General features: G+C 37.3%; 1 pseudogene; it reads right to left on the minus strand.

Annotated features, from left to right (window-relative positions):
• Window positions 1-11,414: 11,414 nt before the first annotated feature.
• On the minus strand, window positions 11,415-50,626 carry LOC140518934 (eukaryotic translation initiation factor 1 pseudogene; annotated as a pseudogene).
• Window positions 50,627-72,089: the final 21,463 nt, after the last annotated feature.

The following is a 72,089-nucleotide window of genomic DNA, read 5'->3' on the forward strand; positions in this document are numbered from 1 at the left end:
CTCAACAATGTTAGAAAACCATAGATAGACGCACAAATAATGAAGTGAAATGAGCACAACCAAAAGAATATTATATACAGTAACAGCAATATTGTTTTAAGAATAACTTTGAGCAAATAAGTCATTTTGACTATTATAAATACCCAGATTAACTATAAATGACATATGAAAAAGATGCTGTCTGCATCCCGAGAAAGAACTGATAAATATGTATGTACAGAATAATTTTACATATATATCTATTTGTGTCTAATGGTATCCATCTCTAGGGTGAAGGGAGGGGAGAAAAAGAGGAAAATAAAAGAAAAAAATCACATAACTTTATTATATATTTTAAAAGAACAGCAAGTTGTACATAATAAATTTGCAGTTTCATGTGCAATCATCTTTTTTTCAACTACACTATGCTATAGAAATGCTTGGTTTATTCCATAAATTAAAAAGAAAATAATAAAAAACAACTTGGTATTTATTTATCAGCACACATGTGCTAGGGGGGAAATTGAATGTAAGCTTAATTGAGGGCAGAAAGTCTTGTTTTGGTCTTTATATCCACAGTTCTGAGGAGAGACAACATTGTATAGTGAATGGACTTCTTGTCGAATTCAGGAAGACTGGAGTTCAAATCTCATATTTCACAAATACTGTCTGTATGACTTTTTGCAAGCCCCACAGACCTCTTAGTGCTCATGACAACTCACTGAGATAAGCTTCAGAAGAGTCACCAACCTGCATTGGTGGAGAGAGTTTCCTCATTAGAAGTTCTCTACATGAAGTAAAGCACAGATTCATACTAAATAAAGACCAATACTTTATACATAGAAGACCTTAAGAAATAGTTGTTGAATAGAATTGAATTGACATCCTTCATTCTCTTGAGGTGGAAACCAAGTTTTCAGATCTTACAAATGGCAAAACCAAGATTAGAACCCAGGTCTAGATTTGCCTAGCAATCAAACAATCTATCAATTAAATAGGTTTATTCATTTCACACACAGAGGAGTTTTGCTCAGTATGAATGCAAGTTAGAGATTTAGCAAATATTTGAAGGATAATGAGAATACTCATAATATCTGAATGGCTAATTGACTGGTATTCTTCAATGATGGTGGGAGGTATTTTCTAAATAATATTAAACTAAAGTAATAATTCAGCAGATAAATTTTTTACAAGATTGCTGAAGGCACTCTGGGGGATCAGATATTTCTTTTTCCAAAATCCTTTAAATGTTATCTTTTTATCAATAGAATACTCAAATTTCATTTTTCAAAGGTCCCCTGAGCCATGCAGGTATGGAAGTAATATGATCCTAGAAAAATACACTGGAAAAACAACAGTGACATTTCTTAGGGAACGATTTACAATTTCCTATGTCTGGTTTCCCTATGATGATAATTACATAACAGCACTCAACTCTGTTCACCTTTGAGAAGCTTGTCAGGATAATGGAGCTATGTTTCCTTTTAATTATTTTAACCATTAAAACATCACACTGGTGCACACGGGTCTCATTCCGTGTGAGCAGAGGCTGTGGCTCGTAAAAATAAGGCAGATTAACCAATTGGAAAGTAACACAGGAAGAAGGGGAAACATTATGAGTCATTCACTTTATTGTCTGTTTGTCCATCTCTAATGACTTGCTTTTATTGGTTATTTGTTAAATTTGGCATTTCCTTCATTCTTGGCCTGTGTCTGTATGATATTGACTCTGGCACAGCCCAGACCAGCATAGCCCCAGCTCAGCAAGTTAATATATTCTGTGCTTGAGGTAGAAATTAGAGGAGCAGATAAGAGATATTGAAAGAGAAAGGGTGGGCTTCTATATTGAGAGTCCAAATCCAGGAGGACTTTTTTACAATCCACAAAAATGTCCCAAGAATAATTTTATTCAATTCTATTAACTCTCTTTCTGTCTCCGTATCTCTCTCTGTCTCTGTCTCTCTATCTCTCTGTTTGTGTCTCCACCTGTATCTCTGTCTCTGTCTCTCTTTCTCTGACACACACACACATACACACACACACATTCACACACACACACACCACATGAACATATCTTTATATCCATTTATGTCTCAGTCCTTAACATTTTTTAAAGTTCTGAATTAGTCAAGTTATTCTGACAAATTTGCTTCATTAGAAATAGCAAAGAAATTTTATATATTATCAAGAACTCCAGGAAGATACATTATCACAGCATCTAGTATAGGGAAATAATAATAGCCATAACAGCAATGATAATAATCTCAATAACCACCTCAAAATTTAATCCTTGTTGTGTGGTGGGGGCAGAGGGTGGTAAGAGCAAAGTAAGGGGGTGTAAGCCAACTTGAGGTAGAACAGGGACTTCTTATGCTCTGAGACCAAAATAGCAGCTGTGGAGGCCTGGCAGGAATGCTGAAAGGTAAAGACAATTGGACCCTAGTGATATCACTGATTGGACTATCCCCTTGGTCGGTGTGATAAAACTGCTCCTGTGAGTTGAAGGAGCTGACAGAGTAGCATCGAGTTACAAGTTGGCCTGACTTGAAGCCATCATGATGATCAATATGACCCACAGGAGAGTAGAAAGAATGGTGCTCTTTCATGCTATAGAGTCATAAGAAGGCAAAATACATTAAAACTTTATTTCCCACTTGGTTAGACTGCTTTAGACTGGACTCCATCATACCCTCAGAAACCTCATCATCCTGTGAGATTGAACCAGCCTTGGTGCTCATATCTCATCAGTATCCTTTGACCTGCTGATTGGAAACACAGCAACAACAGCCACTTAAGGAAGAGGCTTGGGCTCCTTTCAGCTAACTCCTCAGTTGCTGGGTACCTTTCTTTTTTCCTCTTCTCCCTCTGTACTTTGCAGCTTCCTTTTCTATGTAGTCTTTCCCAGTTGGATTGCAAGCCCCTTTAAGAGCAAGAGATCTGTGTCCCTAGGGCTTAGCACAGAAGGCATTTAGCACTGAGAAAATATTTAATAAATGTTTACTGATTTTTATTGGTTGATCAGAAATTTCAATACCTCCCCTCTTAGAAATGCTTCAGTGCAGATGATGCTAACCACTGTAGAGGGAGAATATTAAAAGCAAAACATAATCCAATCAACCTATCATTAAACACTAAGCATTCATTATTAATAATTATTAATGCTTAACACTTATTATTTATGTGCCAGGATCTGTGACTAGCACCATAGATATTTCAAAAACTATAAGACTATCTCTATAACCAAGGAACTCATAGTCTAATGGGGGAGAGACCATGCAAACAACTGTGTACCAACAAACTTTATGTGGAAAACACTGGAAATAATCAACAGCAGTAAAGCAAAATTCCAGATTTCTTTAATCAGTAATTAAAAGCAAGTATATAAAATAGGAAGTAATGCAAGGAACGAAAATATTTCAAAGAATAAAATGATTCAACATCTGTCATAAACTTTATAACAGAGATTTGAGATATGAAGAAATCAAAGGTGAAAAGAACTTCTGAAGGATGATATGCAAATTTCTGGTCATTTATGTGGCAGGAAGAAGCTCAACCCAATGAAAATAGAAATTGGATCAAACAAGAAACAGAAGGTTTGTTCACCCTAACATAAAGAATGACAGAACACAGAATAGTAAAAGGAGACAACTAAAATACTTATTTCTCTACAAAGTTAGAAAATTACAGGGCTGGATAAGGTCCACAATTCTTATTTCAAGAACCATACAAGGGCATGTGAATTATTAGCAAAGCCTTTTTTTCAAATTCCTCTCAAATGAAAGCCTGATTCCACCTTTCTGAAGAGAAGGTATAACCTACTTATTAAAAAATGATGACAATTCCAATGATGCCATCAAATATAGGGAAATTCCAATTTATGTTCAAAGGATTTATGTACAAAGCTATATATGAAGCATTCTCAGCTTGTATCACTAAAAACAAGCAAAACCTCTATAAGCACTTAGAAGAAAATGATATACTACTGAGGATAAAAACGTCACCTCAAAGCAATCTTGGAGTCATAAAGAGCAACGTATTTGTTGGTAATTATTGAACAAGCTCTTTAACATTGTAGCATTTATGTTGCCTTAGCTGAATATTACAAACCTTTGACTCAGTTCAGCATTCATGGCCTATTCATGACTGTATTCATCCTTAAATCTATGATTCTGTGTACTGCAAATATGTAAAACAGACCAAAGAATAATGAGATGTTAGAAATCTGACATTCACATGGGAAACTATACTCAGGTAAAATACATAAGCCAACAAAATGTCAAGAACAATCGATAAAAGCATGACATTTTCAGAGAGACATTTTAAGCTCATTTTGTTTCTATCTAGTCTTAAAACCATTATCATTTCTATTAAGAAGAATTAAGCACAGTTTCCAAATTAGAAAGAGAACTGAACCAACATAGTTTATTAATCTCTTGGTTTGCACAGATGGCATCAAGTTGTATGGTTCCAACATATGAACAACATATTAGAAGCCATCATCTCACAGAATCTTCATCAAATGGCTTCTAAATATCATTTGGACTTAAGTGAAAATTCTAAGCACATGCCAAAGAAAGGTAGAGACAAGACTCTGAGCTTGAATACTATGATCTCATTGAACCAATGGATGAAAATGATAGTGGTAACTTTGTATTTCCCAGGTAAGACATATCAATCTTACCTTTATGAAAGAAAGGGCAGAGGTTTAATATGTTAAGATATTTACTGGAATCCTGAAATCAAAGATGAGTGGGAAGAACAAATTTTAAGCCATTAACAGCTATATAATACTAATCTTAATGTACCCATTTGGAACTATAAAATGTACTGTAACAGATTTGAAAAGTTGTCTCACAAAATCCCCTAAAATATTAACAAAAAATGATCCCTTCGCCACAGGGCAGATACAGAGATAGTAATGCTTTCTCACTCTTAAAAAAAGGAAGAAGATTGATAAGACATTGTTAGAGTACATGATACACAGGTCAAAAACCTATGAAAATACTTTTGGAAAAAGCAAACATCACTGAGCAATCTTCAGGGCTGTTAACAAGTACACAACATGGGAATTGTGTACCTCTTAATAAGTATACAACCTGTTAAGCCCATGGCCAAAAACAGTTTAATTCCAGATGGAGCCTATGAAATAGTTAAAATAGAAGACTGAAATCAAAAGGCCTTCCAAGGCATATAGTCACAGAACTCAGTCAACAATGCGCTGGCGGATTGCTGAATCACAAAGATTTGTTTGTGGGAAAACATGAAGGCAATGGAAAAAAATAAAGGCATTGCTGAACTAAGTCATTACCACTGGAAATTACAGAAGGATTATTCTTAAGAAGCATGATTTTAGTAATCAATGTAAATTATATGAGAGAAATGGAAAAAATGCAACACATTGTTGGTTATCAAAAAAAGATATCTCTTACTAAATATCTAGAAAGAATTAAACATAAGAAGCTCTCTATATCACATGAACAAATCACTATACACCATACATAGTCCTCAAAATATTCCATAGACCTCAGGCAATAATTGTAATAAACCTCAGCCAAAAACTGTTGAGCACAATCATCCAGGCATAAAACAGATCCATAAAAACTTGAAAACAGCATCATCTCCAAGTTACATGGGAAAAAAGGCTTTCAAAACATAGAGACCTGACAGGGTAGAGAACCATACAGAATAGAAGAGAAGGAGATGCAAAACATCTGCTCCTGGAGTTATATCAAGAAAGCTTTCAATGACTCTGTGAAGAATGACCTTTCATCCTCATTGTTTAGTAGTTTAGTAGTATCAGTCACATCCAACTCTTTGTGGCCCCATTTTTGGATGTTCTTGGGAAGGGTACTGGAGTGGTTCATCATTTCCTTCTCCAGCTCATTTTACAGATGGAACCCTGAGGCAAACAGTGTTAAATGACTTGCTCAGGGTCACACAGCTACTAAGAGTCTACTAAGACAAGATTTAAACTCCAGAAAATGAATCTTCCTGACTCCAGGCCCTGTGCTCCATCCATCGTGCCACCCAGCTGCCCTACATCCTCATACTTGTATTCAAGTACAAAACAAAACACCAGTCATTTATTTACTTGTGCAGTTTCCATAGAATATCAAATACAAAAGAGCAAAAAGTAGGATAGTGACTTGTCTTTTTATTGTTTTCTCTCTGAATATAAAGATAAAAATAATGACGTCTGCAACAGTCATAGCAATCTAGTGCCACAATGATGAGATAGATCACAGATGGCGTCATATCTCTGTAGCACTTTAAGATTTAAGAGTATTTCCCTCAAAACCCCCTGTGTGCTTTTGGACACGTCACTTTACCTCTGATATCAGTTTCCTCATCTGTAAAGGAAACTGGTGGCACAGTGGATAGAATGTTAGGCCTTGAGTCAAGAAGTCCCGAGGTCAACTCTGGCTTCAGACACTTACTAGCTACATGACCCTGGACAAGTCACAACTTCTGTTTGCCTCAGTATCCTCATCTATAAAATGGAGATAATAATATAGCACCGACTTGCCAGGGCTACTGTGAGGATTAAATGACATAATATTTGTAAAAGAGCTTAGCGCAGTGCCTAATACATAGTGGGTACTATGTAAATAGTGATTCCCTTCCCTATAGAGACAGAGCTTTGTGGCACAACAGAACATGGCCTAGAGTCAAAAGGATCTGAGTTCAAATTTGACCTCGGATATTTTCCAGCTATTTGACTTAGACAAGACACTTGCCTGTCTTCTTAATTGCAAAATTAAGATAGTAATATAACCTACATCTCAGGGTTATTATAAGGATCAAATGATCATGAGGATCTTTTACCATTTGTAAAGTGTTTAGCACAGTACCTGACCCATAGTAGACACTTAACAGATGCTCATTTTCTTTCCTTTTTTTCCTGTAAAATGAGGAGGTTTGGGATTAGATTCCCTCCTTGGTAACTTCTGGAGCTATGATCCTATAATTTTATTTAATATTTTCACCTTATACATGAGGAAATTGAGGTCGGGAGCATAGAAATGACTTGTATAAGATACTTTAGTCAAGATTTGCCAAGCGTCAAGACTGAGTACTAACTCAGTTTCTGCCACTAAATTAATCTGTGGCCTTGTAGTGAAAAGAATGAAATGCAACTAACACTTTTATACATCATAACTTAGAATCCTCCTCACCCCCACACCTCTGGCTCTTGTAATCTCCTTCTGAGGAGCCTTCTCCTAGATGAGGCCTTTTCTCATCTTTCTCCTCCCCACTACATTCTCCAACCCCCAGCAATTTTTCGTGATCTCTCTATTTCCTCTGCCAAAACATCACTTCGTATTTTACTTGCTATTGTTTCATATTTATTTATTATGTATTGTTGCAGCCCCTTTTCCAACCTATCCTCCAAAGCAAATTCCATAGGAACAAGATAATTTTGTCTTTGTCTTTGAATCTCTAGCACCTTGCTTGGCACAGAGTAGGCATTCAATACATGTTTGTTGAATTGAATTGCCATGTTTGAGTTACTAGGGCCAGAGAAAGCCAGGCATAAATCATTACATGGTGACAAACAACAGTACAAACCCCAATCTAAATAATGCATATTATATCTTTAATAGGGTAGTAGGTATAAGCCAACTGCTGTAGGTTTAGCTGACAGAGTATAAACTAGGGCTGGGAGGATGGGAGGTGAGATATAGTAACTACTTGGTTGATTTGATCAATGTATATGCGGTATCCAGATAATTCAGGCTCCCAACTACAAATTCATCAGGTAATTGAGCAATCAACACTTTGTGTTATATAGAGGGCATCCTGTGAGCTGGAAGTACTTAGCAGGAATAGCAGAAAGATATAGTTTCTGCTTCAAATGCTAGCCCTGGCTTTCAATTCGACCTTGGTCAAGTGCTTTCCTCTTTTCTCTTCCATATTTGCTTTCCATGTAAAATAAGGCAATTCTGAAGTTCTAAGATTCCAAATTTAGTAACTGGTTATTTTATGCCAGTCTTGGAAATAAAGGAATAAAATACTTTTTTTCTCCCAAAGCAGCCTAACTTTCCTGTTCAAAGTAGCTCCCATCAACCCATACCATGGGACCAGGCGCCTAAGAAGGTTTAGTGATAATAGTACAAATGAAATCAACATTGTTTTCCACAATGAAAACTCACCTCATGGATATCATTATTTAACATGGGCAGTGGGCTTAATAAAAACCCAGGAGTGTTTGCAAACTTGTGTGTATTTTATAGAAAATTCAACCCACATGTTTCTGGTTCATTTACCCTTACCTCGTTAAAATATTGTTTTGCAAAAGTGATTTGATGTCCAGGAAACTGTATGAGCCCCATTTATGGATTCTTTTAAGACTTAGTTCTAGAAGCCTAAATAAACAGAAACATGTTCTGTTTCTATGCCCAGACTTAAACTCCTACAAGTTTCAGATAGTTTTGAAATCCAGAATTCAGAAAACTTGAGTTCCTCTAAGAAAAGTTAATACCATCGTTCCCTACTTAATTAAATGTATTTTCAATTTGCTGATGTTGGAAAGTACCTATTGGGCTGTGCTAAACTCTAACTCAACTTTACATTTGTTGAGTAATTAATATTAAGTGAATATACATTGATTTTCTTCTTTGAACTAATGGAGTCATTTTGAAAGAAAAAAAGCCTTGTTTCAGTAATTAGGCAAATTATAATAGATCACATATATTTCTTGTTTGATCAGTTCAATAATTGAGTTCTACTAGTTTAAATTTAAATCTCCTGACTCAATTTAAGTGTTGTGTTTACTCTAAAACTGAGCAATGTACAGGGGGGTTCCTTCAGTCGTTCATCTCAGATTTCAGAAATTGATTCTTTATGGATTGTAAAGATTTGTTGTTCTTACTCAAAATTCCTAGGGGGGGGGGGTTGGAAATGTTTACTTTTAAATCTTTTTAAAATGTTCACTAACCTTGTGCTTTTTTCAGAAGATCTTACTAATGAGACAAATATTTTTTTTACATCTTTAGGATGACAAAAGTCTATATAGTGTGTGTATTATATATACACATATATGTGCATATGTGTATGCATATATAAATACATATTATGGATATAAACACACTCAGAAGTCTATATTCGCAACTGTGAAAAAAATATATAATCTGATGTGCGAGCAGAATTACACAGCTGGAACTAGTAACGCTATCTATAACATTTTTCACCCTAAAGATCTGAAGGGACTTTGAAAGCCCTGGACAAATGTAATAGAAGAAATCCCATGGGCTCCTACAGGTAATTCTGGTAAGTGCTTAGGGAAAGCAGTGACAAGTTCTATTGATATGATGGAAACAGGATTGGGGAGGGAATTAAAAGACATGGGTTTTAGCTCTGTCTGTGCCATCAATTAACTGTGAGACATTAGACTAGAGGTCAAAGGAACATGTATCATCTATGGACTAGCACTGAGGAAGGAGAACAAGGTTCAGAGCTGAGAAAATACCTCCAGAAGGCAGGATTAGGAAAAATAGGCAGGAGTCCCAAAAAAGATGCATTTAAGTTTTGGGTTTTTTTGGGGGGGAGGGAATAAGAAAACCAAAAGAAACAAAATCTTTCTAACAGTTACAACTGTTCAAAAATAGAATGTGCTACCATGGGTGGTAGCATTATACATCTTTAAGCAAATATGTAGAGGATGACTTGTCAGGTCTGCCATCATGGAGCTTCTTTTACAATCATTCAACAATTGTTTATTGCTTACTATGTACCCATCACTGAGGATACAAATGCAAAAAATAAAATAAGCTCTACTCACAAGCAGCTTGTATTCTCATAGGGAAGACAACAAGCAAAATTTTAACTCTAGCACCTTTTCAGAGCTCACCCTTCCAACTACACTGGCACTGTATCCTCATAGGGTAACTGATTATTTCTCCTCTCAGGATTCTAGAGATAACTCTGATGAGCTAGATTTTTAATACTATATGGAATTTATAAGCCTATATCCAGGGTACACCTTTTTGATCATAAATTAGTCAACTAGAGTTAATTAGCTCTTAGAAATTTACTAAGGATGTACAATGGGAACAATTGGTGTAAAGCATTATTGCCAAACTAGGGATACATTTTATTTTTTACATACATAAGTCTTTGGTCTTTGGGGAGAATGGGCTCAAACTTAGGGAGCATATGTAGCAAAGGGATGACAATTGTTGTTTGGAGTCAAGTGGTTCTCCCCACCCCCTTTGTTAAATCCTCATTAAGTGCCCTTAGGTAAAGCTTCCTCCTGAGCATGGAAGGTCAGGGTCTTTACAGAGTCCATAGCTATACTATGAGGGGCAGCTAGGTGGTGCACTGGACAGAACATGAGTCAGAAGGACCTGAGTTCAAATCTCACCCCAGACACTTGACACTCACTAGTTGTATGACCTTAGGCAAGTCACTTAACCCCAATTGCCGCATCCTGGGTCATCTCCAGTCATCCTGATGAATATCTGGTCACTGGATTCAGATGGTTCTGGAGGAGAAGTGAGACTGGTGACCTGCACAACCCTCCTTCACTCAAAATCAAATGCAAGTCATGTCATCATTTCTCTGATAGCACGGTCTTCTTTGGCAAAGAAGAACGAACACACACATGATTGATGTGGAAACAGTAGAATTACCCTCTTTAACAAATACATACAGAAGAAATATAAAGAGAATAAATACAAATAAATACAATTTAATTGAATAGTAGGCAGTTTGTTGGGGTGAGTACTACCAGTTTGGGGACTAGAAAAGGTTTCATGTAGAAGGTAGCACTTGAGATGCATTTTTTAGTTGTTTTTTCTTGTTTCAGGAAACTGGTTTAATTTAAATAAGAGTTTAAATACATTGCATAACATTTAAACAAACAAACAAAAAGAATCAGGGCACAACTTTAAAAAAAGTCTATTCAGATAATACTGGACTTTGGTATCATCTAAGAAATAAAATGTCCTACCACTGTCCCAAAATGAAACTCTTCCCTGATCAGTTGGTATAAGTCATCAGGGGAAATCCCTGTTCTATTAAGCAAAAGTAATCTTTTTCTTGGTGAAAAAAGTAGGTGTTGGCCTTAACTTACTCTTTTGAAAATCTCCAAGGGATGTTCAGAGGGTAGCAGTGTTTTCTTAAATGGACAGGGAGCTCTGCAGGGTGATCACCAAGGCGCATCTGGACAGATATGGTCTTAAACACCACTCTGGTTCTGGATTGACTGAAATATCAGATTATTTGCTTTTCAGACTGAGTACTGCCAGGCTTTACCTCTGTTTAAATGATAGATATTACATGAATGAGTTATACTAGTCCAAGTTACATATAGAAGTCCAAATGATTACATTATACAAGCTGTGAGGTTTTTAAACTTGTGACAAGGGACAGAAGAGAATTTTTCTACTCATTACAAGGAAATCCTCACTTAAGCTTCAGTGAGCCACAGGCATTTAAAGCCCATGAACCTTCAGCTGGTTACCCTTAGCCACTCTAATATCCATGAGGAACTGGTTGGCATACGGTATTGCTCTGGTTACCCTGTAGCTGAATTACTTCTCCATATTCTAGACGCTCAGTTACAGTATCATTGTGAGTAAATTCCTCCTTGAATGCCTTCACTGTGGTTGAGTCCTGTCAGACTCTTTGCCACCCCAACTGGGGCTTTCTTGGCAAAGCCAGTAGAATGGTTTGCCATTTCCTTTTCTAGTTCATTTTATTGATGAGGAAACTGAGGTAAATAGGCTTTATTAATTTGCCCAGGGTCACAGAACTAGTGAGTGTTTGAGGCCAGATTTGAACTCAGGAAGAGTCTTCCTGACTCTAGGCCTTGCATGCTATCTACTGGACCCCTAGCTCTCCATGCCTTCATTAGTTTCTACTTATCATAATCATCAGTGATCCCCTGGACAGTAGTGGCAGTCTTCCTGCCTCTCTGTTGAATTATTAAATGAATACAATCTCTAGTTCCAACAAGAAGAAGGTCATCACCCTCACTTACATCATCAAAGGTGTCAAAAGAGTGAAGGTTCTGCATAGCTGATATGTGACAGGATTCCTGTAGGGAAAGGAGTATTGGGAAGTGAGGGGGTTCGAGGAGGGTCCATGGCAGCAGCTCAGTGACTGGATGAGATGCATCTTGAAGGAAGACAGGGGTTGTATGAGGTGGAGGTGAGGAAGGAGTGTATTTCAGGTGTGAGGAGTAGCTAGTGAAAAGCCAGTGAGATGGAAGATAAGAGAATAATGTTATGTGAATAACAGAGAGGTCATGTTGGTTGGATTATCAAGTGAGAAAGGGGCAGTCATTTCAATTAAGGCTGGAAAGAAAGAATGAGATTAGGTTGTTAGGGACTATTAAAGCTAAACAGAAGAATTTGTGTTTTAATCTAGGAGCAATAAGGCATCACTGATCTCTAATTAATAGGTGAGAGAAATGGTCAAGTTTATGCTTAAGGAAACTCATTTTAACGACATTGTAGAGAATAGATTGGCAGGAGAGACTTAAGGCAAGGAAGCCAATGAGGAGGTTGTGCAATAATCTAGAAGAGAGATAATGAGGATCAGGTAGGAGGTGAGTAGAGAGAAGGGAGTAGAGATGCTATGGAGATTAAAAATCACAAGGTTTGGCAACTGATTGGACATATGGGATGAGGGAGAGTGAGGGGTTGAGGATAATGCCGAGGAGATTGGAAGGATGGTGACACTTTTGACAGAAATTTAAAAGCTGTTGGGGAGGGAATAATAGTTTAGTTTTTGACATGCTGAGTTTGCGATATCTCTGGAGTATCTACAGTTATGCCTTCCACATTGTGGAATTTATAGAAGATTAACTGACTCTGATTTCTCTGTCTACTTGACCGCTTTTGGCATCTTTCCTTTCTTCTTGACTGGATTCCAAGGACTCTTGACTTAGGAGAAAGAGGCAGAGACAGGTCCCAAGTAGCATTGGATGAATTTCAGAATTTGAGGATTATAGACTCCCAGAGCTAAAGGGGATCTTAGCAAGTATGCAATTTACCCCCTTCCCAAAGCAGAAATCCTCTTTGCAAAATCCCCTGCAATATCACAACCTCTGTACAGCTTGTCTCCCGGGTCTAGAATAAACCCATTACTTACTTCCCCCCTCTTAGAACTCCTAGTTTACTTCAAAACTCAGCACAGATATCACATTCTATAGGATGCCTGTCCAGTTGATGGTACCTTTCTTTCTCACCCCCAAATTCTTATTTTTATTCCTTTAGAATACAAATTCTTTGAAGGCAGGTAATGTTTCAACTCTGCTGCATTGAATAATGGAATACCTGGCATATAGTAAGTGCTTAATAAATGTTGGTTGATTAATTGTTAAAAGACCTCTAGTGATGAAGACCTTAGTACTTCCTGAGACCATTCATTCCACTTCTTTGAAACAGGATTATAGATCTGAAGCTAGAACAGCTTTAGAGGCCAATTTATAGATGAGGAAACTGAGGTAAACAGAAGTTAAGTGAGTTTCCCAAGGTCATGCACCTGGTTAACATCTGAGGTAAGAATAGAGATCAGCTCTTTCTGAATCCAAATCTAGCATTCTATCCATGGCACCACTTAGTTACATTAGGACATGAAAATCTACAGTGGCTTTGGATTCGATGAATTAAAGATAAAAGTGGAGCGGATGGATTTCTGATTTAATTCAAAATCTACAGTGGCTTTGGATTCGATGAATTAAAGATAAAAGTGGAGCGGATGGATTTCTGATTTAATTCAACTCTGTATTTATAAAGTGCTTAGGTGTTAAGGTGAAAAGGTGAAAAACTACCTAATTCCTACTTTCAGAGAACTTAAAATCCAATTGAGGAACAGAATGTGCACATAAACAAGCATAAGAAACAGTAGACTATGCTAGGGGATGGCCAAATGGTAGAGAAAAGTTTCAGAAGTAAGGGTTCACTTCCAACCAGGGAAATCAGGGAAGGCTTCCAGGAGGAGGTAGCACCTGATCCAGACATTAAATACAAACCTGTTGCATCCACAGAATCCAAGCCTCTTCAGGGCAGGGATTATTTTGTTCTATATGTATATGCTCAGAGCTGACTACAGTGCCCACAAATACTTAGCTAATCATTAAGTGATGAATGAATGGATAGACTTATTCGTTCATTCATTCATGGCAGCTAGATGATATATAGAGAGTGATAGACCTGGATTCCACAAGATCTGAGTTAAAATCCTGCTTCAGACATTTGCTAGTTCTGTGACCTCAGGCACATCACTTAAACCTCCTTTTGCCTCAGTTTTCTCACCTATAAAATGGAGCTAATAATAGCACCTACCTCCCAGGGTTGTTAAGAGGATCAAATGAGGAATTCTTTGTATGTGCTTAGTACATTCCTTAGCACATATAGGTGCTATGTAAATTCTAACTATTATTATTATCATTATTATTCAGAGAGGAGCAATGACTTCTACTACTTTTATAACCTAAATAGCACTTAGCGCAGAACTGGACACACTACAGGTACTCCGGAAATATTTGTCAATGAATTTAGTGCCTCTTTGTTGTTTGATGGCAAATGCACATTCTGTTAAACCCTGTAGACTTTAGTGTTTCTTTTTGAACATATTATCTCTATGCAAAGGATTTTAACATGTCCATAATATCTGAAACAATGCTTATCTTCACTTTGTTCTAAGGTGTCTATATTATAGCAATTTCCTAGTTGAATTAGTTGGTGATTTTAGAGTGAAATAGCATTTTCCCCAGTGTTTCTCCAGATAGCTTTCCAGTAAAAACAAACAATAATTCCCTTCGTTTTTTATTGCCAACCTCCCGTTATAACCTAGCAGTTGGTGCATTTTCAGCTGTATAGTAAAAAATGCTTGTATTATTGTTCAGGTAATATCAGCAACCCCAAAAAGAGTTACTGCACTATATAAGTAATCATAACAATGGCAAATTGGAAGTTAGGAGTAAAATGTGCTTCATTCATGACTCAAAATATAGTTCAGAGCCCTCCACTCCACTGCTTTCTCCTATGCTTTCCTTCATTTAAACATAAATAGCTCCCAGTAGGTAGTTTAGACTTAAATTGGACTTGAGAAGCTTTAAAAAGACAAAAGGATGGCAAGGAATGTCAGCCAAAATGCATTTTTTATAAATGCTCCTTTCTTTACAAAAATTTCTTTCTGTTCTTCATTCTTCTGTCTTCCTTCCTTCCTTTATTCTTTCCTTCCTTTCCTTTCTTTTTTGTTTCTTTCTTCCTGCCCTCCTTCCTTCCTTTCTTTTTTAAGAAAGCAGGTAAAATATATAGGATTTAAAAATATGAGATGGCTCTGGTAAGCTTTACTAATAATAGAGGTAGTGTGATATCCAGGAAAGATGATTGGCCATTGGATGAAGAAGACCTGGTCTTGAATCCCAAATTTTATCACTTTCTTAATGTTGGACTTTAGCAAGTCTGTGTCTTTGACTATGGGATTTAGGGTGGAAGAGACCCAAGATGTTATCTACACTAGTCACTTCAAGTTGCAGATCAGGAAATTGAGGTCTAGAGAGGTTTTCACTTATTTAGAGTCATGTAGGTAAGTAGAAGGAGACATTAAAATCCTGGCCTAACTCCAGATCCAGATCCTGATTCTACTACACTTGTCTATGCTGCTTTTTCCTTAGGATATTATAGATTTTTTCCATTCTCATTATAAATTCAAAATGGATGTTCCATATTTATCTCACACTTAATATATTCAAAATGGAAGTCATTTTCTTTCTCATAAACATGCTTCTCTTCAAAGTATCCCTGGTCCTATGTGAAATCATTTTACTTTTTTAATCATTCATGGTCTTATTAAGTCAGTTGCTAAATCTTACCATTTTTATCTCCACATTTCTATAATAAATGATGATGATGATATCTAGCATTTTTATAGTGCTTTAGAGTTTGTAAGATGCTTTACAAATATTATCTCATTTGATCCTCATGATAATCCTAAGAGGTGGGTCTTATTTTAATCCCCATTTTATAGATGAGGGCACAGGCTGTGAGAAGTTAAGTGGTTTGCCTAGGGTCTAGCAATATTTGAGGCAGGATTCAAACTCAGATTTTCCTGACTTCGTGTATAAGGTGTAAGCTAACACCCCCACATTGCTTCTAGTCATCCCCTTTCTCTACTCTCAGAGCCACCACCATATTTCACATACCAGTGGTTCTTGTCTAAACTACTGTAGCAGGCTTCTTGTTGGTCTTTTTGCCTCAGCTCTCTGCCCACTTCATTTCATCTTCCACACAGCTGGCAAAGTGATTTTCCTAAAGTATAGGTCTGGTTCTGCTATCATCTTGCTCAATAAATTCCAGTGGCTTCCTATTACCTTTGGGGTCAAATATAAATTCCTTTCTCTGGCTAATTCATACTCTTCTCGACTTAGTTCAAGCCTCCCTTTTCCAGCTTTATTCCATATTATTCTTCTACAAAATTTCTATGGTCCAGAAAAACTGGTATTCTGGCTGTATTTCATACAAGAAATTAATATGTACCTACCTGCCTTTGAACTGGCTCTCCCAATTCCTGGAGTGTACTATTTCTCCACCTCTGCCTCTTTGGAACACCTGGTTATCTTCAAGACCCAATGTGTCATCTTCTGAATTCAGCCCTTCCTGACCAATGCACCATTTCTCCCCTACAAGCTTCTATTGTCTTCCTCCTCTTTTCCAAACCCAAGTTGCTACTACAGATTTGTCTTGCATGTGTTTTAGGGTTAGAGCTACTAGGATGATACAATCCTATCAGTTAAATAAATAGAAGGCTTATTCAAAATAAATACAAAGTAATGGGGGCTACTAACAACTGGGGGAATCAGGAAAGGTAATTTGAAAGAGATTACAAAAGGAGCATGCTGGGATAAACAAAAACTCTGATAACTGCAGTTGAAAATAATATTGTTGGTAGTCAACAAGTACATACTTCTGCAATTGTGTTATAAGTTATATACTGTATTAAGAATGTTGCTTGTGCTTAATTTCATTTCCAGTACAGTCTTCCAATTCTGAATGCTCATCCCAAGCACTCTACTGATGGTGTTTTAAAAGAACTGGTGTTTGACTAAAAAATATAATAAAAAATATAAAAATATAAAAAAAATATAAAAAAAATAAACTGGAATCTTTCATTTGAGGAATTGAAAAATAAACAAAGGGGGAGAGAAGTTCATTTCCAGACCACAAGCTCTCAATTCTTCCTGGTGTTTTATCCTACAATACACCTTTTGTCCCTTCAAATAACATCTAAATTATTTGTTAGACTCTATGGTTATTATAGCAGTGATGAAAAAGTGCTCTTGCCATGTATGCTGAACTGATTATTGGCATGGCTTAAAGATATTTGGGGAGCAGAACTATTAATCTGTAGGTTTGGTGTGATAGGCATCCTTGGCAGTTATTTACTTTAATAATAGAGTATTCAAGTCACTGTTAGTAATAAAACAAAAAAATAACTTTTGGGGGCAGCTATTAAAAAAGGAAAGAGGGGGCAAAGAAAGACATAGAACTTAAGAGGGAGTTTCAGGCATAGAGGAAAAGGAGCTGAAATATCATTTATGGGGTACAGCAAGTAGGGCAGCCTTGCTGGAGTGAAAAGTTCATGAAGGGGTAGTAACGAGCAATGAGCCTGAAAATAAGTAAGAGCCAGATTTTGAAAGGCTTCAAACATCAAAGGAGTTGGGATTTTTTCCTGAATATAATAAGGCTTCTTGAGCAAAGGATTAATATGATCAGAACTGCACCTTAGGAATATCAATTTGGCAGCTCTGTGGAGGATGGAGGGTAGAGAAAAGAGACTAGTAATAGGGAAACCAATGCAAAGCCTGCTCCAATATCGCAGTCAAGAGACTGTGAGTACCTGGACCCATGTGATTATAGCACAAGTAGCAAGAAGAAGATGGAAACCAGAGAGAGATGTGCTGTAGCTGAAATTAGCAAGATGTGACAATTGATTGGCTATGGGGCAAGGGTTGAGAAGGTGAGTGAAAAGTTGACAGTGATTCCTAGTTTGTAAACATGACGGAACAATAGAGAAGTGGCAGGCTTGATAGAAATAGAAATGCTAGTGAGGAGAAGGGATGGGTTTAGGGAAAAAGAAAATGAGTCCTGTTTTGGACATAATGGATTTTTGATGCATATGAGATGAGAAAGTGAGGATGTCAAGCAAATAGAGGTGTGAAATAAGCTTAGGAAAGAGAACAATCAATTGGTTGATTAATTAAACTATAACCACAGCTTTTGAAGACCCAGACAAGACTGTTATCACCACCAAAGTCCTTGGCATTGTCAAATGGTTCAGTTTCAGAAACTGATATGATTTTTATCAGTAGAAACAACCTTAAAATGATGCATAGCCATTTACTTAGCCACTATACCCAGAGGACCATGGGACTTTTCCATCTGACTTGTAGCTGATATCTTTTATATTGGTTGCATCTCCCATCAGAATGTGAGTTCCTGGAGTGAAGGAAATGGCGTGGTCTTACTTTTCTATTTGTATCCCTAGCACTTGGCATAGTGCTTTACATATAGCAAGTGTTTAATAAATGCTATTTTCATTGATCAATTTTACAAATGAGGAAACTCATCTGTGCCTTTCAGATGAATCACAGAGAGGTCAAGTGACTTTTCCACAGACAAACAGCTAGTATCTGAGGACAAATTTGAACACAGAGTTCTTCCTGATTTTATCCATTGTGTTACCTGCCTCAAGTATAGCATAAAGGAATAGAAGCATGACAGAGTATTGGAGGAAAAGGACAAGGGGAAGAAGAGGAATAAACAGAGGAGAAAAGGAGGAGAATTTAAAACTGATTATTTATATGAAGTTTTAATTTGCAAGTCACTTTACATTTCTTATCTCATTTGAGCTTTAAATTAATTCTATAGGGTATCTACTACAGTTATTATCTCCATTTTACGGATAAAGAGTCTCAGAAGTTTCTTCACACAGCTGGTAAGGGTAGAAAATAGAACCTGCATCTTCATGCTCTCAAGGCCAGTATTCTATCCACAAGGTTTTATTGCCTATTGCCTTCTCATATCACTCTTAAATCTTTTTCATAAAGTAGTCAGTCAATCACTAAGATACCAAGTGAATGAAGTAAAAATAGGAAAAGAAATTGAAATACACACAAACCATATATATATATATATATATATATATATATATATAATATATATATATCCATACATTCATATGTATATATTCAGAGAGACAGAGAGAGAGAGAGAGAGAGAGAGAGAGAGAGAGAGAGAGAGAGAGAGAGAGAGAGAGAGAGAGAGAGTACGCTGAAGCTGCTCCAGACTGATGGAATACAAAGCAATTGCCTCTGACCTCATTCTCCAGCTCTCTATCTGGAACAATGTTCTCCTATCTGATGAGCGCTTACCACGTCTAGTTTGCCTTAGACACACCACAATGCAGTCTAGCCATCTTCCTGCCATGCAATCAAATCAACACTCCCATTCCTAGAAAAACCTTATCAATTGCCCTGTGATTTCATTACATATCCTTAGGACTTCCTAACCAAAACACCCTGATCACCATTCCATTATATATGTTTTTGTTTTCCTTTGTATTCCAGTGCTTAGCACAGTGCCTGGCACATAGTAAGTGCATAATCTATGCTTGTTGATTGACTGATAGTAATACTTAGTATTATAGGAATTCCACCCCCTCCTCCCCACTATAATCTATGGCTCTTTTAGCCTGCTAGATAAATTAAGAAAGCAAATGTTGTCTTTATCTGAAATATTTTCAGGCAAAAGCCTGTTGTGATGATAAGATGGCAGAAAACCTGAGTTCTAGTCCAATTCCAATTATGTCCTTAATGCATGCCCACAAGGTGTAAAATAAAGCTTTGGATTAGATGATAGCATTAAGGGCTCATCTAGCCATTACATTCTGTGAGTTTAGGAAGGATAAGTGACACCTGTAATGAATTTTCATTTTTAATAGATTTTTTTTACCTGTGATGTCAACATTGATATATATGTTCCTGTCTCCTACAACTGAAAGCCAGTTTGTAGAATGCATCTATGCAGCACATGCTTCTAAAGCATTCTCAGGTACACCAAAACCATCAACTCTCATCGAAATACAATAGAGTTAAAAGGGATCTTAAAACTTATGTAGTCTGGAAATATATTTAACATGATTGCACATATAGAATCTATATCACATTGCTTGTCTTACAGAGAAGGGAAGGGAAGGAGGGAGGAGAGGGAAGGAGAAAATTCGTAATTCAAAATTTCATTCAAAATTAATGTTAAAATTGTCTTTACATGTAATTGAAAAAATAAAATACTATTTAAAAGGGAAGAAAAAAGAAGTTGCATAGTACACCTACCTTATTTTTCAGATGAGGACATGGAGGACGAAAGGAGTTAAATTATTTTCACAGTCACCTAAATAGTAAATAACAAGACTGTCATTGAAACTCAGGTTCTCTGACCCTTAATTCCAAGTCTTTCCTCTCATCGGGATTTATTTAAACCATTATGATGATTCTTCTTCCTATCACAATTCATTTGTTGGCTCTTTATTCAAGCAGACTGTCGATGGTAGTTCCCTCTAAACTCCTGTTTAACTTTTCCAGTGGACCAGAAATTCTTGTGGGTCTTTGGTGGCTACCTGATGGTAATGGTTATAAATTAATAGCTCCAGAGCTTGCAAAAATATTTCCATTGTAAATGTAAACTTGCTGTTGAGAATGTCTCCTGTTTAAACAAGTTTTCCCCATTCATTGGCATAGCTATAAGTGAAATGTGGATATAAATGAAGAAAGATGGCAGCAGATTTCTTTTCTTGGAAAGTTCAGAGCCTCCCAGAGCCATAAACATCTCCCTTCTGGCTCTGAATACCCTCTAGGGAGCCTAAGTAGATATTGAATAGCTTCACTCAATTCAATTGTTCCAAGAATCATTCTATTGTGCAGAAGCACCAGATTTTCATCCTGTGTAGCTCCAAGGGAGTCTTCCTGTGGGAGCCTTCTCTTTCCTGTAGGGTTATATATGTATAAAATCTGACTGCTTAAACTATCTGACCATGCTGGGGAACTCATTCTTCTCTCACATCCTTTAAATAACCATTACAAAGATGTTTCTAGTTTTGCTTGAATGTGAAGGATCTCCCAGTGTAGTTATCATAGTCATGGGCATGTATGAAGTAACATAATCAAAGCCACTTGAGGGAAGAGTTTCAAGATAAATTTATTAGGTAGTAGGGTAATGATGCCTAAGTCTATTTTTATATTTTGAGGAAAATCTAAAACTGAGGCTCATGGAGTGCAATCTCAATTCAGCTCAACAGACATTTAGTAAATGCCAACTATCTACATTCAAGGCACTGTGGCAGGTACTGGAAATAAAAAGGCAAAGATGAATACCTGTCATCAAGGAATTTAAATTATACTCCTCCCTGATCTCAGTTCCCACCTTGATTCCTCAGACAAAAAAAACAAAAACAAAAACAAAACAACTTTTGTGTGTTTCATTCCAATATTCTTCCTTCTCTTATTTTGTCAAACCTGCCACAACACTCCTTCTCTCTGCCCGCTCGGATTGGTACTTTGCTTCATACTTAACAGAGAGGATTAAAGCCACTGGTGTCAAGCTTCCTTTTCTTCATTCTTCCTCAATTCATAACACTTTGATTTGATTCCTGGTTATTTTCTCCAGTTCCCAATGAAGCATTTGAATTATGCTTCTCAACAAGGTCAACCCCTCTGCAAATATACTTGATCTTATTCTTTCCTATATCCTCCAGCAAACTGACCTATGTATTAATCTTGAATTTCTCCTTATTTACTTATTTCTTCCCTGATTCCTACAAACTTGTCAATGTCCTCTTATCCTTAAAATATCCTTACCATATAGTAAAACATCTCATTAGCTCTCACCCTGCCCTATACTTCTTTTCCATTTTTCAAGCCAACTCATTCAAAAATCTACCAGCATTTAATGTTTCTCTGTTTTTGCTGATATCACAATAAATAACTCTGGGTGTCTTCCCAAGGTTCTGTATAGGTTCCTTCTCTTTTTTTCTCTCTATGTCTTCTCACTTGTTGACTTCATAGGTTTCCATTAGTTCAGTTACCATCTCTATGTAAATGTCTCCCAAATCTACATATCTAAGTGAGCTCCACTCTCACATCATAAATTGCCTAATAAATATATTTTTTTAACCTAGATGTTCCAAAGGTATCCGAAATTCAACACACCCAGAACATTACTCAAAAACATGTCCCTCTTCTGGATATCCCTATTACTCCTGAAGGCATCATCATTCTTCTGGTTAGCCAAGATTTACTTGATTCCACACTCTTAATCATATATCTAATCAGGGTCCAAACCTTGCATTTGTATCAACTCAATTTCTCTCATATCTGACTCATTATGATCACTCACGTAGGCACCACCCTTACTGAAGGCCTTCTTACTATTCTCCTGGACTATTGGATTAATGTCTCCCTGCTTCAGATCTCTCACCACTCTAATTCATCCTTAATCCAGCTACAAAAGTGACTTTGCTAAAGTTCAGATCTGACTATTCCATCCCCATGACAAATCCTGTCATTCTCCAATACTTCTAGGATCAAATATAAATTCCTTTTTCTGGCATTCAGAAGTTTTTTACAATCTTCCCTTTTCTTGCTTTTTTAGTTTTTTTTTTTTTATGTTTCCCAATAACTTCTTCCAAAAGTTTTTTTTTATTAATTTTTTACATTTATTTTCACACAATTTTGGGTTACAAATTTTCTCCCCTTTTATCCCCTCCTCCGCCCCCAAACCCGAGCTTTCTAATTGCCCCTGTGACCTATCTGCTCTCTCCTCTATCCTCCCTCCCTGCCCTTGTCTCCGTCTTCTCTTTTCTCTTGTAGGACCAGATAGCTTTCTTGACCCCTTAACCTGTATTTCTTGTTACCCAGTGGTAAGAACATTACATTTGGTCCTAACACTTTGAGTTCTAACCTCCTTAGCTCCCTCCCTCTCCACCCCTTCCCCTTGAAAGACAGGCAATTCAATATAGGCCATATCTGTTTAGTTTTGCAAATGATTTCCATACTAGTTGTGTTGTATAGGACTAATTATATTTCCCTCCATCCTATCCTGTCCCCCTTTACTTCTATTTTCTTATGGTCCTTTCCCTCCCCATGAGTGTCAACCTCGTATTGCATTCTCCTCCCCATGCCCTCCCCTCCATCCTCCCCCCCACCCTGCTTGTGCCCCTGTCCCCCACTCTCCTGTATAATGAGATAGGTTTTCCTATCAAAATGAGTGTGCATTACATTCTTTCCTTTAGTGGAATGTGATGAGAGTAGACCTCATGTTTTTCTCTTGCCTCCCCTCTTTATCCCACCACTAATAAGTCTTTTGCTTGCCTCTTTTATGAGAGATAATTTGCCCCATATAACTTCTCCCTTTCTCCTCCCAATATTTCTCTCTCACTGCTTGATTTCATTTTTTTTTTAATATATGATCCCATCCTCTTCAATTCACTCTGTGCACTCTGTCTCTATGTATGTGTGCGTGTGTGCATGTGTGTGTGTGTGTACTCCCACCCAGTGCCCAGATACTGTAATGTTTCAAGAGTTATACATATTGTCTTTCCATGTAGGAATGTAAACAGTTCAACTTTAGTAAGTCCCTTATGATTTCTCTTTGCTGTTCACCTTTTCATGGTTCTTTTCATTCTTATGTTAGAAAGTCAAATTTTCTTTCCAGCTCTGGTCTTTTCATCAGGAAAATTTGAAAGTCTTCTATTTCATTGAAAGACCATTTTTTCTCCTGAAGTATTATACTCAATTTTGCTGGGTAGGTGATTCTTGGCTTCAATCCTAGTTCCTTTGACTTCTGGAATATCCTATTCCATTCCCTTCTATCCCACAATGTAGAGGGTGCCAGATCTTGTGCTATCCTGATTGTATTTCCACAATACTTGAATTGTTTCTTTCTAGCTGCTTGCAATATTTTCTCTTTCACCTGGGAATTCTGGAGTTTGGCCACAATGCTCCTAGGAGTTTCTCTTTTTGGATCTCTTTCATGTGGTGTTCTGCGGATTCCTTGAATATTTATTTTGCCTTCTGGTTCTAGAATCTCAGGGCAGTTTTCCTTGATAATTTCATGGAAGATGATGTCTAGGCTCTTCTTTTGATCATGGTTTTCAGGTAGTCCCAGAATTTTTACATTGTCTCTCTTGATTCTATTTTCCAGGTCAGTTGTTTTTCCAATAAGATATTTCACATTATCTTCCATTTTTCGAATCTGCGCTGTGTGTTCTGAGATATCTGTCTTTCTCGAAAAGTCCTTAGCGTCCATCCGTACCATTCCAGTTTTGAAAGATCTATTTTCTTCAGTGAGCTTTTGAATCTCTTTTTCCATTTGGTTAATTCTGCTTTTGAAAGCATTCTTCTCGTCATTGGCCCCTTGCACCTCCCTTGCCAGCTGAGTTAGGCTAGTTCTCAAGGTGCCAATTTCTTCAAGATTTTTTTGGTTCTCCTTTAGCAGGGAGCTGATCTGCTTTTCATGCTTCTCCCTCATCCCTCTCATTTCCCTTCCCAGTCTTTCCTCCACCTCTCTAACTTGATTTTCAAAATTCCTCTTGAGCTCTTCCATGGCCCGAGCCCACTGGGTGGGCTGGGACACAGAATCCTCGATTTCTGTGTCTTTGCCTGATGGCAAGCATTGTTCCTCCCCATCAGAAAGGAAGGGAGGAAGTGTCTTTTCTCCGATAAAGTACCCTTTAATAGTTTTATCTCTTTTTCCTTTTCTTGGCATTTTCTCCAACCAGTGGCCTGACCTCTGAATGTTCTCCTCGCACCCACCTCGCCTCCTGGTCCTCCCAGCCAGCGTTTGGGGACTGAGATTCAAATGCTGCTTCCCGCCTTAGGATTTTTGGCGGGGGCAGGGTTGCTTTTCAGTGTGAGAATTAAGTTCAGGTGGTCAGGGGCAGGGCCACCTCTCAGGCATAGTTCCCTCTGGGGGTTTATGCACAGACCTTCCACAATGGATCCAGGCTCCTGCCTGTTTGGGGAGCCCCCGTCTGCAGCCGCCTCTCAGCCCCCACCTCCTGGGGGGGCCCGAGCCTTGGGGGCACCCCACTCCCCTCTCAACCCTCCAAAGAGACTCTCTCACCCACCCCCGTCAGTCACACTCTCTCACCCACCCCCGTCAGTCACTTGCTTTTTTAGTTTTCTTAGAAACAGCTAGGTGGTGCAGTGGATAGAGCACTGGCCTTGGAAACAAGAAGACTCATCTTTCTGAATTCAAATCTGGCCTCAGATACTTACTACTTATGTGACCCTGGGAAAGTTACTTAACCGTGTTTGCCTCACTTTCCTCATCTGTAAAATGAATTGGAGAAGTATCTTTTCCTAACCCCCCCCCCAAAAAGATGGGGTCATGAAGTGTTGGATACAACAGAAAAATGACTGATCAATGACAACCTCCTTTCATGCTCTCTACATTCCAACCATATTGGGCCACTTGCTCTTCCTGATATTTTGAAATGTTCTTTTCCTTACCTTTATCTCTTGTCATGTCTGACTTCTTTCAAGACTTAACTCAAAGGCTTTTCTGACACACACACCCTCTAACTGCTAATACCTTCCACTCTAGATCTACTTATATTTATTTACATATACCTGGACATATACATGTTGTCACCCCCATTAGAATGGATACTCCTTGAAGCTTAGCAACAGTTCCATGTTTGATGTTGTATCTATAGCTCTTCTTGCTGTCTCTGACCCATAGTTGCTGCATAATAAATGCTTGTTTACTTGATTCTCAGGGCTATCTTCTCCCCCCCCCCATCCCAGCAATGCATGATCTTAATGACTGAGAGGCATCATGGCATAGTAGAATGAACACTGAACTTGGATTCAGGAAAATTCAGATTCAAACTATAGCTATGTAACAGTATGAGAGTCTCTTCACCCACTGAAATTCATCTGCTCAAACAATGAAGATAGTCTTTACATTATCTGCCTAAAGAAGGAACCCTAAATAGTTATTCGATTGATGAGAGGGATTGTCTCAAGTATGACAATGACCATTCCTATGCTGTTGTTGAGGTAGACTTGAGACAGAAATAATGGCATTCAGGAATTTAAAGGAGAAATTGTTCCAATGAGACATGGGATTGGAATGGAGAAGAAGACCAAATAAGGTATTGAACTTATTGAAGGAAGAGAGAAAGTGTTCTTTAAGGACAGGACAGGAAGGAGTAAAAGCTTTAAAAGGTGGAAGTTTACAACAGGACAACAGGACAGGAAGGAGTAAAATCTTTAAAAGGTGGAAGTTTACTGAGTGATAATGACAAGAATATATAAAAAAGTAAGAGTATGGAGCAAGCAATAGGCCAGCTCCTCTTACTGTCCCTATGTGTGAGGAAATGAGAGAGAATAACTGGCTTTTAAGAAGATGTCAAGAGATCCCATGTTTTCAGAAGAAAGCTAGGTTTTAATGAACATCAAAAACCAGGAGAAGAGTGAGAGAAAGAGCTAGGGAAGAGAAAGGCAGGAAGGAAAAGAGGTTTACATGTAATGGAAATTGAGGGAAGAGAAGGATAGAAAATTTGGAAAATTAAGGGTAAATTTACTATTGGGAATGTAACCAGAATGTCTCATCTTTACAACTTATCCCCTTGATAATAGTGCATAGTGGCATCGCAATCAAGGGCTCATGGTATCAAAGATGGGGGCAACCTCAGTGAAATGTCAGACTGGGGGCAGGGCAGTGATAACTGCAGGACACTGGGAGATCACATCTTTTGTTCTAAGTAATGGAATATACCTCCCCCTTTTCCCCTCTCCCACTGGTTCCAAATCTGCTCACAAGATCATTGGGAGGAAATAATTTTGTAGGATCATTGGGTGGAAAGAACATTTAAAATCTTATAATGGTATATAACTGAGAGTTAATATGACTTTTTTTTCACTGCACCCATGTTTTCATGCACATAGGGAGCTCCCAGTGAAAAAATTTCATCTACCAATGCAGACAGCCACAATCCATCTTAGAGCAGTGGTTTCCATAGTGGGGTTCATGATAATGGTCTAAGAGCTTTTTGCTAAAAATTCTTCAATGGTGTTTTAATGTGTAAATAATTTCCCAGTTATATTACAAGTACAGTTATCCCTTCCACACTGTGACTGTTTGGAGTACAGCATCCCTGCAATCTGAAAATTTGGTGTAAAATTTTGTGGCCCTTCCTGTGTCCCAGAGAAGAAGTCTGATTTTTTTTCTTTTTTGTAAGGTGTTTACAGCACCCAAAATTTGGGTTAAGTATTTGGTCATAGTCTTTATGTAATGTGCTGGCCTTCACATGTTGTCTGTGGCTTCTGTGAATCTCCCAAAAAAAAGTCCCATTTAATTTCTTATGCCCACCCATGATATAGTGAAACCTTGATGGGGAAAGTTGCGATCCCGTGGAAGGGATAACTATACCTTTCTTCTGTGACAATAAGTGTGTACATATTTGAAGCATTCATGATAAATTTGTTTCTGTAACTATTCAAAACAACCATTGTTTACAATTATTGTGGTGTTCAGGCAATGACTACATCAAATTCTGACTACTTTTGACTAAGCAGAATGTTTTCTTACAGTTTCTCAAACTGTCATCAAATTGTTTTCATACTACCTCAGAGGTTTAGTTAAGTACAAGCTGATTCCTAATGGATAACCAGATATCATATGCTTTCTGTACTGTGCACCAGAGTAGTTTCCTTGCTCCCCTCTATTACCCTGTAATGATAACTCGTCAGTTATATAATCTACATGTTCAAGATGTTAGCAATATTTGCTTCCTTATAATGCAAAGTCAAACTATTTTGTAATTATCATCACTCAGCATGCACAGTACAAGTCATCCTGTAACCATCATGGATCACTGCATAGCAACCAGCCTTGTGTAGCCTATCATTCCAGTATTGGCTCTCTACAATTTGTCATTAATTTTGTGGTAACTTGTCTTCAATGTATGTTACTATTCCTTTATCCTGAGGATTTTCAAATGAACTCATTGATGATATTGTTCAGCATTTTAGCAGCCAAGTAGTCAACAAATATTTATTAAATTCTTGCTGTGTGCCAGGAATATAGCAGGTAAAAGGGAGCACCTGCTTTCAAGCGTCTCACAGTGTGACGGGAGAAAACATGGCAAGAATTATGTACAAATAAGGTATGCACAGAATAAATTGTAAATAATCAACAGAGAGAAGGCCATAGAGTTAAGGGGGGAGGATAGAAGGCAGGATTTTAACTGGGGCTTAAAAGAAAGACAGAAAATCCAAAAGGAAAGAAAGAAAGGAGAAAGGAAGAATAAAAGGGAGGGAGGGAGAGAACGAGAAGAAATGAAGACAGAAGAAGAGGGAAGAAAAGATGAAAGGGAGAGAAGGAGGAAAGAAGGAGGAGAGGGAGGGAAGAGGGAAGTGAGGAAGAAAAGAAGGGAGGAAAGAAGAAAAAAGGGAAGAAGGAGGAAGGAAGAAGGGAGGGAGGAAAGAAGAAAGAGGAGACAAAGGAGGGAGGAGGGAAAGGAAGGAAGAGGAAAAGAGGGAGAGAAGGAAGAAACAAGCAATTAATACTTACCTATTATGTTCCAGGCACTGTGCAAAATACTTTACCAATATTATCTCACTTGATCCTCACAATGATCCTGCAAAATAGGTACTATTATCCATTTTACATTTGAGGAAACTGAAGTTAAAAGACTTGCCCAAGGTCACACAGAAATTGTCTGGATTTCAACTTAAGTCTTTCTGAACCCAAACCTAGTGATCTATGTACTGCACCACTTATCTGTCTTAGTAGACAGAGATGAAGAGTGAAAGGTTTACAGGTCTGTGGGACAGCCAATATAACTTCCTGGAGTTCAAAGATGAAATATCTTAACTGAGAATCAGTAAGGATAGAAGTGGTACTAGATCACAGAGTATACGGGACTAAGTGGGGTATAAGACATAAGAAGACTTGAAAGAGGGGAGAGGGCAAATTACGCAGAATTTTGAATGCTAAATAATATTTTTTGGTTTTGTTTTTTATGTTTTATTCTAGAGGTGATAGAGAGCCACTGGAGTTTATTGAATAGGATCATGACATGGTGAGATTTGTGCTTTAAGAAGATCACTGACAACCAAATGACAGGCTACCAGTGGCAGGAAAAAAGGAAGACATATCTTAAGAGACTCTCTTCTTACAAAGGTTAGTTGATATATAAACCTTGTTAAAAATGAAGCTATATATATATATATATATATATAGTTTCTCATTTAATAGAGTACTTATCATTAGCTAGTAGAAAAAAACAAATATTTTACATTTTAACTATTCATTTTATCAATTGATTGGATGGATACAAATTTTAAAAAAATTTTCATCTCTCATAAAGAGAATGTATAAAATTCTCCTACCACAAATTTGGATGACTGAGCATTTTAATTTTATTCTTCCTTTAAATCAAAATAATCAAAATGCAGAAATAAATGATGTAGAAGCATATTTAACAATGTTTCTGTCTTATGTTAAGCCAAATATTGTGAACCTTTGTTCAAATTTTAAAAGGGCAATATTGAAATTGAAATTATATAATCTTATTATATTATGTTAAGCATCTTCCAAGTTGTAACTTATTTTATTCAAATCATATTTACATTCAAAACAAATTGTAAATTTTTAAAAAAATTAATGATGTCTTATAGATAATGGCAAACATGAAATATTGCTGGATTACTTTTCCATGTAAAATATTTATAATTATTTTATAATTAGAGTTCTATAATTTTGTTTTTAGGGTTTTTATTCTGAAAAGTAAAATGAAATTTTATATATATGTACATATAATATATATGTACACATAAAATTACATAATGAAAGTTAATTTGAATCTTTGGGGGCAAATGTTATAATTGGAGTTCCTTTAAACACTTAATAAATCTAAAATAATATTATGGGAAGCATATTATATTACCTTGGTTGTCCACAACACAATTTTTCCAAAAATCATTGAGAACCACTGACTCTTAAGTCTAGTGTTCAGGTACTGAAAATTTAAATGAGTTATCCTCTTATCACATAATGTATGATTGGGCTGGGATATGAACCCAGTTTTATTCTGATTCTGAGTTCAGTTCTCTGACCCACAAGGCCTCTTGTTATTAACAGTATCCTGAAAAGAGATTCATAATGAGGACACTTCCACTTCCATCCACAATAACTCAAAGTCAGATTTGTTGAACAGATGAAAAGAGATGAGGTTTCCACTCCAAAACCCCTCCTCACTCCCCTATCTATTAATCTAAAGAACCTCTGATGATACAGAGCTTTGATTTTAGAGAAGATTATCTAGTTGATTCTGTGAAATTAAAGCTGATTGTAGCCTTATCCTGATGGCACTGCACTCATCAAGGGCCTCTTTCATTGTAAAAGTAGAAACACTTAGAGAAGTTCACAAATGCTTCCCTTTAAACGAAAAAAAAAAAAAGAAGAAGAAGCCTAGGGCTTCTTGTCTATCTGTCACACACTTCCTTTGTTTGTCGAGTTCTTCACACTGAAGTTCCTGATTCTTCTGGAATCCATTTGGTCACGATGAATGTGATTTTGATTCAGTCCAGTGCTCCTACTTCATTTGGACAGGGCATAACCACGCACCCTTTGATAGTGGTTAGGGAGAGAAAACCCCCCTTAGCTTCTCCATCATGGGCAGACAAGTTTGTTGGAAACTTCCCTACCTAAGTTTTTGCTGCTGCCTTTACCCAACTCTCTAATTCTCAGGACAGAGAAATGGGATCTGTACCATACAAACTCTGTAGTCATAGATCCCCAAAACCTGGAAAGCTTATTTTTCCCCTTCATTAAACAAGCATAAAAGAGCATAAAGAAAAGAGAACTGGCTGTAATTCAGGATAGCCTGGGTTCCAGTCTTGCCTCTGACATATGTTGGCTGTGTGAGCATGAACAAGTTGACAAGCTCTCAATGCCTTCACACAATTCTCTTATACTATAAGATGCAAACCAAGAACCTATATAGATCACTGAAAGTTCTCTATATGAGCGTAATTGCTATTTAAATATAAAATCATAACCCTGATTACCAACAAGGAGATGAAGAATGAGAAAAACTGAAACATATCAATCTTGAAATTCTTCCTATAAATAAAAACATAAGAAAGAAGGAAGCTACACCTAATGTAAGGCAGATTTTTCCCTGAAAAGGCAAAATCTAATGAATTGTTTTTATCATATGTCCAAAAGTAATAAAAATATATTTTATGGGATATTTTTATTTAGTCATTTTACATTGCAGTGTTCATGACAATAATTACAGTAAGAACACCATGACAGTAGCTACAGTCTATGTACCTACAGCTGTTCCAGAGGATAAAGAGGAAGAGAAATTCTATGAAGAATTTGATGAGTTGCCCTAAACTGAATCAATCTGTATTATGATGTTTGGGGACTTCAATGCAAAGCTTCGAGTCAGTGAGGAGAGTAAAACAAAAAACATGCTAGAAAATATGGATTAGAAATAAGGAATATGCAGAAACTTCATGAAGATACATTATAAATACTTTCTTCAAAACAAGAACCAAAAGGCCATGGACATGGTGAGTATTAAATAGCATCACAAATTGATTATATTTTAACAGGCAGAAAAAGACTCATTATTGACGTGAGGGTCATTACAGAATCAGCTGTCTTGTGTGCTCTCAGATGACCATGTGTAGATCAAAAAGTTAGAAGAAAGAAGAAAAACTAAGCTGTGCAATTTAAACAACTACAATTTGGCCTGGTTAAATAAATTGTTGACAATTAAAAATTGGATCTAGATGGAATAAAATGCATAGACACAGTAACTTCATACTGAAGTTTAATTGATATAAACTTATTTCTATAACAAGAAGACCCAAAGTTTCTAAAAGAAGGGGAAAAAATTCTTAGCAGATACTTTATTTGCCTGCCAAGCAGAGGAGGAAAAATGATGGTCAAGGTCAATGAAGGCTTAAAATAAAAACTCTTGTAAAATCTTATGGAGAAGAATGTTGGAAAAGGATAAGCAATATTGCCTCATAAAATAAGGATAAGCAATGGAAGGTAAAATCAATTTGAAGAAAGTTTTGTCAGAGATGCAACTAAATGGACATCTGAGGAACATTTAAGAATGAAGCTGAAAGGAGGTTAAAAAAACATTCAAAAGGTTTTTATAACAAAGGAAATTGAAGCCACCATACTTGGAGTCTAACATCACAGTTCAGATGTGCTTCTAAAGGAGGAAAACAGAATTAAAGAGAATAATAAAATGAAAAGTAGCTGGATTCCATCAGGAGTGGAGTATGGAGGAAATACAGTTGAGAGCACTGAGGACTCTATTTATAAAGTATATAAAGGAGAAGAAAATAGAAAAGACATAAAAAATCAAAGACTGTTATTGTCTCTTTGTCCCTACACACACACACACACACACACACACACACACACACACACACACACACACACACACACACACACACACACACAAGGTGCGGCTAGGTGGTACAGAGGATAGAGTACTGGACCTGGGACCAAGAATAACTGAGTTCAAATCCAGCCTCAGACACTTACTAGTTGTGTGACCCTGGACAAGTCACTTATTCTCTGTTTGCCTCAGTTTCCTCAACTGCAAAATGGAAGTTTTAAAAACACCGAACTCTCTGGGTGTCATAAATATCAAATGAGATGATGCTTGTAAAGAACTTAGCACAGAAAGATATTTAATACATATGCTTATTTCCTTTCCTTCCAAAGGGACTTCAACAACTATCACACCATGTTAGAATTATGGAATATTAGAGTTAGAAGGAAACTAAGGACAAAAAACAGACTATTCAGAAGTGCAAAGCCAAAGAAGGTCAGAGGCCATAGAATACCAAAGGTGGAAGGGCTCCTTAGACGATGTCTGAGAGAGTGTGTATAAATAGTGTCAGAACCAGAAAAAAGCTTGACATATATATACAATAGAATGTCAGAGTGAGAAACGGATTTAAAACATAGAACATCATAACATATCTATCTACATTTTTATATATGTATATATATACATGTATATATACATATGTACACACACACATTATGCTTTTAAGTTTTGCAAAGGATTTTGTATATATTTTCTCCTTTGAGTCTCACAACAGCTTCCCTCCTATGAAATGTTGTTTAGTCATGTCCATGCCTAATATGTGCCAGGCATTGTCCTAAACATCCAACTCACAACTAAGTGTCTAAATGGGAATTCAAACCCAGATCTCCCTGACTCATGCGTTCTTCACGAATCAATCACTGATTCCACACAGGACATTAGAGACGGAATAATCCTAGAAGCTCCCCTAGACCAACCCTTTCATTTTAAAGAGAGGAAATTCAAAAATCAAAGTAGTGATTTGATTTGCCTAATGAATTAAAGTCACAAGTGACATCAGATATCAGGTCTTTGAACTCTGAATTTAGGGTGTTGGGTTTTTTTCCCTGTTGAACGAGTGCCCTTAGATCTGTGGGTTCCCCAGCCCCAGTCCATTCTATCCAGAGTCTGTGGGCATCTGAACGTCCAAAGAGGCTCCTGAAACAGGAGTGGGGAACCTGCAGCCTTGAGGCCACATACAGCCCTCTAGGTCTTCAAGGGCAGCCCTTTAACTGAATATAGATGGCTGTTCCAAAGACATCAAGTAAGCTGTTTATCAAAACTTTATAATAATAAACAACCACCCCTGCCTCTCACATGCAAGTGTGCTGAGAGAAAGGGGCACAGGCAGATACTTTTACGTATGCTAACATTACCACTTCAGGAAAGAGCAGCAGAATGAGCAAAGGAAGGAGAACAAGGCCACAATTAAATAATATCATTCCAAAGACAGCACTGCCTGCAGGCTTGGCCTTCTCCAATCATACTCCCCTCTCAGTTAGTCTATTTTCTATCTATTAATGTGAGTAATTTATACTCTGAGCCTCTAGGGCAGGGGCCACTCTTTCTTTATGCACTGTACATCAGGAAAACGCAGTTAACTCTCCACAAACAAATAGTAATTATCATCATTATGTGCTAATACCATGGCTATAGTACTAGAGAAATCAGAAGTTTTCTGTCAGCTCCATGTGGTTAAAAGGTAGAGCTGGGTCTGCTGTCTGACATGCTATTACGTTTTGCAATTGAATCTATAAAGGAGGAATCACCCCAGAAATAATATTCATTTGGACAGTCCAAATTCAAATACAAGCCAACCTCTCTAATTCAGACTAATTGTGTAGGGAGAGCCAGAGGAAATTAAGGGAAAATCTGAGTTGTACAATATTTTTAAAAGAATGCATTTTTATTTCCAAGTCCTCATTATACCCAGTCATCTGTGATTTCCCTTACATGGAAACTTCCAAGTGTGACAGTTTTTTTCACCAATGGAGATCTCACCCAATTGCTAAATACTCCTCCAGTACATTTCATAACCAGTGTTACTTAATAGATAAGTTGGCAGACTGTTACCAGAGGCACAATGATACTAAGGGACTTGCCTAGGATCCCATAGCTAATACATGTCAGAATTGAGATTTGAACCCTCACACCCAACTTCCTGACTTCCCAAGAACAACTTTCCCTGTCTACTACTCTATGCTGTATCTATCAAAAACATAAAAGAACTTATGGAATCAGTAATTCAGAGCTGGAAGGAATCTCAGAGGTCATCTATTTCAAATCATACCTGTAGCAGGACTTCTTTCTACAAAATAGACAATGTGTAATAATTCTTTAAGGTTTCCAAAGGCTTTATTCTCATTAGAAGACTTTACGCTTCAGAAATTTGAAAACAATACAAATCAGAGAGTAATTTATTGCCTTGTTGATTGTTCAGATTTGAAAAGTGATGAAGAAAAATTTTAATAATGTAGAATAAATTTAAAATTGTGTCCTGAATTTTTTTTGGAAAGTCAGTTGTTAAACATTTATTAGCACACTCTTGATAGTAACATTTTAACAAATGACATCACAGCATTATAATGAAGATAAAATAATGCATTAAAAGTGTTTGTATCACTGAAAAGCAGAATAAATGCCAGATACTAATCCAACAAAAATTTTATTTTGTCTACTACATATTATACTAGACATTTTTTTTCCAAGGGGGAAAATCACATATAATTTAAATGATCCCTGCCCTCAAGGATCTTTGCATTATTCTATTATGGAGCAAAATAATTACCCCATGAACGTAATGATACAAGGTATTATTATTATTTTCTCGAAAAATTTTTACACAATAGTTATTCCCATTTGGGAAATATTACCCTGCTTCTAAAAGGTGTGGTTATACTGTTTTAGCCCTTTAACACTCCATTATTTCAGTATAAACAACTATCTTTATCTTTCTCTGGCCACATGTACATTGTAAGTAACTTTACAAACAAAGAGTATGCTCAGGCAAACAAACAGTTTATTTGTGGGTGTCTTAACAGCCCAACTGTAGCATTCCCATGACAAACATTTGTTTTGCTGGCAAGCACTTTCAAACAGAAGCATTTGTTTTGAGAGCTGTAGAAAACTAAATATTTGCTTGTAGAGAGTTAAGATGGCCAAAAGATTTTGCAGATGTCTCTACAGGTCAGCTACTGTTTGTGTGAGCTTTCCTTTTGGACACAAAATTTCATGAGATTTCTAGAGTTGCTGGGGAAAAAACATTTTCACAGGATAGTTGTGTGGTTACATACTTTAAGATGTTTTTCTATGAAAATTATGCTTAAAGAAGTTCGAAAACGTGTATCTTATGAGAATGCAGTATGTAATGTATACGCTACGGAACATATATCCATCCATCCATATATCCATCCATATTTATTGAGTGCCTCCTAGAAGCATATTCCCAATTATTGAACATTGAAAGAGAAATTTAGGAATCAAAGAACATATATTTTTGTATGTCTTCATATGTGTAATGGGTGTCCTACTTCTTGCCCTCTCTCAGAGTGAGGGAGAGAATGAAGGAAGGGAGAGAATTTGGAACTGAAAATATTTTTTTTAAATCAACAGAAAAGAAATACTAGCTCATTAGAGAGGGATGGGAACTTAAAGGTCCTCCAGTCCATACTTCTTCATTTTACAGATGAGACAACTGAGGGCAGGACAGAGAAGTGAATTGTTTGAGATCTCATAGCAATTTAGCAAAATTGATAATTAGACTAGTATTTCCTAACTCCACAGTCAAGTACTTTTGGGTTATTTGGTTTCTTCCCTTCAGAAAAAGAGCCTCATGAATACCACTTGAATTATAACTTTATATCATTTAATTTTGTGTGTTTCTGTCTTATTTCCTTAACTAGAATGTAAGATCTGTGAGGGCAGGGACCACCACTTCTATATCTTTTTATATGTAACACAGGGCCATCCATATTACAATAACAAAAATAATAATAACAATCAGAGGTCATTAAAGCCTACAAATTGATGAAGAAACTCAGACACAGAAAGGTTATGTGACATAGCAGCAGTAACAAAATTAGGAAGCTCGACAAATGTTATTATTAATTAATAGTCATGAAGCACACTGATGTTAGAATATTTTTCAAACTACCTCTTGATCATAGTCACATGTTCTCTTAAAATGGAGGAAAAATGCCAGCAAGGTAGACAGACCAGAGGCAAAATATCTTTTCTCATTCTTTGGTATTCGCCATGATCTCCTTGTCCCCAGCACACAAAGTTTTAAGGTCTCTGACTGCACTGGTTAAAAAGACAAGTAGTTGGTCTAGACTAGAGAAATGTCATAAATTTCAGTAAAGGGATTAGAAAGCAAGAAGCCTGGGAAGACACAAAGAAGAAAGAAGCTAGCAAATGATGCTCATGAATCCAGTACAATTATTGGTTTTGGTTTTGGTTTCAAAATTTTGCAGAGTAGAATAACAAACTTTTTGAGTTAACAAACTTTGTCTTTGTGAGTTGCCTGAGGCACTGAAAAGTTAAGCTCTTTTGCCCTTGGCTATGGCCAAAAACACACTTCAGCCAAACTTGGTTAAGACTGTAAACACCTCTGAACTATTATAGCAGTCTTCTAAATGGTGTCCCTGCCCATGCATCTCCTCACTCTAATCCATCTTCCTCTCATCTGCCAAGGAAGGACTCCTTTTCTAAAGAGTATGATGTCCCAATGAGTTCCAGCAGCTCTCTGTTATATGTAGGATCTCATATAAACTCCTTTGTTTAACCTTAAAATCTCTTCATAGCTGGATCCCTTCCCATCTTTCCAGTCTTCTTATGCTTGACTCCCTTACAAAGACTCCAACATTCCAGAAAGAAATAGGACACTGTGTTTCCTGTCTCCTATGCCTGGAATTCATTGTTTCCTAACTTCAATTGTAATTTCTGACTTTCTTCAAGATTCAGCTCAAATACCACCTTCTGCAGACATCTTTCCCAGTCCCCAAGTTGTTAATGCAGCACATCTCAGACTGTCTTTCATTTTTTCAATAAATATCTTTTAAGTACTTTCTTATTTACATGCTGTCTTCTCTGTTAGAATACAACCTCCTTGAGGACAGGAATTACTCTTACTTTGCTTTATATCTCCAATGCTTAGTACAGTGCCTGGCAGTAATTTGTGCTTTAAAAATGTTGTTTTACAACCCAGTGACGGAGAGTCAGGTGTCAGAGGTGGGTCCAGCAAGAACCCAATCCACATCCTCCTCACGCCAAAGAGTCTATCCTTCATGCAGTAATCACTTTAATTACTTAATTAGATATGAATAGATATTTCAAGGAGCTATGATTTGGTTTATTGTGGATATTCTCTCAACCAATCCATATCATAACTCCTCAGGAACTTAGCAGATAGTGTTTAAGAGTAGCTATGACCAAGAAATTCATTATGTTGCTGCTGATTCCATGATAAGTCTCTCCAGAATGAGCTGAATCGGTCCGTGGATGATAGATATCATCTATTTTCCACCATAGTGGATAAATACTTGTGAAATATAAATCAGATTTTAAAATTTGACCTGTGATTTCATCAGTATAGGGAACTCATAGGTTCATAAACATAGAGCTGGGAAGGACTTCAGATATCCAGGCTACCTCACCATTCCACACATACATTTTATAGATAAGGAAATGAGGTCAAGGAACAATAAATGATTTGCCAAATGCCACTCAACCAGTATGTTGGTCAGAGATTAGGCTTGAACCAGGTCTTTACAATTCCGATGTCAACTTTGTATCCTTTACCCGACATTGCCTCTCAAGTTATATTTCACTTACAGAGTTATGAATAAGAACATATAAATAATATATTTTGAAATACGTCATTTCAAATATATTAGGGTCCTTTCTGGTCACCTTCTTTACAACACCCTGCATAACTTCTTTGCACTTTTTTCAGCCCTTCCCTCCACTTCTGGAACCGTGAACCATGATTAAATCACCTATCAATGTTCCTGGATAGGGTTTACTTCCCTTATTTCTCTAAGACTCTCTTCACTATCCACATAACTTTCTGAACCAGTGTCCCTCCCTGGCTCCAATTTTCCTATGTGCAAGAGTATGAAATAAATGTTTAACAACCAACTGGGTTGGGATGGGCATAGGGGAGGGGTATGATATATGCAAGGTTCATTTCCAAGTTTAATCTTCATTATTAACATTTTCTCCATCACTTTCTTAAGTCTGAACAATCAACCAAACAATAAATCAAGTCTAGATTTGCGGCATTTGACAATTTCTGAGGTATATACGCTCACATTGACTGAATATTAATAATCAGCTCTCTCAGAGCTGGTTTGTTGTTTCCCCACAGTAAATACTTTTTTATTCGTTCATCCGTACTTGCATTCAGTAAGACAATTCATAGAAAGGAGTGTTGGACTTGTTATGTGGGCTCTGGTACTTTCTTATGGTATGACTATGAACAAGTCCCTCAATAACTCAGGAGCCTAAGGATCATTATAGCCATGTGACTTACCTACCTCATAATAAGAATACAATTAGATTATAGGTTTTCAGGGATTTATAAACCATAAAATATTAATGTCATAAACAGTAAGTTACTTTCTCAAACATTTGCCATAGCTCATTGAGTAGAACCTTTTCTTCTGACTAGAGTTGGAAAAAGGATAGCCATATTGAATAATTCAGCAACTTTGCTCTCCAAGTACAACGCTGTACAGGAACTCAGGTACTAATAATTAACTTGTTATTAGCTTTCCCCATCCATCTCAAAGGACTAAAAAATAACAGGGTGTCAGCTATTAATTATAATATTGCCAAGTATGGTTAAATAGATAGGTACCTAACAAGGGCCCACATCAACAAAACCATGGGACCTCTTTGGAGGTTTACTTTTGAAAGTAAAAATGAAATGCTTGTAGGTATAATAGCCTGGGTGTATGTCAATCTCTACATAAAATGTACATGGCTAAGTTACTTATGAAAGGACCATGAATTATTCCTCTATTTGTATTTCAGTTCTCAGACAGTGTGGTCAAGAGGGCATGCCATAATTATAGGTCATTAATGACCACAAAGAAATGAAGCCATGTTTGGGTTTATAGAAATATCTTTAAATTCCTCAAGTCTGAGGTTTCACATTCTGCAACCAAGGTTGTATATCTTTCTTTCATCTGGTAAAAAGACAAACTGAGACCTGGGAAAGACCTTAGCTTAAAAAGGCCAGGGTCTCCCACTGCATTCATAGCAAGCTCTAGTCATCCTGACCTATGTCTTGCCACTAGACTCTGATGAGTTTGGAGGAAAGAGTGAGGTTGATGACTTTGCACAGCCCTGCCTCACTTAAATCCAATTCACTTGCAAGACATCACCCTACTGAGGTCACTGGTCCTCTTCTAGAACAAAGGATAACAACAACAGTTTTAACCAAAGTATCAGGTTCTATTTATTTTGTGGGGAACAGACATATGATTTCATTGGTACCTCATCTGCAGCTTATAGTCTTAACCAGGTGCTTGGGCTAAATGACTTGCCCAGAATCACATAAGCCTATGCATATCAGAGGCAAGATTTGAACCTGGGTCTTCCTGACTCCAAGCCCAGCCATCTATCCTTTCAGCTCAACCACTAATATAACAGTACTTAGATTCACTAACTCAAGTATAAGTAATAGAAAGATGATTCACTAATTTTATTATCCTTCTTCCTGGCTTCTAATATTATCTGGCCTTGAATAAAACATCATGATATAGTTGCTGGAGTGCTAGCCCTTGAGTCAAGAAAATCCTTCCTTTGACACTTAATTAGCTGTGTGACCATGAACGATGTTACCTCTTTGTTTGTGCCTTAGTTTCTTCAGCTATAAGATAAATATAATACCTGTACTCCTCCCTCACAGGGTTGTTTGACTCAAATGAGGCAATACATGTAATACATTACCCCTTCAAAACACATTTATAAATGTCTGTTATTTTTATTAAATTCCATATTTAGCCTTAACATAGGCACATTTAAATTTGGATATAATCTACGTAATTCTGTTCTTTCAACAATATAGTTGCTAGATTATTAATACATTTTAACCAAACTCCAACTTGGTATCCAAAATCCTCACAATAAAGTCATTCCCTACTAAGCTTATCTCCAGATTCCTGGGTGGTCCAGCTCCCTTTGCCTTCAATGCAGTCCTATACTCAGACCCCAGTCTCTTCCTTGGATTATCCCACACCTTTGGCTTCTCTGCTCTTCTTTGCTTAGCTCAACTCTAGCCTCCTCCTTGCCCCCTCTCCTCTGTCCAGGAACAGATCTTCCAATTATAAGGTTGCTTCTATGGTACTAACTACTCCCTGTACCATTATTTCACCCAATGTCCTGCTTTCAATGGACCAATAAATAATATTAGACAGGAAATGCAATTACACAAAACCAATGACAATGTTGACCATTTCATTCAGAACACGCTTTCTCAATCTGGGGCAGTGAACTCATTTTTAGTATCTTGACAATTGTTTTTCAAGGTATTTGGTTTCCTTTGTAATCTTGTATATTTTATTTTATGCATTTACCAGACTGACAATGGGGTTCACAGACTCACACAAAAACAAATGAGTTAAAAACCCTTAATTTTGAAACTTGAGATGGATTCATTCAAGTTTGGCTAATATCAAAATTTTACCAACTGAACAAAACCTCTTCCCTCTTGCCAATTTAATAACCTATTCTGACTCCTGCCACAATGGTTTCTTAATCCAGTCTCTAAATCCTAATTCCCTAAAAAGAATATGAAAACTCTCCTTAATTCTCATCCCTGTTCTGACCAGATCATCTCCTTATCTGATTTACTCTTACCTAGTCCATTCCATCATGTGCTTTAGAACCCTTGTTCTAATTTCAAAAACAAACACAAACTCCCCTACCTCTTTCAACTTTTAAATCAATTCTTGTTTAGTCCTCCTATAGCTAAAATATGACCATCTCATGAAGACACCTCAGCCCTTACAACAGTCTCCATCAGAGTACTCTCCTTCAACTTACCCAGTTTTACAGAGCTAGGTAGAGTAATGGCCATAGATCTTGTTATTCACTCCTGCTTCCATGCTATTCCTTTACCTTCATGCCTCAACAATTCCATATTCCCAAGCTTCTTCTGTGCTTACCAACTCAGCAGTCATCTAATCTCTTCATTTTACAGATGAGAAAACTGTGGTCTTAACACATTCCTTCAATGCTTCAATGGTGTGTGAAGGCAACCTTGAATTTTCAAAGGATATAAGTAGACTCCAAAATCTGCCAGGTTCCAGGAAAATGGAAAGGTTTTGCATTTGAGTCTGGGAAAGATGTTATACAGGGCATTCTAAAAGCCTTTAAGCTATAGCTTAAAACTACACTAAGATTTTGGGGATCCCCTTTATTTGTCATCTGAGGACCAGCACACCTAAATATAAAGAGGCTTATCACTAGAAGGTCGGTTACCATGTCATGATTCTTTCTGGCCGCAACAGCTCCTGAAGACTGTGTAGTTGTGAAGGGGTTGTAGTTTTTCTCAGGGAAGGGAACAGCCATATCAATTAAATTAGGAACCCCTTAAAGTATTAACATTGTATTATTAAGAATAATGATAATAGCATACATTGTAATTATTAGCATTATTATTGAATCATATCAAAGAACTCTATTTACTAATTCAAGATATCATCTGCTCTATATAGTAAAAGGGATCCAAAGCCTTATGACAAAAATACCAAGACAGAATTTTTTTAAAATGCATAACTCAATATCATGGAGTTCTTTTGTTGTTTCTTTTGACACACCTACATAAGTCTGAGTGATATTCACTCTTTGGAGGTTCAGCTCATCACTCCGTCCTCCGGATAACTGTCTCTCTAATATAAATTTCTTTAAGGAGGATTGACCATTTGATGAGTTTTCTCTTCAACCAGATAAAATTAGAGGAAAGCCTTTGCTTGAAAGCATCATAGGTGCATCTGTGTTCATGACTGTGGTCATGCCTACTTGGGCTTTTCTGAGAAGACATGAGCTTCCTGATGATTTACTAATAATTATAATGATTGGCTAATTATAATTGGCTATTAACTCTTATTGAAGGAGATACCCAACTCCATGGTTTACAGTAGTGTACTATGAAACCAGCTTGATCTTCCTCCCTTTTCTTTTTTTCTTCTCCTCTCTTCTCCTATTACTTCAAACTTGTCTCTATTCCTTTTTCTCTTCTCCTCCCTCCTCACTCCTCTCCTTCTTTCCCTCCTCTTTTCCCCATCTTCCCCTCCACTCTCCTCTCTTCTCTTCTTCATTCCCTTCCCCTCCCCTTCCCACTCATCTTGCACTGTCCGTCTCCCTTTTTTCTACCCTTTCTTTCCTCTTTTCTTCTCTGCTAAATATCCTCTCTTTTTCCTTGCCTCCTTTTGCCTTCTCTCTTCCCCTCTCCTCCCTATCCTCATCTTCTTTCTTGTCACCTTTTCTTGTCTCCTCCCCTTCTCTTTTCTCTTTCAAAAAAAATAGAGCAGAGCGCATATAGCATAGGAGTGGGGAGAGGATGTAAGACAACGCTCTTGCAAAGTATCCCTCCCCTAGGAATCTATAACGTATACTTTGAGACAGGAACATATGAGAGATATACCACCTTGACCATACCTTCTGAGCCCAGGTCATGTATTAAAGTTCCTGAAAACTGACTGTCCTAGTTCAAGAAATGGTAGCAGTTGATGCACTGAGAGATTTCTTGCTAAAGTACATAGCAGAAGCAGATATGTGCATGCTTCAAGAATTCTCCAGTTTCTGGAGAGTTTGATCTAGACCTAGCAGGAGAAAAAGATTTTCTGCTTTCCTCAAAGATAGAAGAGGACTCTCTACAAGTTTCCTGTTCAGTGTCCTACTTGGACAGCAAGGCCAATGAGTTATCACAGATGATACAAATGTGAAAGAATTGTTAGGCAACTCACAGATTCTTTGTCTTTTAAAGCAGGAGACTTTAAGCTATATGGTGGTACTAAGATTCTTGGGGACCTTTGCAGGACTTTGTGAGAAAGGTAGTCTCACCAAAGTGTCAAGGGATTACCTAGGTAAAAATCCAAATTTTCATTCCATTCTGGAGGAGGTTTCATGTGTCTGTATTTTGTTGGCCATACTTTATGGGGTTTTCATTTCTTTGTTTTTGCATTTTTTGCATGTGAAACAAAGGCTGTTATCATACCTTATTTTCATTTGCTGCATCAAGTGCTTTTATAGAGGCTAAGAACATATTTTATCCACCTTTGAGAAAACCTAGACATGTGTCATACTATAAGTACATTTGGAAATTTTTCCCAAAGTAATTCCAGGTGGAGGCTATGAGCCAACATGAGAAAATGAACTTCTTGGAGACAACTTCCAGGATCAAACCTAGTTTATGTGAGCCCCAATTCTTGGCGGGAAGGAGGCTCTGGGCCATGGCTTACATACAACTTCTTGTTCTAGTTGCACCTCAAAATACTGACTCAAGTGAGTCTTACACAGCATTCTAATTGAGTTCTCTGAGGATCAACTTAGTCTTCTTGGCTAACTACATGCCATTTCAATGTTTTCAGTGCTGCTGAATTTAAAAGGACCACAAGTTGCAAGGAAGTAAATGGAAAACATAAACTATAATCCTCTGAGGTATAATTTGTCCTTCTGGCCAGGACTCCATTCTGACACATACTCCCTGCCCCACCGGATGGCAACCTGATCCCCACAATTCTCTTCGGTTACATAGCTTTAATATGATTAGCATTTTGTGGCCAATAAAGCAACCTTGAATAATCAGTTCTACTTCAGAGCCAAAGATTAAATCATACTTATATTAAATCAGCAATTTTAAAAATATTATATACTCTAAATTCCTTTTCAAAGAGCTCTTTTGGACCAAATTATTAGGATATGTGTTACCTGGTTTCAATGTACATTTAGAAGGAGCCTTGTAATTCCATATAGATATCAAACTATCCTGCCTTGCTTGTAATTGAAGTGGGATAAAAGGATGAAATGTTTATCTTTCATATTATCTATCATACATGGTATGTGTGTAGCATGCATATCTTCATAAATAACAGCTTTGGAAATATATAATTGCAGTAGCTTACAATTGTAACATTTTATCCTCACCAACCTACCATGAGGCAAATAGTGCAAGTATCACTGTACCTATTTACAAATAAGGAAACAGAGGTCCAAAGAAGTAGAACAATTTACCCAGTAACTGAGACAGGGTTTGAACTCATGTGCCCATATTTTATAGCTCTAAGTCTGATATATTCCCTCTATATAATGTTGCTTTCTGGAACCATAGCACTATCTTGGGAGAACTAGGCTAAGGTGTCATCAGAATCATTACTGGACATTGTCTATGGTGCTAATTGAACCTTCCTTTGCTTGGGGATCTGGGAAGGAAGGATAGCAGAGAGATTTAGTACTAATGGAGGCCATCAATACATGATCAAAAGACAGCATTGGGTACTGAGTAAACAGGTCATGGATCTGGAAAGACATAAAGGCAGGAAATAGTTGCCAGACTCAGAAATAGAGTAAAAATAAAGACATTTAAAGGTCAAATAGGAGGGCTGAGGAAGAATTGGAAGATCTGAATTTTATATCATCAGAGTTTGGTACTGAATAATGAACAAGAATTTGAGGTACTCAAAGAATATGGGTTCAATGTATCACACTCTAGGTACTCTTGAACACAGGAAGTTTCTTAAGTTCCTCCATATACCAACCTGGCAGTACTGTTGACTCACCCAAATTCCCACAGGGTGGTCACTACTTCCATTAATCTCCATGGACTAGAGTCAGCAGAGTCAGTCCATACCCTGTTCAGCAAGAGAGTTCCCCAGACAGCCATCACTTTCATTAACCTCCATGGAATTTATGGAGCAAGGGAGAGGTATATGCCTGAAACCAATTAAATGAGCAATTTGGTGGTGGCATTTGTCATGCATTGATCATCCAGAACGCATCAGGCCAATCTAACTGAATAGTTAGGAATATGACTCTTCAGAGAGAAAGTTTTCAGTTTAGTTGGAGGATATGGCATATGTACTTAGAATATATACAACAGGGAAATATGACTACAGTTGGAGATACAAATGCACTTGTGATGTTGCAAGAGTTGCTAGGGACACTCTGAAGTAGTAAATCTAGACCAGAAGTAGCTGGTTGTATGCAAATAATAGTAACAATAATAACAACAATTGTAGTAGTAGTAGTAGCAGTAGTAGTAATAGTAGTTGTAGTAGTAGCAGCAGCAACAGCAATAGCAACACTTGTGCCACACTGCTCATTTGTGGGAACCTCAGAATAGACCTTGTTTGAAGTTCTCTGTGTTTCCACTTCTACTCAAAACAATACTTCATGAGCCCCTACCAATGACAGCTGGAATTTATATAGTGTGTTAAGGTTTGCAAAGTAATATATATGTATGTATGGATGGATGGATAGATTAGATAGATAGACAGAGAGACATAAAATTTCATATGCTCATTTTAAAAAGTCAGTAATATGGAAATGCTTTACATAATTGCATGAATAACTTATATTTGATTGCTTACCATTTCAGGGAGGGAAGATAGGATAGAATTTGGAGCACAAAACTTTAAATAAAATGTTAAAAAAATTTGGGGAAAAAAAACTATTAGATAGGTGCCATTATTATCAGGAAGGAAGGAAGGAAGGAAGGAAGGAAGGAAGGAAGGAAGGAAGGAAGGAAGGAAGGAAGGAAGGAAGGAAAGGTAGGTGAAGGAAGAGAGGATGGATAATACATTTATCTGAAGTTTGACCAAGTTGTATACTGAAGACAACAACATGTACAACATGCAACCAAAGAAAATGTGTTTCTTTAGCCTTAGACACAAAGGTAGAAAAAATATTGTAAGTGCTTACAATGTGCCAGACATTAGTCTAACACTGGGATACAAATATTGAAATGAAACTATCCTGAAGTTCAGGAAGCTTACTTTCAAGTGGGAGAAGACCATATATAAAGAGGAGCTGGAATCAAGCACGAGTTGGAGGGAAGAGTGCCTATATGGATGGTGAGGAAGAAGTCCAGAGAGTGAAAATCCTGCGTTTTGGTGCTATACTTTGGTCAGCAAAATTCTCCATCTTCTTATATAAAAAGAACAACAATAAGTGACCTGACAACTGTTTAAATTTTGCATTGTACACTACATACATTATCTCATTAGAACCTTACAACACAGTCAGGTAGGTGACATGATAGGAATAATTATCTCCATTTTATAGATGGCGAAACTGAGGTACAGGAAGAATATATGACTTTCCTGTAGTTGTAGGGAAGCAAAGGAAGGTAACAAGCGTTTATTAAGTGACTATTATGTGTCAGAACCATGCTAAGCACTTTACAAATATCTCATTTGATCTTCACAACAACCCTCATTTTATAGTTAAGGAAACTGAGGCACAGAAAAGTTGACTTGTCCAGCATCATACAGCTGGCAAATGTCTGAGTCTGACTTTGAACTCAGGTTTTCTTGACTCCAGGTCCAGCGCTCTATCCTTTGTACCACTTAGCTGCTAGGAAATATCCAGGATGAGATTTGAACCAAGTGTAGGACTCCAAATTCAGTATTTTATTTACTACGTATATTCTTGTCACTTCCTAAATGAATTCAGCAAAATTGCTCCATAATACATGAGCTTTTGAGCATTAGAAGCGTGGTGACATGGAGGAGGCTGATTTCCTCAGCTCATTTTTTACAAAGGACATCATGATGCTAGGGCACATGGTATATATTTTTATATGCATGTGTCCTGGCTTATGACTTTGATTGGTTCAGAGAATGCCTAATGTTGAAATTCCTTCCAGTGATGCAGATGGACAACTCACTTGTAACACACCGTCCTACAGAAATGCTCAGAGTTCTTGGAGGCCTTTATTCACTCATACAGTGAATTCTCTCATACATACTTTAGACATACAGCTAATAGGTGTCAGAGGCAGGACTTCAATCCAGGTCTCCCATGCTCTCCACTACTCCATGCTGCCTCTGCTAGAAGATATAGGTTTAGAATACATTCAGAGAATTTTAAAGATGGAAAGGACTTAAGCTCCTCTAAAGTCTTTCTTATATAGAGGAAGAAACTGTGTCCCAGAGAACCTAAAAAATTTACGTAAGCCCATGGAGACAGAGGCAAAGTCATAACTAAAACCCGACTTCTAGTCTCAACTCCCAGTTCAACACTTTTCTCACTACTCTATGCATCCTCAAACAAGAAAGAAAAGGTCCAAAAACAGGTGGAGGGATTTAGTTTAGGTATAAAAACATTATTTGATGCTGAGGATTATTAAATATTGGAAAGACATGTCAAGTGATATATCATCAGGAATCATCAGAAAAAATGTTTAATTTATTTAATATTTAATTTATGGAATATAATTTTTAAAAGATAATTGCACATGAAACAGCAAATGCATTATGTACAATTCCCTATTCTTTTTAAATATATAGTAAAATTATCATGTAAATTTCTTTTTTTTCCTTTATTTTCATCCTCCCCCATAGAGGGAGCCATACAAATATGTGTATATGTAAAATAATTCTATACATACTTCTGTTTATCAGTTCTTTCTCTGAATACAGAGAGAGTTTTTCTTCCTAGGTCCTTTGTAGTGAATTTGGGTATTTATAATAGTCAAAATTACTTATTCACTCAAAGTTGTTCTTAAAACAATATTGTTACTGCTAAATACAGGTTCTCTTGATTCTACTCATTTCACTCTTTATTATTTTGCGCATCTATCCATGATTTTCTAAGATCATCAAGTTCATCATAGACCCTGATTTTTTTTTTGGCAGAGTTTAGATATAGTCCAGGTGAATTAAACTAACAATAATTCACTTTTTCATAGCTCTTTAAAATGTACTCTGTACAACAATCAAGTCAACTAAATAGTAACAATGTTATTATTTCTGTTTCACAGGTGGAGAAACTAAGGTGGTCACATCATCATTATCATCACCATCACCACTAACTTGTAAATAGTATTTAATATGTGCTAGGCACTGTGCTAAGTGATTTTCAATTATTATCTCATTTGGTCCTTGTCACAACCCTAAGAGATATGTTATAATTATCCTCATTTTCCAGAGGAGAAAACAGAGAGATTGCTATTAAGTGACTTGTCCAAGGTGACATAGTAATTGTATGGGGCTTGATTTTTAACTCAAGTCTTCCTGACTTCAGGAAATATCGGAAGTGAGATTTGGTCTGAGCATAGGACTCTAAGCCTAATATTTTATTCGCTACACATATCCATGTCAATTTCTGGAGAAATTTAGAAAAAAATGCCTTATAACACTATCAGCCTTTAAGCATTAGAAATGTGATGGCCAGGGGAATGGAGGGAAGGGTGATTTCCTCTCTGCTCAGTTTTTACTAAGGATATCATGGCTAGTAAATCACAGAGAAAGTGAATGTAGGGTTTAAGAGGTAGAAAAAGTCTTATTTCTATAGTCCATGATGACTTTATAAAACCTGTTCTTCACCTTGTTCTGAGGTAAGTAATGTAAATATAATTAATTCATGAATGAGGAAGCTCAGGTTCATAGCTCAGGCTCCATGACTTATCCAGGGTCACATAGTCAGTAAGCAGCTGACCTACTATTTGAGCATTTATTATATAAATGAAAATCCATCTGCCTCACTTATCAATCTTCCCTGGTCCCTTGATGCTTTAATGATAAAAAGTGTTTGCAAAGCAAAATGTTGCTGTCAGTTTCATTCTTTTGCATTTTGAACTTACAGGTGAGACTCATACAGAATTCATAGTCTGTTTTACAAGTCCATTTTAAAAGTGATGATTATTGACTGTAAATGTATAACCTATATTAAATTGCTTCCCATCTCAGTGAGGGGGGAGGAAGAGAAAATTTGGAACTCAAAACTTTAAAAAAATTAATATTAAAATTGTTTTTATATGTAATTGAAGGAAAAAATAAAATATTCGTTTTTAAAATGATGATGATGCTTTTCACAGATACTACCACCAATACCTGCAACCCATCTATTTATTAACTAGCCAAAGATCCATTTGCTGGGCTGTTAAATCAAGCCACAGTAAATAATTTAGAGATTTGGGGACAGCACCAAGAGTAATGCTGTGTATATGAGTAGATCCCAGAGAGCAAACACATTTTACAATAACAATTTCATTATTCTCTACAGTTGCTCTAGGATGTGGATCGATAGTCTGAGGCAGAGAAATATTAAACTACTTGCTTTGAGAGCAATAGAACTCCCTGAGTCCTTGCCACTTGCACAAAGGCATTTCGTTAGAAATCAAGAGAGAACTAGGTTCTAGCCTAGACTCTGTCATTGGCCTTGTTGCCTAGACAAGTCATTTGACCTCTTTAGACCTCAGTTAGTTTGTTTTTAAAAATGAGGGTGGCAATACCTTGCCTAAATGAATGGAGAGAGATCATATTGCTTGAGATCCCTTTAAGTCCCAAGAACTATTATTCTTTGAAATAATATAACAGCATATAATAAAATATAAAATAAAATAATAATATACCTATTGTTAAAACAATTCTAAAAAGGAGTGGAGGAGAGAAGGGAAGTGTCCCTCAGGTATCCTAAGGTATTATGTACAGTTATAATAGACTGAATAGCAAGAGAAGTAAAGGTTTTATAAGGCCACGCTTGGGAACCCAGAATTATCACCTCACTAATTCAAGATCTCTGCAGTTTATCCATCTGGTTTAGTGCTGGCAAGGGCCTTAGATTTCATCGACCAATTTCTTCATTTTATACATGAGGGAACTGAGTCCCAGTGAGAGAAATTGACTTGTCCAAGGTTACAGAGAATTAAGGTAGCATTAGAGAAGCTAGCCTGATTTAGTGAAAAGTCAGAAGTATATATATTTTTAAAAGTGAAGTCATTACTAATCTAGTGTGCTTTAAAAGCTATAGAAGAAACTAATTGAAAACTGTGATGGACTAAGAAAAATATATGGCTCACAATAGGCCAGTGTTGTGTAATATATTCTGAAACAATAGGCTGTAGTTTAATTCAAACCTTCAATGGGTTTGAAATCTCATCTATGTGCGAATTCTTTCCATTCAGTTCAGCCAGTAATGAACCTACACCTTTGGATCCTGTGCAATTCTTTTCACTGTTCTTCCGTAGATCTTCCACATCTCCCATCTTTGTGCTGGAAATCTTCCTTCAAGTCTTTTTATATCCCATGGTTACCAGTATCATACATTTTAAAATCTTTTAACCTATAAAAAAATGAATCAATAAGAAAAGAATAAACACCTCAAGGTCACAAGATTCCTTTTTTTCTATATCTTCCTCAGCCCATAGTACAGTAGACAAGTTTCAAAGGTTTGGTGAATGAAGGGATATTTGACTGGTTGGATACTAAGTACTCAGTCCTAGGCTTCATAATATGTAGTCAGGAACTAAGCTGCTTATAAAGATCAAGCAATACAAGTCATACAATGCAGTAGACATTAAGGGTCTAATTAGTGCTTTGGGATATCAAGATTAAGCCAGTGAGATTGGCTCTATGTGGGGATGTGAAGGAGGCAGAAGAGAAGGCTTCCTAGAGGGAATGGGGTTGGAGATGTAATGTACTTTGTAAACCACAAAGCATTACACAAATATGTATAATCAGACTCGAAAAACTATAAACACTGAAATCACTTTGAACTTTTACTTTAAAAAATGTATCTGAGTGATCCTATTCCAATCTCTTCCCCACATGCATTTTGCAAGTTTTCCCCAGGTACTGAAATCATTGGCTCTGGGTCTAGAGATAAACCCCACTTACCTTATCTAGGCTGTTCCTTTAAACAACAAACACACTCTGTCACCAACCTGTCTTAGAAGCCCTCCTAGCTTGAAGAAAATTGCAAGAGCCTAGCCTGTCTTCTTCAGACATAGCCTTTGAGAACCCAGAGTCACCTGCACCTCCAGTCACTCAAGGAGGACTTTAATGGAGGCTTCATAAAATTAATTAACAAACAAACAAATGAACAAGAATAACACACAAAAAATACCAACAACTTGGACAGATGTATGTAATGAACGTAAAAGCCCATATTAGTTCAGAAGGAATTACTTAAACCTGTTTTCTTTTATACTAAAAAAAACCAAAGAACTGCAAATAAATGTGATCACCTTTCCATTTCATGTTCATTAGTATTAAAGAAACTTAGTAAGACTGCATACTAAAAAAATTCACTTCTTAATGTTTATAAAGTCAATACCTTAAATGGTATTCAATGGCTTTTCTAGTAATAAAAATCTATTTAGCATTCACACTGAGTTTTTATTCTACAAGGACAAAATGAGTTGCCTATATATGCCTCTTCTCTATAAATACTCTTCTCTATGTTCATATATGCAGGGCTCTTGAATTCTCATGATGTTCAGTACCAAATCCTGAATTCTGCAGCTTGCGCTTGAATGAAATGGTGTCACTTGGGCCTGGCCTCACTCCCTGAGCTTTTGCAAATACATGCATTCATATATAAACTAGAAGTGAAACATGATTCTCACCTACCATTCTACAACCATGAAAAGAACGTGAGTTTTTCTCACTTCAGAGACTGATTTTTATAACAGTGCACAAAAGATTATTTGAGGTCTTTTGTTAGCCATTTTAAACAAAATTTCTTCTGTTTGAGGAATTGTTAAAATTTTGTCCTGGCTTTTCACAAACACAGCATCACTTCAATGGGATGCCATCATGTAATCTGCATTGATGACAATGATTATCTTCTGACCAGTGAAGTACTTACAGCCCTATTACTTAAGTGCCATAGCTCAAATACCTTTTCAAAGGTTCTTGAACATGCAAAGACAAGTTTGGAAGCTCAAGAGTATAAAGCTAATCCTTGTCTATGCTCTGACTTCAAATAGAAACCTTATGTTGAAATCTGGCTAAAACAAACCTGACTTGAATGAATTGGATCTCTTAGCCTACATTTCTTGATTTGCAAAAGGAGGATTTAATTGAGCCAAGACCCTCACCAGAATATTGTGAAGACTAATTAACTCATGTTTATAAGATACCCTTTTATTACCTCCACTCCAGCTACAATATCATTCACATAAAACTCCTCCCCTGAGAACCTTTGATTATGCCCATAATACCACCCTGGGCTCTAATAGGTGTGCTTTTGCCTAATTACGCCACAAACCAGGCCTCTATGTATCATTTCTTAGAGACCATTTTCAAACCCACCTACATTACAGGGATCATCATCATCCTTTTACCATAGCCTGGACTTCCACTTCCCAGCTTCCTTTTCTGTGCTATCTCCCTCTATTAGAAAGCAATCTCCTTGTGGGTAGGGGATATCTTATCTTGTGTTTATATCCTGGGCTATCTTTTCTTGTATTTATACTCTCAGCAAGTAGCACAGTGCCTGGTACATAGTTAACATTTAATAATTGTTCTCTCTCTCTCACACACACACACACACACACACACACACACACACACACACACACACACCTCTATCATCTATTTATCGGTAATAGTTGAAGTGAAAGAGATGTATTTTCTCTAGCATGTGGTCCCTAGTACAGACCTTTATGAAACTTCAGTTAATTGTAGTATCCATCCATCATCCTTCCATAAATATTTCCTCCTTCCCTTCCTCCCTTTCTTTTTTATTTTTCTTGTCCCTTAAGCCATCTTCTTTATACCTTCTCTTCCTTTTTTCCTTCCTTTTTTCCTTCTTTCCTTCCTCCCTTTCACAGTAGAAATTCTGCCAAACCTGAAATAGATACCTGAAACAAACTCTAGTTCTGACATTCTCGTTCTAGAAATATCAAAATCTCTCTGAGCTTTAATTTCCACATATAAAAATTGAAAATAGATAGATAGATAGACAGGTAGATAGAGAGCATTTATTAAGATCTTATTCTATGTCAGACACTATAGTAAACATTTGGGATATAAATACAAGTAGCCAGACAGTCTCTATCTTCAAAGAGCTTATATTCTAATGGAGAAGGACTAATAGTCAATAAACATTTATTAATCACTTACTAGATGCCTAATGTACTAAACATTAAAGATACAAAAAGAGACCAAAAAATAGTACCTACCCTCAAGGAACTCACAATCTAGTGGGGGAGACATCACACAAACAAATATGTACAAACCAAAGCTATCTACTGGATAAATAGGAAGTAACGAAGAGAAGACTATAGAATTGTGGTGGTTGTCTTTTGTACTAAAAGAGCTCCAAAATGACATCACTATGTTGGGGTCAATGTACAGTGTGTCTATGACTGATCAGACCAATACAAGCTTGGAAGGCTCTACCACAGGTCAGGCACAAATAGTCTATATGAAATGAGAAGGGTTGGAAAAGGCTTCCTGCAGAAAATCCAGTATCACTCTACACAAGTGCAATAGTAAGGACATGATGGAGAAATGGTGTAGAGGTCTGGGCTCCAGCAAAATAAACAAAAATTCTCTTATCATAACTGAGGAGTCCAGAAACAGAGCTTAGCCATTCCTTAGAGAGATGAAATAAAGTCTAGTTTTAAAAAAGGTTATTATTGGCAACCAACCCAAATGCAGGTTCACAGTAGGCTCAAAAGCTTTTCTGAAGATGAATAGTTTTAACTCACTGTTTAAGTCTTTGTGTTCACATTAAAGAGTGCCATGTATGAGCCATTTTTATAGACTCTGAATCCTAGAGTTGGAAGAGACTTTAAAGTTGGACATATCTACTGGAAATAGATGCTTTCAGTTTTGACAGACTCAAATAGAAATGGATCCCTGCCTGCCTTATAATGACATAAAAAATGAACGTTATCTGTGTTGTATTGGATTTTTATTTGGTTAAACATTTCCTAATTGCACTTTAATCTGGTTCCACTCTGGAGTTTTGCAATGGCTTGGGGCTTGAGAGAACAAGTTCCCACCTCTGCTATAGGCAATACTTTGATAATTTGTCATCCAGTCTTTGCTACCTGTGACAAGGAACTCACTATCTTCGTAACATCAGTGACAGGGAACTTACTATTAATTGAATGTCTATTATAAAATCATAGAATTTTAGTCAGAAAAACAAATGTTATAATAATACTAATAATAACAATAACTAACATCTATTTATTATGTTGATTTGTAAAACACTTTATATAGGTGCTACTAAATGTATAAATATAAAATACAGATGACATTTTGATAGATGAGGAAACTAAGATTGAGAATGCTTTGTCCAAGGTCTGAGACAGGATTTGAACACAGGTCTTTCTGACATACAAATACAGAAATCAAGGTAGAGAAAATTCACCAATCAATCTGAACCTTAAAAATAAATGTAATGACAATTTAAGCAAGGGCAAATAAAAGAAGATGCTTATAAAAGCATGCCCTAGTCCTTTAAAATAGATCCCCTTACTTCTTTTGGTTTTCACTCACTATCAGCTATTTGGGGTCCTTTCCAGTACAAGGATTATTCCTCCTGATAGAGATAAGAGACACAAATGGGAGTTGAGTAGTTCTACTCCATCATCCCATTAAACCTCTATAGAGGTCTAACACCAAGTGATATTTTATTGACCTCGTTTTCTCACAATTTTAGTTTATTTTCACACTTTGTCAAGCCTCAGATGCATAATTAGGCATTTTTGCACCTGGGGAAAGAAACACAAACCTTGCCCAATCAATAATTAATTAATTAATGAACCATTATTAAACTCCTACTATGTGCTACACTGTGCTAATCACTGAGGGTACAAAAAGAGGTAAAAAACAGACCCTGCCCTCAGGAGCTTACTGATGATTTGGTAAGTGGCACAAAAGCCACCCCCAGTTGATATGGGGCAAAGGGATGTGCCATATGAGGGGAAACAGAGAACATAAGTTACCATAAGACAAGCTACTGAAGGGGAATTTAAAAGTATTGATATATTTGACCAAAATTTTAATTAATAATTCCTAACAAAGTGTCAAGATCAGATTTTTTTTTTTTTACTTCTCATCTGGTAGAGTAGCACTGTTATAAATGGAGTGTTGAAATCTGTCCATCCCTGTGGGAATGGGAGAATGGGCCTGAGTACTGGCCCATTTAGAACAGTACTTATTCTCATCACTCAGCAGTTAAAGATGGGGAGAGGTATACAGCATTAGTCCTTCCAGATGCTGCTTGGTCACCATGCTCTGTTTTCCCCACATACACTTTGCTTATCAGGAAAACTTAAGCAGATTGAGAGCGCAAAACTTTGAGGGAAAGAAAAGATGGAGGAGGCAGAGACATTCTGAGGAACTTACAGCCCCCCAGTGTGGACTTTAAGACTGCCTCCCCCTCCATTCTTTGTCCTATCTGAACTGCCTGTCACCAACCATCATCCCTGTTCCAGAAACTGATAATACTACAAGATAGAAAAGAACATCGATTGGAAGCATTTTCTATTCCTAGAGCAATTAAGACTCTGCAGGAACACAGAATCTTGGGAAGTATCCCTTCCCCTGTACTTTCCTAGGGAAGTTCACCATATTTTTGTCTCAGTTCTCTTTTTCAACCACCTGGTTTTGAGATTGGAAAAGTTTAAGAGGCAGGGGAGAACACAAAGTCTGGGAAAACACCAGATTGTTGGTGGAGCCTGAGGCATTTGCAGGAGCATATAGTCTTTTGGTAGAGAGGGGAGCGCTATGTCCCTCCTACTAAATCTTCATAGTTAGTATGATGCTACAAATATCATTGGGAAGTCTTTCAAAGCTTACTGCTAGGCCTCCAGCTTTCACCTTCAGTCCTACTATCTTGTGACCAGCTCTGCCTATCATGGCTCCACCCATTCTCTAATACTAGAAGCAGCCCCTCTCCCACCATTAGGGTCTACTCCTGCCTTCTTACTCAGAGCATTATTCTTCAAAATAGGGAGGGAGAGAGGGATAGAATTTGGAACTCAAGACTTTTAAAAGTTTAAAAAATTATCTTAACATTGTAATTGGGAAAAAAATAAAATATTTTTTAAAAATTTAAAAATACCATAATTTTTTTAAAATGAGGTATAAGTAACTTACTGGTATTAGATGATCTGGGGAGGGATCTGGCTTACAGGTTCAACCAATACTTACATAAGTGCAACCAATCGTTTCTCTATTTCCATTGGAGCATTTCTCAAACATAACCCCATGAGTTTTTCCACCATAAGGACCTGCTACTTCCAGAAGATAATTTTGAGGCCAGGGTATGCGTAAGACGGGGTTAGGTGTGAAGATGTCTCTAACTGAATATGCCCAGCTGTTGCCAAACAGTATCATCATCACCACCACCACCACCTCACCTCCACCACCACCAATGCTGAGATGACCTCCAGAATGGTGGTAGGAAAAGACAGTATTCTGGGAATAGTAAATGTGAGAAGGAATGAAACCCAGACTCCCTTTCTTCAACCTCTCTTACCCTCTCAGAGGTCAGATACACCTGCAGGAATTCCTTCCAATTCAATGCAAATGTTTGTCAAAGCCAAATGGTCAGCGCCAAGCCACCTTTGGCAGAAAGGTTAAAAAAAATGTTAATGAAGAATGTATCATCTCATTGGACAGATTTCTGGAGATTTTTTTTTAAAGGCACAAATACGAAAGAAGACATTTACGATAACCTACGATACAAACAGGTATGGAAGGAAACAGGATAGATGTCCAAAGAGATCCACTCTCATTATTAGTTACTGCAACTGGCAAAGAGACTCTTCATCCTACAGTTCAGGTTTAGAGTCGGACCTTCAAATTACTTTTAAGCCAAGATTTTAAACATCAATGAAATATATTGAACTATATTGCTCTCACCAAAAATATTTTTATTGGAAAGTTGTTTTTATACTGTTAATAATGCTTTAAAATATTTACTATTTAATATTAATCTCATCTTTTTAATATTGCTAGTTTATAATTATACAGTATTAAATAGCAGTAGATGCATATTATTTTAAAATTGTACATACATGTATATATAATATGTGTGTGTATTAGAAGATGTATATATGTATGTATGTATATATATGGATGGATGGATGGATGGATGGATGGATGGATGGTTGAATAGATAGATGGATGGGGTTTGGGCTCATTAAAAAAAACAATATAAGTAAGAGTATTCATCCATAAAAGTTTGGGGACCACTGCCCTAGAAGATAAGATCACATGTTAGTGACTTAAATATCCCAATCCAATTTCCTGACTTGGGACAAAAACTCAGTTGCCCAGCCTTTGCTAAAGTTCTGACTCTCCTAATACTATACACACAGGAGGATGCCATACTTTTATACTCATCCTCCACTACCTAACCTTCCTTCTGTCTTCTGAATCTTTTTAAAAGTCTATGTTAGTAGCTAAATTCCCTCCTTATTTATCTATATCAGTCATTTTAGACAATTGTCTTCACCCTAACTCATGTTTTCCAAATCATTGGAAGGATTTCTCTTTGTGTTCAGATTTTAATTCTTGAAATGCTCTCATGCTTCCTTGGCTGACATCCTCTGAAAAGTTTTAGTCCAAAGGATTATACTAATTCTTTCTTTGAAATTTGTTTTCTTAATCTGAATGTCAGATTGTACCTGGGCTTTTCTCTTCCTCTAGCAAAACAATCCGAAAATGGAGAGGTTGTTTGCTGTAGATCCAATTCTTTGTTAAACTGACCTAAAATCTGCCTTTCTGAAATTGCACCACCTAGCACAGGAACCTAGCATACCTGTGACACTTAGTAAATGCTCACTGAATTGAATTCTAATGTGGGCATCTAGATAGGTAGATGCAAGAACATAAATGTTAGCAAGGACCACAATTTTAAAATGAAACACCTAAAATGAACTGCACAGACAATGACTGAATACACACATACACACACATATATTATATATAAAACACCCCCAAAATTATTTGCTATTTGTTTAACATTCCAGAATTATTTCATTCAATCCATATCTATTTCATGTTAAGAGGTAGTCTATATAATGGAAATCACACCACATTTAGCACCAGAACTTTCAATACTTTTGAAATATAATAAGAATGACAAAATTTACTCTCCCTCACAATGTTGTTTCAAGAATACATTTTGTAAATCACTCTAGAAAAGTAAGCTAGAATTAGTATTATATTCATTTTATTAAGAAACGCCAGTAAGCCTTACTTGAAATATAATTCCCTTTGCAAGAACTTCAATCTCCAGCGTCACAGATGCCCTTATCAGAGGGATCAAGAAGGTCAGGAGACCTGTTGTAATCTACCTTCCCAGAAGTTCAATTCTCTATTTAGAAAAACACAAAGCATCTCTTGGGGAAAAGAGCCAAGGAATGCTTTGAATGTCGATGAAGCATTCGGGAGGTACAGAGCTCTTCTGGGGAAAACTGGACTGGTTTCATTGTTGAATCTGCACTGATTTTCATTTCAAGACCCGCTTTCCTACAGAGTGAGTCTCACAAAATGCAAGCAACCATTCTCGTAGTGGGTGCTTGAGACAGGAACACTTCCCATTGAACTTGGACTAAGATCAGGAATTCCTTTCACAAGGACCCTGGAAACAGATCAGCTAGTCAGGTCACTTACCATTGACCTGGACTGTTCATGATAACGCGAGTGAATGCATGTTCCAGAGTATTCTCCTCATAATAAAGTATTTTAATCTCTAATCATGTACTAGCTTAGTTCAAAATGGACATGTCAAACCAAGTCAGCTGTTTCTCTGGCTCAATTTGTAATAATGTCCAACCAGAAGGCAGAACAAACAAAACCACGCTCCAGCTCAAATGGGAAAGAGTTGAATACATTATTGGATTCCCACAGTCATGGATGAAATGACTGGCTCAGGCTTCTGAGGGGAGGGGAAAGTACAGTTGATTTGTGCCATCAGAGCAATGCCCAGAAGCTGATCCAAGAAATAGGATTTGGAATGAATGAATGCTAGGGTCCCTTCCAACTTTGAGATTCTATGATTCTAAATTGTATATGCTCTGGCCCAGAAGAAAAATGTGTTTGGCTCTTCACCCTGGCCAGTTGTTCAGGGTGTGTGGGGATTAATGTATGTGTGTGTGCGTGTGTGTGTGTGTGTGTGTGTGTACACATGCAGACCCATACTCACACATGTGTTTTCATTTCTGTAGCTCACCGGAGAAATGAGAACCTACTTATGTGATGGACCAAAGGATTCTGACTTCTTGGTCCAGACTGGATAGAGGGAATACTTTGTACCTAAGAAATTGACAGGTGATCGCTACCTATTAATTAAAAAAATATACCAAACTCTCAAAAAATGGTTAAATGAAAAGCATTTGCTTTCATGGTCTGGTTACTTCTAGAAAATCTGATGAAAAATTGTTAAGAAAAAACAAATCTGAATTTTTGAAGTCATAATAAGTATATTAAAAGATGATTGGAAGGCCCTTGAGGAAAGAGACCATTTTTATTCATGTCTTTACTTTCCTCAGTCTCTTGAACATAGTAGACACTCAATAAGTGTTTGTTGAACTGAAGTTGGGAGAGAGTGTATGAAATTGGAGGCTGGAAGGACATTTAAAGGAGAGACATAGAAAAGGAGCTAACTTTTAATACATGCGTATTGATTTGAATTAAAGCAAGAGGGTGGGGAGAGGGAGAGGAAAGAGAAAGAGCCAAATCCTCCAAAAACTACAACTTTCTAGTTCAGGGTGGGCCCCCTACTAATGTTTTCAAAGCCCAAAAGAGAATTGAGCAAATGGAAGCCAGCCTCTCCCCCTTCTCCTTCTTCATTAAAAAAAAAAAAAAAAAGCTCATCTTCTAGAGCAATACACCCTGTTGCCAACACACCCAGGTATTTTCCCTGGATAATAAGCAATTTAAAAGATCTCTGACTCCCAGTCCCTGACAGGAGGCATCTGAGGCTATACAGGGCCTGGAGGACACATAATCTTGGAATGTAACTGAACCCTTCCTAGAAGTAAGTGTTAGCACATGCCAATGTCAGCTGTGTCCCAGGGCTGGCCCTTAATTTAGCCCTTCCGCATTGTCTTAGAGCTTTCGAGGTGCTAAGCATTTCTCTGAGCGTGGGCTCAGATGCCTAAGCTGTGTTTCTGACTGCGACAGGGCAGGCAGGCCCCGGAATGGGCTTCAAGCAATATTTATAGCTTCTGTTCTAACTTTGTATTCACCAGGACTGGAGATGGGAGGTTGGTCAGTGGGAGTATTTTCAGATCTGGGAAGATCCCAGCACTAGTGAATGTCCAGGGAGGGGCACCCAGATCCCTGCTTGTACATCTGCCTTCTTACAGCAAGCATGCTTTTAAATCTCAGTGTCTTAATCTCCCTTTTCCGCTGGTCAGGATGGTAAATGACAACGATGAGGTCACCCTGACTTCCTCCCAGCTCTGGCTCCTGCCTGGAGTCCACAAGGAACTAATGAATGGATGGAAGGTATATCATTAATCAAAAGTTGTTTGAGCCCTGCAGGAGAAATAGCCCTCTCTTGAACTCTCCTGTGGTTCAAATATATCATTGTGACTTTTGCCACATTGTACTTGCTGACATGCATGAAGGCAAGGGAAGGCAATGAACTTTTTAAACTTTTCCTAAAGTTCACAAGACTCCCAATTCTGAAGCAATTGGTACCAGGTAGAGATTTTCCTACTATGTTGGTTTTTCTGCATAGGATTCAATTAAACTGGATATTACTTTTCTTTAGTCTTTTTTCATCTCGTTAGAGGAATTAATGCCCTTATGTAGGAACTAAGTCAATCTACAAGTTATTCTTCAATCTATGAAAGCTGTCAAAAAATCAAAATTACTGTGTGAGGAAAAGAGCACTGCTCTTGATATCAGGAGGAAGGTAGCTTTGAACTACCTTCTTTACATCTTCCATGTGCCTCAGTTTCCTTAGCTACAACATGATTAGGTTAGATTAGATGATCTTTAAGGTGATTCCAGTTTTGATGTTCTATTGTCTTGTATATCAGAAAACCTGACTTTTAGTCCCAACTCTGCAACTAATCTGCTGTGTAACTTTGGACAAGTAATTTCACTTGTTTGTGTCTTGGTTTCCTTATCTGGAAATTGAGGGAGAATAGATGAGGTAATTTATAATGTCCTTTCCATTTCTAACTCTACCACGATTCTTTGGAATGAACAGACCTGTTTTGAGCATCTGTTGTGTGCAGGACCTGTCCTTGTAACAGGTGGGAACAAATTTTATTCAAAATTAAAACACAAGGAGAGAAATAAAACTCAATCATATTGTCAGTTTTTTTAAACATTTACTAATGGGCTATTTAGTGTTAAACGTAAGTTTCAGCATATTCATTCATGTGTTCATTCTCCAAATATCTACCATGTAGGAGGGATTATCCTTAAACAGACCTGTCTTAGGCGAGAAGATACCAGATACCAGATTCAGCCAATTCAGTCCAAAAGGCGGCAACTTAGTGAAAAGAATCGGTACAGTTATTTGGTAATAATAAAAGCTGACATTTATTTAGCATTTTAATGTTTGCAAAACACTTTACATATGACATTTCATTTGTTGTACACAACAAACACTGAAAGATTAATTGCCATGAGTATTGTTACCACAGTAATATAGGTGAGAAAATTGAGGCTGATGTAAGATGACGTCCCTGCCATTCATTTAAGCGACTGATAGCTACTAAGAATCTGAAGCAAGATTTTTAATTCATTTCTTCTTCCCTCCAGGTTCAGGCTGCTAGCCATCACACCCTCATGTGACCCAGTATTTGATTTTTCTGACTTCATAAGCATTTATGAAGTACCTCCATGCCATAGTAGAATCACATGATTTGAGAAGGAAAGAGACCTTAGAGATTGTTGAGACTAACATCTTCTTATTTTACAAATGAGGAATCTGAGGCCCAGGGCAATAAATTTACTTTGCCAAGGTCACAGAACAAGCTGGAAACTAGTTGAGACAAGAAAAGTGGTCTCCTGACTCCACATCCAATGTACTCCTCACAATAAAACATTACTCCTGTTAAATAGAAAATATTTCTAGTTCTATACAGTGCTCTCCAGGAGTTAATAATACAGCAAGGGAGAGAAAACACATACACATGAAATATTGAGAGCAGAATGAGAAAGAACATAAGAAAATGTGGTAAATGTTTTATACAGGAAATTCTCCTGATACCCTGTTTCCAATATTCACCATATCCCTAGATAGCCCACAATGCCAGCACTCCAGACATCAAACCCCTCCTCCCCGTCAGGCAGAATGCTGATAGGCATAAATTCCACTTATTAATATCTTATACGTGGGATGCTTATTGAAGACTTTTCTGATTCTTTCACTACTTTCTCATTGTACATTAGTGTAGAAAGAGGTTTGGATCAAAAGACCTGGGTTCCAATTTCACTTATTAGCTTTGACAAATAAACTGAGCTTCTTTTTATCTGAAAAATAAAAATAAAAATACATATACTAAGGGGCAATAGGGTATAAGGAAAAGATAGAGTCCCATTCTTGAAGTCAGCAAGATTTGAGTTTCAGTTGCATCCTTGACATATGCTGAACTGTGTGACCTTGGGTCCTTGGGTAAGTAATGTAGTCAACCTTTGGGAGGATCAGGCAACTTTAGTGTGACAAATTACAAAGCGATCATTGATCTATATTAGAAAAGGGAATTTTCTCATTAGGACATTCTTATATCAATGACATCGTGAGTCTTTAAAAAAATTAATGTCTGCCTTATAGTTATTATGCAAAGAAGGGCTCTATAAAATTAAATCTCTAGGTGAAAGTAAGCTAGTATTGTTAACTTCTAGGATCTATGGATAAATCTGGGGAATGTTCACTGTACATTCCTTCTGTGCTGACATAGACTGTAGAAGAAACCAGAGTAGCATAAAGTTGGTTGACAAAACAAAGTACTAGAAAGACTGAATAATGTGGTTGAAAAAGCACTAGACTTAGAATCAGGAGATTTAATTCCATTTCTACCACTAACTAGTTTGGTGCAAGCTAGATGGTACAGTGGCTCGAGTCAGGAAAACTCATCTTCCTGAATTCAAATCTGGCCTCAGACACTTATTAGCTAGGTGACCCTTAGCAAGTCATTCAAACCTTTTTTGCCTCAGTTTCCATATCTGTAAAATGGAAATGGCAAACCTTTCTAGTATCTTTACCAAAAAACTCTAAATGAAGTCATAAAGAGTCAAGCATGACTGAAACAACTGAACAACAACAACCAAGTTTGAAACAACAAAGGTGATCATGAACAAATCATTTTAATTCCTTGTGCCTCGATTACTTCATTGAGTTAGACTAGGTCAATCAATTAATCAACCAATCAGCATAGTATGTCAGACACTGTACTATGTTTTGAGGATACAAAGACAAAACCAAAACAGAATGGTTTGAAAGAGCTTGCATTCCAACATGCAAATATGTAGGTTATGTATAAAACACAAGCAAACATATACATTAACCTTGTTAAGGAGGGCACTAACAGCTGCGAGGTGGGAATACAAAAACAAAGAGAAAGGAGAGGGAGCGCTGTATATAAAACCTGGAAAACCACTATGGCTGAACTATAGAGTACGTGGAATCGAGTAATGTGTAATTACTCTGGTAAATGTGGAAATACAAGATGGAAGCTGCTTGTAAAGAGCTTTAAATTAAAAACAGGCATTTATATTTAATCCTAGAGGGAATCACTAGAGTTTATTGAATAGATAAGTGACACGGTCAAACTGTACTTTAAGAAAATCACCTCAGTGGCTATATGCAGGGTGGGTTAAAGTGAAGAGGGCCTTGGAGCAGAGAAATAGATTAGGAAGCCATTGTGATAATTCAGCCAAGAGGTCCTGAGGATTATGACTGTGTAAGGAGAGAGAAAGAAAAAATGGAAGAGATGTGAAGAAAGAAAAGAGGATTTTGGCAACTTATTAGAAATGTGGAGTGAATGAGAGTGAAAACTTCTGTGCACCAACTCTCCGTGATCTAGGGAAAGACAAGGAAAGGAAAAATTTGAGTCAGACCCTTGACAAAAAGAAAATACTAGAAATACCAGGACGTGACTCTATGTGGCTTTAAACTCTACAAAGTATTTCCTTCAGAACTATACTATAAAAGAGGTAAGACAAGTATCATTATTCCCATAATGAAAATGAGACCCAAGAATGTGAAATGATTGACTAAAAGTCACATAGCTAGATTATAAACTTCTTAAGGGGTGTTACAATACCCCTGTAATTAAACAGCCAGAAATAGTGTATTGTTTGCCAAAGGCATCATTATCTTTAGAACGGGTCCTAGAAGATGGTAAATCAACCTTATTGTTGGTTCCCTAAGCAGTGGGCAGAGTTATAGAATCTAAAAGAGATAGAAAAGGTGGGATGTAATGCATGCAATGGATTTGCCAGTGCAGTCAAGATGTCCCTTACGATGTTCACAACTCCAATCTCTCCCTGTAATCTTTAAAGTTCATTTCAACCTAAGGAGAGGGAGGGAAAACAGAATATGATTATCTCTCACCTTGTACAACCCCATCTACCCCCTGTCCCCCAGAAAGGCCCTTCTTAGTGTACAGTTAATATTAGAACGGGATTCTATGGAGCCAAATGACTAAAGTGAAATGGCTGGAAAAATCAGTTACCTGTCTAAGGATCCTTGGGTCAAAGAAACCAGTCCAACTTCCTTATCTCATACCTGGGGCATAGAGAAGAGAATGACTTACTCAAGGTCAGTCTTCTAGCACTACATATTATGTTCTTTTCTCAATACTATGATACTGTCCCTCTCAATTCATTGCAAGGGTTCTCACTCATAAACTAAGGATAGTAATACCTATATAATCAGATACTGATTAATTTCTGAGATCCAATCTTGACTTTCAGCACCTAGTCTCCAAGAATACTCTTCCAAAAATCAGTACAATGAAAAGAGTATTTGGATTTGGAATCTGGAATCCTGGCTCTGACAGTTACTTCTGATGTGGCCTTAAGCTCTCTGAGTTTCAGTTTTCTAAACTGTAAAATATAAAGGATGGACTAGATGACCTGGAATGTCCCTTCCATCTCAAAATCTATGCTGCTAAGCACCTGAGAATCTAAAGTGGATCTTATAGATTTCCCTATAGAAGCATATTATTGAAGAGAAATAATGAAAGACACTGCAGAAGTATGAGGGAGTGAGAAAGAATCACAGAATTAGCAAGTAGGGAGACTGAGCTGAGACCCTACTGGGAAAAAAAAACTTGGGGGTGGGATGGGGAAAGGTCCTGAAGGCTAGACTCTCTTCCTCCTCATCCTCCTCCCTATCTTCATGAGGAAGGAAGTAGGCAGAACCACAGATCACAGCAAAGACTTAGAACAGGATTTTTGAATCAACTGCTAAATCTTGTCATTTCTTCCTCCATATCTCTCCCATCTGTCCACACTCACACAGCTTCCACCCTAGCTCAGAATTTCTTTCTTGAACTACCCCAATCATCTCCTAATTGGTTAGAGCCCTGACCTTGTAGGCAAAAACACCTGTTTTTGAATTCTGACTGAAACTAACTAGCTTACAGACCCTGTGCAAGTCACCTAACATCTTGGGGACTCGGTTTCCTCATCAATTAAATGAGAGGTTTGGACTCAAAGATTAATAAAATCTCTTTTAGCTCTAAACCTATGACAATTTTCCATCTCCAATCTACTCTCCCATAACTACTGAACTGATTTTCCTAAAGACAAGTCAGAGCATGCCACACTCCTGAAGCAATAAACTTCAGTCTCCCTACTGACTTTAGGATAAAGTATGACTTCATTTTTACCTCATCTTTTTGAAAACTCTACTTTTTGTAAATTTTATTATGTTTCTAACTATTAGCACAGTCATATATCATTTAAAATAAGTGATTTTACAGACATTACTGATGCATGCTCCAAAATAGTTTAGTGATAACAGTGTGTGAGGAAGTTTAGAAAAACCAGCTCAACAAGATAATGTCTTGGCTCATCTCTGAATTCTTGTAAACACATCCCTCCACTAAACTTCCATCTTCCTGAAAAGGGGAGAGGGAACTCTGACAATTTTACCTCCTGTCCTCCAGTACCAAAAGGTGGGGTAAAAAGTCCTTTCTTCAGCCTCAGTGTGACTGCAAATAATGACGACAAAAAACTTCATTTTCTTCCCTTAAGTATAAACATGAAGCTACCTCTCTCAGGCAAAAAGAAGGGAAAGGGAGTTATACCATAGGTTAACCACTGGCTCCAAGGGCTGGTTGCTGTGTTATTATTTCCTTCCTTTGGATTAAGGCAAATGCTTTGGTTTAGGGTTAGTTAACAAGCAACACCTCCTTCCCTCCCCCTCCCCCCCCCCAGGAAAAATAGCACATTCTACCACATCAGCAAAGACTTGGTGACAACAATTTGTTAGGACACACAGGCAAATTTGGATAGTAATGGAGGAAGAGAGAGAGAGAGACGCACACAAAAGGGATTCTACTAGAAGAAGAAAAGTCAAGTTGGGCCTGGTGATCAAAGGGCAGCTGGAGGTCACTGGGCCTGGGGCTAGGGACTACAGAAAGGGGATGTGCAAACATAAACTTCACAAGACTTCACTATTTCCTCTGCCTCCCCCTCCTCTTTTTTAAGCTTTGCTGAGTCTCCACCCTCTCTGCCTCTACACACCAGCTCAAATACACCCCCTCCACTTCAAAGGGAGCTCAGCTCAAGGAAACCTGACAGGAGCTACTGAGGCTGGAGAGGATAGGGACCTGGTCAGCAGGCTGTTTGTTTTATAACCTCCACCCTAACTTGGAGTTCCTTTGAAGTCAGGGAGTTTAGGGATCAGATCCTATGGGGAAACTGGAAAATAAGGTCACAAGTGGGCCCTAGGGGAAGCCTGAATTTTTCTTTTTTAAAGAAAATGAGGGGGAAGAAGTACATGAAAGAATAAGGGGAAAAGGGAAACAGAAGAAAAAAGGGAAAGTACATTTTTAAAAGAGGATTCACATTAGTCTCTTTGAGGTAAGCATAATGTTATGGGGAGAGCTGTGGGACTAGGGGACCTGGGTAGGGTTAGGCTTAGGGACCAGGGTAATCATCCTACTTTTGTCATTTACTAAGGAGGTAATCATAACTTGCCTGTGATTTTATCACTGAAAACAAGGGCCTTTTTCTTACCTGTAAACTGAAGGAGCTGGCTTAGAGTGCCTGAGGTCTCTACTTGTTCTAAGGCTTTATGAACGAATCCTCTAAGATTTCTTTGCCTTCAAATATTTCTCAGTTGGGATTCACGGTCTTCCATGCTAAAGTTATAGCAGATTTTACTCCAGATTATTGGAAGGGGAAGGAAAGAATAATAATCGTTGAAGGAATGTATAGATATACTATCAATTCCAACCTTTCTTCATGACTAGCCTCTATTTCCTTGTAAGATAGTTACTGAGAGGGAAATAGAGAAATGAAATCAGTTACTGTTTAGTAAGAAGGAGGGAAGGGAGAAAAGAAGGAGGGAAGAGAAGGGAAGGATGGAAAGAAGAAAAGAAAGAAGAAAGGAGGGAAGTCAGGAAGGAAGAAGGGAAAGAAAGAGAGAAAGAAAGAAAGAAAGAAAGGAGGAAGGGAAGAAGGGAGAAAGGAAGGAGGGAGGGAGGGAAAAAAAGAAAGAAGAAAGAAGAAATAAAATAAACCCTGACCTAAAAGAGTTAATGGTCACAGCCTCCAAAGACCTAGGTTTAAGTCCTGCCTCCAAAATTCACCAATTGCATGACCTTAGACATAGAACTTCAATTCATTGGTCCTCAGATTCCTTATCTAAAAAAATGAGGATAATAATACGTGTGCAGGTTACCTCACATGATTATTGTGAGCAGTTTGTAAAGTCCTATAGTAATATGGTTGTCGACTGTAGCTATTGCCACTTTTTAATAAATGGGCTGTGTCCCTCTGCAACCGTCTACCTTCTCTACTGAAAACCTCAAGGAAGGAAAAAGATGCCAATTTCATTTTATCCCCCTATCTTTTCCCCTGACCCCCCATATGCTGCAAGCTCCTTTGAGACAGTGGCTATATATCATTCTCATTACCTAGTAACACAAAGAATAATAGATATAGAACTGGAAGGGACCTTAGAGGCCAGTTAGTCTAGGGAAATTAAGTGACATGTGGTGAAGGTCACACAGGTATAAAGCACCAGAGGTGAAATTTGAGCTCAGTTAATTTGGCTACCAAAAACTGAATGAATATTTAGGGAATAAATGATTAATGAGTAAAATATTTCCAGCTGGCCAGGATGATTGAGTGAGAAATTGGGATGTCCACTCAGTGGGTGAACAAGTGTGTGATATATTTAAAGGATTCTTCCAATGGTTTTAATGTTACAGAGAATCATGTGTTCTAGATTTGGAAGTATCCTTAGAGACTGTCTAATCCAATCACTTCATTTTGCAGTTGAGGCAATTGAGGGCTAGAAAAGAGGAAATTACTTGCCTAAGATCATGCATAGTAAAATAGAGCCAAGATTCAACCAGAGGTCTTCTAACTTCAGGTTCAGTGAGACCTGAGTTTCCCATTAATCTTTCTCTGGCCTAAATATCTCCAGTTCTCTCAATTCACATGGCATGATCTTGGGGTCTTTCGTTACCCTGATCACCCTCCTCTGGCTGCTTTCCAAATTATCAATATGTTTCATAGAATATAGTACCCTGAACTGAACATATTAAATTCCAAAAGTTGTCTGAGGAGGCAAGAGAACAGAAAGGTCATTACTTGTTTCATTATGGACCGTTCTTGGGTTAATGCAGCCCATGGTTGTGTTCTAATCAGGGCTATCAGTGATGGAAAAATCTCTTACCTTCTCTGAGCCTCAGTTTCTGCAATGAGGATGATGATTGTGCTGCATGGAAAGTACTCTATTAAATGCTATATAAGCATGAATAGTTATTGTTTGTATAAAAAAACAAAAGATATACGGAATCAACCATTTTGATTTTGTCATTGGTCATAAGTTCATTTTTTAAAATGAGATGCCAAAGTTGTTTTATTCAAAACCATATTTTTGTAAGCATTTTAAGTGACTGATGCAGATTGTCAAAGTAATTTTAAGAACTATGTATAGAGTAAGTGCACAGTGCCTAAAAATGGTGGTGGCTACTTTTGAATTTCTTAATATTTAAATTGTAAATTCACATGTCCAATGTCTAATTTTACTCTGACTCTTAAAAGCATAGTATTTTTGGCATGTGGACGTGCGAGATGAGCCAGACTCTAAGCCCTTAAAGGGGGGAAGGGTGGAGGAATGGTGACCCTATGTTGCGTAGGCAAAAGAAAAGAGGCACATTACAGAGAAATACTCTTACAAATGATCATATATCATACATACATATATATGTATGTATGTATGTACATACATACATACATATATATATGTATGTATATATATACATACATACATACATACATATATATACGTATATATATGTATATATATACATACCTATAAACAAGACTTCATTACATTTGGAAAAGATTGAAGACTACTGACCTTCCTTAGTAACCCTGAAAACTTCCTGCTTTATGTTGATTCACTCTTAAATACAATTCATTAGCTATCCTCTGAATTCCTCAACAGAAATATGACTTTCAAATAGAATACATTTAAGTGTATGATGATGATAATAATGGCAGAGATGACAGATAAAGAGTAGAGACTGGACCTGTGATTTCACTGGCATTTGTTGTCACTCAGTCATGTCTGACTTTTCATGACCCCTTTTCCTTGGCAAAAGATTTGCCATTTCCTTTTTTTCCAGATGAGGAAATTGAGACAAAAAGGGTTAGGTGACTTGGTCAGGGTCACACAGCTAGTATGTGTCCAAAGCTGGATTTGAAGGTAGGTCTTCCTGACTTCAGGCTGGCCCCCCATCCACTGTAGCACCTAGCTACCCTTTTAGGAAGAAGAAGAAGAAGAAGAAGAAGAAGAAGAAGAAGAAGAAGAAGAAGAAGAAGAAGAAGAAGAAGAAGAAGAAGAAGATGGAGATGGAGGAGGAGGAGGAGAAGGAGGAGAAGAAGATGGAAAAGGAGAAGGAGAAGAAGGAGAAGGAGGAGGAGAAGGAGGAGGAGAAGAAGGAGAAGATGATGATGATGACGATGATGGTAGTGGTGGTAGTGGTGGTGGTGGTGATGGGGGGGGTGATATTGCATGGGGACAACTTGTTGAAGAAGAACTTTAATATATTTTGCCAGTCTTCGTTAAATGGTTTTGAGCCATCAAAAGGCAATGGACACAACGGTAGAAATAATGAACTTTCTACTTTATGTTCAAATTCAGACGTTTGTACTGGTGTACAGTACACATTTGTGCTGCTCCTGAACAGTACATAAAAGGTTTCCTGTTCACTTAAAGTGCTCTCATCAAGGATACACTCATGTGCATAGATCATTTGATTAAAAACATTTTAAAGATAAGAAAGTAGCACATTACTTGGCCATTAATGAGATTTCAGATCCACCAATATTTTAAGGTAATGATTATAATAACAATAACACCTGAGTCCTCAAATGTATCTGCACTATCATTGATGTGAGTCTTTCTTCAATGATGTGAATTGCTAAGTATCTGTGCCTGCTTATGTCATTCCATAAATTTACCACAGGGGATCCATCCACAATGTTAGGGGTCTTCAGTCATTTTTATTTCTTTCTGATATGTAAGAATTTAAGTGTAACATAGCATCTCTTGCTCTGTGTGACCAGTATATCTTCTTTTTCCTATCAATTTTTAAAAAATATCTTTGTGTTCTTCTTTGTCCTGCTCTTTGTTGTTATGTGTTACACCGTGTTCACACCCACTATGTGCCTCTCCATTTCCCTCTGAATATAGTGATTGTCATTTTTACTTCTTCCGACAATTCTGTTCATTATTCACAGTCATCAGGCACCAAAAGAGTATTAAGTGTTGAAAAGACTGGTCATTTTGTTCATGTTAGGGTCATTCCCAAAAGCAACCAAGCCTACACACACACACACACACACACACACACACACACACACACACACCACACACACACACACACACACACACACACCACACACACACACACACACAATTTGATAGACAAACTCTATAAGATGGCCATTTTGTTGTTCAGTCATTCAGTCATGTCCTGTTCTTTGAGGCCCCATGAATCATACTGTCCACGGGGCTTCCTTGGCAAAGATACTGGAGTGGTTTGCCGTTTCCTTCTCCAGTGGACTAAGGAAAAGAGAGATCAAGTGATTTGTCCAGGATCAGAGACCTGGAAAGCATTTGAGGTGGAATTCAAACTCAGGTCTTCCTGAATCCAGGTTGACCATATACTACTTGTTATAACCTGCACAACAGATACTCTTCATCTAGTCATTTCTTTTTTTGAGTGATAATGGATCTCTTCCAGGAGATTCAGTAATATCCCAGGGTTCAATGCATCCAGCATAGTGTCAACTGAAAACAGGAGAATCTGAAGGTAATACAGTTTATAACATGCTGACCTTTCCATCAAGAAGACCTGAGTTTGATTCCCACCTCAAATACTTTTTCCAGTTTTATGATCCTGGGCAAATCACATAAGCTTTTCAGGCCCAAGTTTCCTCAGTTTTACAGTGAAAGGGTTTGATTCAGTAGTATCTAAGGTCTTTTCAGCTTTCAATTTATGATTTTATGAACTGTAGGAAACCTTTTCA

The sequence above is a fragment of the Notamacropus eugenii genome, chromosome 1 (assembly GCF_028372415.1).
Source record: "Notamacropus eugenii isolate mMacEug1 chromosome 1, mMacEug1.pri_v2, whole genome shotgun sequence".
Lineage (NCBI taxonomy): Eukaryota > Metazoa > Chordata > Mammalia > Diprotodontia > Macropodidae > Notamacropus > Notamacropus eugenii.